At 39.7% G+C, this 70,256-nt stretch overlaps 2 protein-coding genes across 2 annotated transcripts in view; both read left to right on the top strand.

Annotated features, from left to right (window-relative positions):
* Nucleotides 1-248, top strand: part of LOC131219979 (pentatricopeptide repeat-containing protein At5g16640, mitochondrial-like) — a 752-nt gene extending 504 nt beyond the window's left edge. Inside the window, exon 2 of the mRNA XM_058214961.1 lies at nucleotides 1-248. This exon is cut by the window's left edge and continues 139 nt beyond it. Coding sequence (XP_058070944.1) covers nucleotides 1-248 — 248 coding nt within the window.
* Nucleotides 249-33,586: 33,338 nt separating this feature from the next.
* LOC131221096 (protein SUPPRESSOR OF FRI 4) lies at nucleotides 33,587-59,128 on the top strand. Its single transcript, XM_058216209.1, has 7 exons — nucleotides 33,587-34,225; nucleotides 42,666-42,766; nucleotides 49,556-49,682; nucleotides 53,102-53,517; nucleotides 56,923-57,080; nucleotides 57,200-57,253; nucleotides 58,651-59,128. Exons 1-7 carry the CDS (start codon nucleotides 34,035-34,037, stop codon nucleotides 58,720-58,722), a joined length of 1,119 nt encoding a protein of 372 aa, XP_058072192.1. The 5' UTR covers nucleotides 33,587-34,034; the 3' UTR covers nucleotides 58,723-59,128.
* The last annotated feature ends 11,128 nt before the right edge of the window (nucleotides 59,129-70,256 follow it).

Consider the following 70,256-nt stretch of genomic DNA (forward strand, 5'->3'; position numbering starts at 1 on the left):
CAAAGTCTATTGAACATGGTTGTTTGCCAGATTTGGTTGCATACACGGCTCTAGTTGATGGGTTGGTTAAGAACAGGATGTTTAGTGAAGGGCTACAACTATTAAATAGAATGCTGGAGCAAGGTTTGGTTCTGAATGTTGTATTGTATGATTTGTTAATTAGGGCATTTTGTAGGGAGGGTTTCTGTGGTAGCTGGAAGATGTCGCATGTTTCTCTTTTACTGGACAAAATGCTTGTAAATAGATGACTAGAAGTGTGATTGTTGTGAGCTGCCTACCTTGAAATATAATTTTATATTCATTTAAGATGTGATCCCAAGACAGGTATCTTTCTTACTTTAATATATTAGAGCATATATGGGTTTCTTATATTTATTTGGATTTGGATTCTATGTACAAATTTATCTTTTAAGATGGAGGTAGTAGCTGTTTCTTCATTTAGCCTAACAGTTACTTGAATCTGCATATGAATTTGTGGCAGGAAATTGGTCTCAATGTTGTCAGGGGACCTCGTTAACTAATGTCATTTGGTAGAGTGTAGATAATTTTTTTCATGGAAAAGCATATGTAAGTATCATGGTTTTGGGTTTTAATTACATGGTGCAATACTAGTTTCAATGGAGTTTGTGATATTTGAATTTGCCTTTCTCCTTTTACCTTTATCCCTAGACAATAGGTTGAAACTTCCATTTGCTATTTTGTCTCTGAGTCGAACATCTGGAGAGCACTTATTGATTCTCAACTTCTTTATTTTCCTCTCAGAATTATGGTTGATACTAAGATCCTGGTTGATGTCGGCATCAAACCACATCATATCGCATCGCATTTGAACCATGGGTTGGGTATGACATATTCACTCTCGTTCAGCATCAGATATTAATATCCACTTGATTAAATGTTTCATACTTATATCCTATTGCATTCATATTTGCTTTAGTAAACAACATGCTGTATACAAGTGCAATGATGATAAAAATAAGACAACCATGAAGAAAGGAAATTTTTATTTTTTATTTTTAATGGTGAAGAAAAAAAAAGAAGAAAGAGAAAAGAGGAGAAGAACAAGAAATAGAAAGGAAGAAAAGGAGAAGATGCTGCATAAAGCGTCTAGTTCTTTATTTATCAAGAAGTTTGTTACAAATGATAATAAGAACAAGAGATAAGGAACAAAACAGATACGGATTATGCATGATGCATTGCACGACCACTGGAAAGTATGCCCCTCTTATGTATGATACACTGCAAGAGTAGTACACAATGTATGCTTAAGACTTCCCCCTCAAGCTGGAACATATATATCATTCATGTCTATCTTTCCTACACACAATGAAAATGAGATGAACTTGAAGCTTTGGTGAGAATATCTGCAAGTGGACCATCTAAGCGAACAAATGGAGTACATTATAATCTTAAGCAATCTTCTATTGAACAATGTGATAGTCAACTTCGATAGTTTTAGTACTCTCAACTCATGAAATACTGAATTAGAAGCAGTATGGATTGTTACTTGATTGTTACAAAGTACAGGAATCAAGGAAGTAACACTAAAGCCCATGTCTAGTAGAAGAGATTAAAGCCAAATAATCTCACTTGTAGCAGGAGCTATTGCACGCTATTCTGCTTCAGGCCTTCAGCCAAGGCATTCAATACAATAATAGTGGCTGTAACAACCAGCCTTATGGCTGTTATGATACGCGTTACGGCCCCCATAAAGGTTGAATCTTTTCTAAGGAAAAATGTATTGGTCTTGTATTGGTCCATTTATGTCCCCGTATTACCTTTTTTCTAATTGGGTTTTACAGCCTTTTGTCGCGTAACAGATACCATCATTATCTTTACCTTGCTGGTTTTTGATACCTTGGCTTCAGCCGATAACTGTGCATCCATAATCTGCTTCTTACTCTTCTAAGTGATTAGGTTAACTCTCACAAAGGCATCACTATCAAAAGTGCCAAAACTGCCAAGGGAGTAAGCTTAGGTATAAGGATCTTCAAAATGATGTGGAACATCAGAAGGATGGGCTGCTCTATCAAGAGGAGCCAAATTAAACAGCTAGGTGGATTTTGGAGGATCAATTTGGCTGCATACCAGGAAACTAAACCATACAATTGGGATAGATCACTTCTCTCTTTAGTTTGGGGAGGTCAGCACTGTGATTAGGTGTCTCTTAGTGCTGTGGGGACATCATGCATAATCCTGGTGGTCTGGAATACCAACTTGTTGGTTAAGTAGCTGCCAAGAACCTTTGGGATGTGGTGGTGGTGAGCATGGAGAGGAAACCTTCGAGCTGGAAATCACTCCAAGGTGGCCAAATTACTTTGATCAAATTTTCTTTTATTAATATGCCATTGTACTTCCCTTGTTTCAGTAGTTTATTGGGCAATCAAGTTTTGTTTGCCTAGGATTTCATACGAGCCTATTCCGCTATTCGTACTTGGCTCGGACCCAATTTCATCATAAACCTACGCCTTGCTTTTCCTTTCCCCTTCCGAATTTTCCAGTTGCCCTAGTTCTTCTATTTATGTAGACACCAACTTCATGTAGGGTCTAGGTCAATGACTCTAATCAATTGTCAAATTGGAGGTTCTTGTTGTGACATGAGAATGGTGAGTTGTGTTGAGATCTTGATTTGGGCATTGATTTCATTCTTAATCCTAAAAATGTCTAAAAAGGCCAAAAGATCATTCTAAACTCATCTTGAATTCAAATCTTAATTCATTGTATATCCCTTAACCAACAATTGGGCTTTAAGTGGGAGGTGGTGGGCCCAAGGTATTCCGTATTGGTAATGGTGGCCGTAACGGTCACCACCATTACCGATATGGGTATCGACTGTAACGGGCAATATAGGAGCGTGATGGCTGTTACAACCACCGTAATGGTTGAAAATTTTCTTTTGCCCGAAAAATTTTGAAAAAATATTTAGAAAATCAAGAATAATGTAAATATTCCAAATATATATATTCATTTTTTGTTTTAAACATGTTTATGGTAGTATAACGGTCCACTCTTTGGTGAGAGTGTTGTATCGGATTGTCTAATGAATTTGTGAACATGATTATATGTATCTAATGTTTACACATCACAATAAAGCACTAAAACTAGAAATAAGAAAATTTGCATAAATACTACTTTTTCAATTTTTTGAAAAAAAAAAAGGTCATCGGAACTTTTATTCGCTCAATTCACTTTAATCTACGATTTTAATATTAAAAACTATAGTAAGTGGAGTCGAAATCTATTGTAAAATGATCTAGGAGAGTTTTTGGAATGAGAAAAGTAAAAAAAAAAAAAAAGGAGGGGGGGGGGGGGGGGGTTGAAATGGATTAAATTTTTTTTATTTTTTATTTTTTTAAAAGTGGCCATTTTTTTACTATTACGGGGGTAAAGGTCGTTATGCCTCGTAACGGCCTTTACGGCTACTATAACGGCTAGTACGGTCCCTAAAAATTAACTACCCTATTTTACCCTCGTATCGCATAACTGTCATGGCCGTTACCAATACGTATCGGCCTTTACGGGCGTATCGTAACGGATACAAAACAACTTGGGTGGGCCCCATTTTGGCTTTAAGGGCACACAACAATATTTTCTTGCAGCTTTCCCAAGTTGGGAAGAAAAATGGCTTTCTCTCGCATAACTTGGGGGAGAAAAATGGATTAAATTTTTATTTTTTTTTATAAAAAAAAGTGGCCGTTTTTTTACTATTATGGGGGTAAAGGTCATTATGCCTCGTAACAGCCTTTACGGCTACTATAACGGCTAGTACGGTCCAAAAAATTAACTACCCCATTTTACCTCCCTCGTATCGCATAACTGTCATGGCCGTTACCAATACATATCGGCCTTTACGGGTGTATCGTAACGGATACAAAACAACTTGGGTGGGCCCCATTTTGGCTTTAAGGGCACACAACAATATTTTCTTGCAGCTTTCCCATGTGGCAGAGAAGTTTCCTCGCCAGGCATAGATAGATGTGGATGATCCCAGTGTGTGGGAAAAACTTGTCTCGTCAGTTGCCAAACATGGACATTTTGTGGTGGAAAAAGTTTTGTTGCCAACCATATTTCCTTTGTTGCATAGTGCCATTTTCGAGCCTGTGTTTCTTGATTTATTGTATCCATTTGTTGCAATCTTGGGATCCATTTTAAAGCCCTTCTAACAAGCTCACTAAAGAACCAAAAATCATTCGATCCAATATTTGTGTGGGAAGTTATGGCCTGTGCAATTGGAGGGTTCACACAGTTTCTATCATAAAATGTCAGAATTTACCAATTTGTCCCTCCAGTAATTCAAATCCCCAAATTAGTTTCGCATCATTTTTTAACTCGGACTATGAGAGCAACCTGAGCATGAAATGGTAGAGGCATGCGAGCATAGTGCCGATATGAGTCCAGATGCCATAATCACTTCTTTTGGCTCCTCCAGCAGGCCGCCGCCACAGGTCCTTCCTACAACCCACGTGCTGCACCAACTCAATATTTTGTAGAGGCTTATGCTAACCACATGAGAGGATTATTATCTACTATGCTTCAGTCTCCTCATTCCCAAAGCTTCTCTTATGCCAAGGCCTCCGAAGCTCTGGACTAGCTGCTCTTCAAGTTATTACGCGTAGGCGAGTGATCCCCCATTGATCATCTTATCTAATATAAGAGGGTGGCCTGGGCCCAGGGCAAACGAAACAAAGGAATTCTTGCTCTGGCATTGGCATTTCCCTTTCTCCGTTGTCACTCTCAATCATGCCATGACTTGGTACCTTTATTCCTTGAAATATACCTTCTAATCTTGGGCGGATCTGCAAGAAGTGTTCATCGTGTGCTTTCACCACTATCGCATTTTGGTGACCAATCACCAGCTTCAAGCCATCACCCGATGCCCTGACGAAGATTCCGTCAACTTGCACTGCCACTCCAATGCTGGTTGAACTTGCACTGCCACTGGCAGCCTCTCCCAGCATTAAAGGATGCAGTAGTCAAGTAATGCCTCTCTGCCACAATCTTAAAGCAGAGCACATTCCAGATGGAGGCAACGCCACATAACACATTCTAGCATCTTCTTAAGGCCCTTGGCGGGCTCCTCTAGCCTCCTTCACCTTGACAACTATGGTCATCAAGGACATCCTACGCAACCCAGCTTTCAATACTCTATCTGAGAACGATCAATTCAATATAGGAAACAACTTCCCAACCAGCAGGGAGCAACTGCTGACAACACTCCTCAGTCGCCTAAACCAATGCTTAAGCACTGGCTCCTGAAAGATCTCATGAGGCAAAGGGCAAGGCACCCATGAAGACTACCAGCCTCTCCAAGAAGCTCCTCTGGTTGTTTATGATATCTCCTCACATTTCAAAATAAATTCCTGCTGAGTGCTGAGTTAAGCATTAATGATGCCTCACGCCTTTCTCAATCCTACAATCAGGCTTTGGAGCATGTCCTCTTGGATGATACTAGGGAAGCCTTCTTAGCCAATCTGGAGTATAATAATCAAGACTAGTGCCACAACAGGAATGCACCCACGAAGACATTCATAAACACCAAGTGCATGGCCACCGATACATTCATTGAGGAAGACATGATGCTTGGTGAAATGGTGCATAACCGGCCCCTCTTGGTCACAATCTATATTCGATGTCTCTATCAACTGGGTCATGCTAGACAGTGGCTCTATAGCGAATCTCATGCCACTAAAGATGTTGAAGTAGCTGGGCTATGAGCTCACCAATTTGCAGACCAGCAGCCTTATGATGCAAGGGTTCAACCAAGATGGTCAGCATGCTATAGGGGCAATCATTGCCATCCTTGAGATTTCGCAAGGCAGTGATCAAGGTCACTTGCCAGGTCATCGATGTCGTTACTACCTATAACCTATTTCTCAACCACCCATGGGTGCATCGCTATGACATCATCCCTTTGATGCTTCACCAATGCTTCAAGTACTCCACAAATGGCATCCAGAAGAGGGTTGTGGCCGACACAAAGTCATATATTGTCGTGAAATCCTATTTCGCAGATGCTCACTATTATGATGAATACGCTTCTATAGAGGAAGAAAGCAAAGTTACTTGATTTCCCTGACATTCCAAAGTCTAAGATTGAAGTAGTCATCAAGAATAAGAAGACCTGCGAAGCCAGCAATTCCAAGGTCAAGGAGGTCACAATTAAGGCCAAGGCTCATGACCCTCAAGAGTCTTCTGTGAAGGTGACTGTCAATTGAAAAACCTGAATAGCTGAAAAGAAAAAATTCCATTGCACCCTGCATCATCTACAACAACCAGGACACTTACCCCTACTAGATGTTTCAAGATGATGATTGGTCCTGTTTTGTTTCTTCAGTCAATCTTAACTGTCCATTTTCATGCTCTTGATGGGAAGGTTAGGATCACTAGATTTTCATGATTTTTGTACCATGGTTTGCTCCTAATTGTGTGAATGAAGGAATAGTTTGGATTGACAGAAGGTCAATTGGGGGGCGTTTGGATCATAAATTACTTAAGATAAGCTACTTATGCCTTAAGTAGTTTATCTTGATTTCTACTTATTAAACTGAAGTGATTAAGGAGGCGTTTGGATCTTAAGTTACTTAAGATAAGCTACTTATGCCTCAAGTAGTTTATCTTGGTTTCTACTTATTAAGCTAAAGTTATTAAGTACATTTAAGTAAAAAAGTTACTTATAATTGATCTTAAACCAAACTAACTTATCTCAAATAAATTACTTATCTATTGTACGTAGAAAAAGTAACTTATTTGGTGGTATCCAAAAGGGCCTTAAGTAACTTTAAATAAAAAAAGGTACTTATTATCGATCATAAACCAAATTTACTTATTTCAAATAAGTTACTCATCTTGTGTTGTAAGTAGAAAAAGTATCTTATTTAATGGTATCCAAACGGGCCCTTGGTGTGCAAGTTACTAAAGTCCCCATGTAGGCAGGGACCCTAGAAAAACACACACATGTATGCATGTATATAAAATCATAGTCTGTAGACAGTTGAGCAGTCCAATGGTATGGAGTAGCATGACCCAGTTGTAAGTACTGAAAAGTTATTGCATGGGGACGTGGATTTCCTGCATCCACTGATCTAGGAAGCCTTTGCAACAAAAAGCTCTGTGGGGCCACCGTGATGTGATGTGCATGTGATACCCACTTCTTCCATCATTTTGGTCTACTCTTATTTGGACGTGAGCCAAAAGGACAATCCAAGACCCAAGTGGGCCATAATATGGGGAACAATAGCGATGGGGACACCCATCATTGAAACCTTCTTGGGTCCTGAAATGGCTATATGCCATCCAATCCATTCATAAGGGGTTGCTTGTTTTCTAATTCTTCTTTGTTATTCATTGTAAAGAGGTAATAATTATTTACCTAGGTAATTCCGACGAAACATTTACAGCCTGCTTTTTGAACCTTAAAACCGAGGAGTGAAAAAAATGCACGGCCCACTGTGATGTTTATGGCTTATCCATGCCGTCTGTCCTTTATGCTAGTTGATTTTAGGGCATGAGTTTAAAAACGAGGTAGATCTAAAAGCCCAAGTAGATGACACTAGAAGAAACAGTGGGAATTGAACGCATGTTGTTGAAAACTTCTCAGGGCCGCAGAAGTTTACCATCCAATCCATTCATAAGGGGCTGCTTGTTTTCTAATTCCTTTTCGTAATCCCTTGTAAATAGGTAATAATTATTTACCTAGGTAATTCCGACAGCACATTTACAGCCTACTTTTTGAACCTTAAAACCAAGGAGTGTACAAAATGATGCAGCTTACTATGGTGCATGTGGCTTATCCATGTCATATGTTCTTTATGCTAGTTGGTTTTAGGGCATGAGCCTAAAAGGTAGATCTAAAAGCTCAAGCAGACCACAAGTAGACCACACTACAAGAAACAGTGGGAATTGAATGCATATTGTTGAAAAGTTCTCAGGGGCTGCAGAAGTTTTGGATCAAGTTGATATTTGTGTTCTCTACTTGTCCATGTCTGTGTGAGCATACGAGCAAGTTAGATGACAAATAAACATGAATGTGGCTTAGGAAGGAAATACCCAATCAATTGTTAATGTTTAAAGACCATTGTTTCCTATGGTGTGGGCTACCTAAGCTTTAGATCTACCTCATTTTTTGGGCTTATGCCCTAAAATATTTAGGTAAAACAGATGGACGGCATGTATATGTCACATACTATTTACACCCATTTTTGGTGCACTAACTTGAACCAATGAGAAGCCGCCACGTGTTGTCATTATGAGTTTGGTGTCGGTGGAATTGTACTCACGCCCAAAGATATCTTTTGTTAATCTAACTTCAGCGATATGAATTTTGTTATTAATGCGATAGCACAAAACCATACGCATGCCTTTAAGAGAGCGAAACAACAAATGCTATATGGTCGTAATTAGTGTGTTATTTTAATGAGAAAGCATACCCAACACATCTATAAAAGACCTATCGAGAGAAAGAATTTTACCACAGATTTTGCTAAGATACACTCGGTAAAGCCATCTCTTGCAATTCTTTTAAATGTAGGAGATCGTCCTATAGACGTTTGGAGATCGTCCCATAGACGTTCGGAGGTCTTGTGGTAATCACGAAGATTTTGAATACTCGAAGATCAAACTGGCATCCGAGCAGATTGGTTGCAACATAGACCTAAATCAGGAGAGGGTGGACACCACCAAATCAGGTCCCTATCTATATACCAATCGAATTAAAAGAATAGGAGAGCTCGATCTAACGAATCCGATCCCACCATTTCTATGATAAGATGAGAGCGAGATCGTGGAAAGGTGGACAACACCGATCAGGCCATTCATATTCAATGATGACCTGATCAATTTGAGATACGGGATGAATAGCGGAGATGGATTTGATCGATCCCAAATCTAAATGTAGTGGGATCTTGAATGTCTCTAATATAAGAGCAGCTATATAAAAGTAGAGATCTAAAAATTAATCGTTTCATATGTACGGAAATCTCCTTATTCAGAATGCATATTTTATATGCCTATGATCCTGGGTCAGTAAGGAAATCCAGCGAGGATTTTTCCACTTCAACAACCTATAAAAGGAGAACGCGATAAAGAACTCGATGTCACGCCAAACATGATCTATCTCTTTTTCATTTATCTTTACGTTAGTGTAGCATAGTTTTATGCATAAATTGCTATTGTTCAACATGATTACTGCAATACCATAGGAATAGATTAAACATCCACAACCCTAAGTTGTTGGATACTAATCAACTGAGTCCTTATTTGGGCAATCATTTTTTTTCACATTCTATTAATCATCTACCTTGATCATCTGTTCTTATAGATGGATAAGGTATTTATCTCTCATTTGGTTTATTTCTCTATTTTATGTTGATACTTTGTCAATTATAATGAGCTTCACTCACATATTAATAAAATTGGTGTTGTTTTAGCATTCTTTTATTTATTTGTTCATCTTTATTCCTTTGAAAATATGTTGATTGCAATTACTAGCAAAAGAATAAGTTCTTAAACAAATGGCCAAAAAAATCCATCACGAAGTACTCACCCCTTCCCTTTCATATGTTGCTCGATCCCTTATAACAACCGGTAGTTGACTTGACAACTGAATTTCTAAATTTAGGCTTACTATATTGTTTTAGTGTGGGGTCACTAGCATTCAATCAAACATTGAGTCAAGTATAACTCTGGTAAGTTCGTGCTTCATAAGCACACATGAAATCTGAATATAGGCTCTCAATTACACCTGTGGCCCTATATTTGATTGAATTGTGCAAACACATATATCATGATGGGGTCCACAAATTTAAGCTAGCCCTTCTTAGACTGATTTTCAAGGTAAAAATACTCACCCACTTTCAAGCCAGTATAAAGAATAATAATGGGCTAGTTATAACTATTTAATGAGGTAATGAAAAATTTGACAAACTTTAAGGTAAATCCAACTCCGATGTTTTTGGTTGTACGTGTGCGGGCATGCCAGAATTGGAATTGTGGCTCAATGCAAACCGAACAGCTATGACCCTAAGTACCAAGATTCGCAAACACGTGGTGCATGATCAAGATTTGATAAGATCAGTCACCTATTCGGCCACTCGCTAAATATATAAACAAGATCCAACGATATTCAAAGTGTGGGGTTCGTCCTTTAATAATAAGTTACACATTTGCCTTTCATACGAAAGGACTTTCAATACAGATAAAGCGAAATAAGGAAGGGATTCTTACAGTCAATCGCGAAGAACATCTACAAAACACCTTTTCGAGTGAAGAACTGAATCCAACATACGAGCATATACTCAAAGTATAACTAAGATTATCAGCTACTTGATTATCTGTAACGCCCTAAAATTCGGGGGTCGAGCATAACTCAGCTCCCGAGTTCTAAAACATCACTTATGCAACATATATTAATGATGGATGTATGTTGTCTGTATTAGTGCATAAAACATGGAATAGATTAAGCCAAATTGCAGATATAATTCAGGGATAAGTGAAGAACGCAAGCGGAAGACTTAAAGAAATATATGTGTACATGTGTGAATCCCTGAAATACATAAACATACCAGGTCGTAATACAAGTGTTGCTATCAAAATTACAAGTATCAAATTACATCATTTAATCTCAAAAGAAATCCCAGAATCCCGCGCATCAGAACAAGGCTCACTAGAACCTGCCTGAAAACTACATGAAGGAAAATGCAGCCTCATCATCCTCGATCTCCTGCTCTGCCTCAGAGGTCTCATCAACATCTGCAACTAAGACAGAGTCTGGTGGATGTTTAACATAGCCCCAGAACGTGAGAGTGAGTGATCAACTCAGTGGAACAATATAGCAAAGGTTAACATGTTATCGATTCAATCAAGTAGTATGATAAAGCAGAATAATTAAATATATCCTAAGTACTCTTGTTAATGCAATGATGTATGAAGAATGATGCGTGCCCTCACGCATACACCCTCAGCGTCTTCATCTTACGTTACGCATGACATCGCCTCAAAGTGCGCCACATCTTCCAGGCACATGCAAATGCGGTGCATGAACATGATTACCAAGTTATTATTAGTCCTTTTCATACAGCAGGATTGGGAAGCTAAGGTACCTTCCTCATATCACCATCCAAACAGTGATCCATTCTAGGGTCGTCAGTCCCAGACATCTCATACGATTATATGGTTTTAGGTCGTTGCAAAGGGCTCGTCACCAATCAATGCACACCTATCATACCTTCGTTACTACAATAAGGCTCGTCACCTCAATGCGGTATCCAGGCATGCTCGAGGTCACTACAGAGGGCTCGTCATCAATCAATGTAGGCCGACAGTGCGAATATAGTGTCCCATACCACCATAATCGGCTCACGAGTTTGGTTGCTCACTGGTCACTACGGGGAGGCTCGTCACCCCAGCGTAGGCCGACAGCGCGACCACGGTGTCCCATACCACCACGTCCGGCTCATAAGTCTTAGCGGATCAAGGTACAATGATTAATAGGATTTCATCGGTAAGTTTGGTACCCTAGATTCAAACAATAGCGTCCATACATGGTGAACATACATTGGACAATCGGGTTACTTGACGAACTCGACTAGCACGAGCGCATGTTGGGTTGAACGACATAGAGTGCGCAAACACTCCGCGTGGCCAAACCACTGCCGACAACTCTAATACGACTCGGGTTCGTCTAATCACATCCTTCGTGGCGAAAGCAATCTCGGCCACGAACTTAAAGCCGATTACCGACTTCCTGGACTATTCATAGTCCCAAACACATTACACTACAACAGATATTCGTATTGAATGTAGAACAGTGATGGAACAACAACTTCAACCATGTAGCATATGAGTATTTGAAGAATATCAACTTAACATGGATGTAAGCATAAGTAATACTTAAACTTAAACAATAAGGAATATGACTTGCATGTGATAAATCATACACATCAATAGGAGTGTTGAGAATCGCTTCTCAACGCCCACAATTAGGTTAATATATCACCCTATAGATCATTCAGACATTTCTACAAACACTTAGCATACATAATACAACATACATGACGTATGTTGAAATACACGCATTTGGACAATTCCTTTTACCAAGAAGTTGTCGTACATATATCTAGCATAAATACACGACAAATAATCATGGCAATCACATGTTCATATTTTATACGTATACGGTACTTTTTACATACACATAGAATACACAAATCTCAATGTAACACATGCATATCAGGAATGCAAAATAAACATAACATTTGGCATGTGAAATCTCATCCATAGCAAGAATAAACCATTCACTGGCATTGAAAGCCTTGAAAACCATAACCTATACAATTAAAGTCCGCACCTTAAACCAGAAATAGAGCGCCGAACTGATTTAGATGATATGTCTTCGTCAACGGCGACAGGATAACCTAAGGCAAGAATAGAAATGAGCTACAACAACACATAAACTATTCTAAGCTCTAAAACAGATTAGGGTTAGGTTAACTTATCCAAAGATGAACTCAGAATCGCCGGAATAACGATTCAAAAGTGAAGGTTTAAGGATGAAGAAGAACAGGAAATAATCTAAGATGATTCACCAACCTCTCTCTCACTTTCGCTCTCTTTTCCTCTCTCTTTCTTAGCTAGGGTTAGGAAATTCGTATGGAAAAGAGAGTTAGGGTTTTAAGGTCTATATATAGGCCTAACATTGATGAAAATAACCCCAGGGCCAAGGTATACTTAGGTTATAACCAAAACAGGCTTCTCTCGATCCAACGGAGCACTTCCGGTGGGCCTATCACCATGAAAGGTCGGACTTAAGCTCACTGACCATGGATCTAGGTCAAGCTGAGTTTACGTATCGATCGGATCTTCAGATCAGTCGTGGCGGACCACACTCAATTCAACGGTCACCAAAACTCGATCAGGACCACAAGCACAAGGACATGCCTGGGCCATCTTTCCTGATCAGAGGGTGAAATTGGGTCAGAATCTAACGGTCAGATTGCTTAAAATCGTCGTGCAAGCGACACGACTCAGATTTCATAAAATCTTATTTAATATCTCACCGTTCTCACACTCTTCACTCCGGACTCAATCAAATCGACCCAGAACATCATCTGGACTTGATTTTTGAGGTGATGGCCAAGTCCAACATGGTGACCAATACAGCCTAAGATCATCACTATCGGACTTACGACGCGCGGTCCAGGTCTGATCCAAAGTTTCTAAAAATTTCCAAGAGCAACTGGATTTAGCGATGAATCCCAGATTTCAGAGTAACATAGCGCTAACTATACTTCAGATTTTGAGTCATGCAGATCCAATTTAAAGTGATTGATGCAAATTTCACAAGCAATCGAGTTTAGCGCTAATTACCCCAATAAGCTACTAAGAAAAATAGAGGTAGTACTCGGGTCTTGGCACAAAATTTTCAGGGTCATTATAATCTACCCCCCTTAAAGAAAATTTTGTCTTCGAAATTCATACCTTCTCATATTCCTCAAGGATTTGAGGGTAGCTCTTTCTAACCTCAGCTTCAGATTCCCAAGTAGCCTCATTCTCACTATGATGCATCCATAGTACTTTTAAAAGAGAGATGACCTTGCTACGCAATACCTACTCCTTCCTGTCTAGAATACGCGTCGGTCGCAGTACATATGTAGCATCCTCGCTCAACTGCACCTGCTCCCAACTGATAATATGCGAAGGATCAGGAACGTACTTCTTCAGCCTAGAAACATGAAATACGTTATGCATGCCCGCAAGAGGTGTGGGCAAAGTAAGGCGGTATGCTACCGCTCCCACTCAATCCAGAATTTGGAATGGACCAATAAATCTCGGCGTAAGCTTTCCCTTCTTACCGAACCGCAGAACTCCCTTCATAGGAGAGACCTTAAGAAACACATGGTCTCCAACCTCAAACTCAAGCGGTCGTCGCCTCGTATCAGCGTAACTCTTCTGCCTACTCTAGGCTGTCAGAAGTCGACGTCGAATAATGTCAACTTTCTCTGAAGTCGCCTGCACCAACTCCGGGCCAATCAAACTATGCTCGCCAACTTCTGCCCAGCAATGCGGTGCTCTGCACAGGCGACCATACAACGCCTATAGGCAGTCATGCTAATACTCGCCTGGAAACTGTTATTATACGCGAACTCTGCATACTGGAGACAATCATCTCAACTGTCCTTGAAATCCAAAACACAAGCAATATGTCTTCCAGGATCTGATTCATGCGTTCCGTCTGCCCATCTGTCTGCGGATGAAACGCAGTGCTGAACTTCAATTTCACACCCATCGCTTCCTGAATACGAGTCCAGAAGATAGATGTGAAACGCGTGTCTCTGTCAGACACAATCTCCAAGGGAACTCCATGCAGACGTACAATCTCCTTGATGTACAACCTAGCCAACTCGTCTGCAGAGTTTGTGACTCTGATCGGTAAGAAGTGAGCCGACTTTGTCAATCGATCGATGATCACCCAAATAGAGTAATATCCTTTCCTCATTCTCGGGAACCCAGAAATAAAGTCCATAGAGATGAAGTCTCACTTCCATTCTGCTATGGGCATGGGCTGAAGCAACCCAGGAGGTCGGCGATGCTCTGCCTTGACCTGCTGGTACGTGAGACAACGAGAGACAAACTCAGTAATATGGACCTTCATGTTGTCCTACCAATAAGATCTTCTCATATCCTGATACATCTTCGTGCTACCAGGATGCATCGCAAGCTTAGAACTATGGGCTAACTCGAGAACCTCCCGTCTCAAGTCAGGAATGTCGGGGACACATAGCCGGCCACGAAATTGTAGGCCCCCATCAGAACCAACACTCTAGTCAGAGTTCTCATCTGTACCAACCCGCTTTCTCATATTCGCCAAAAGCTCATCATCTGCCTGAGCTGCAACGATCTTCTCGTTGATAAGGGGCTGTACACGAATGTGTGCGATAATCTCATACGGCTCTTCCACCGTAAGCTTCTGCTCAAAGTCTCGCATAAACTCCAACATATCCCACTCTGCTATCATCAGAAGAGCCGCAAACTCTATAGCATTCTTGCGACTCAACGCGTCTGCCACAAGGTTCGCCCTGCCCGGATGGTAAGAAACATCGAACTTAAAGTCTTTCAATATTTTCATCCATCGGCGCTGCCTCATATTCAAGTCACGCTGCGTGAAAATATACTTAAGGCTCTTGTGGTCGCAAAAGAGCTCGAACTCCTAGCCATAAAGGTAATGTATCTAGAGCTTTAATGCGAAAATGACAGCTGCTAACTCCAGGTCGTGTGTAGGGTAATTTTCTTTGTGTTTCCTCAACTGTCTCGAAGCATAAGCAATCACCCTGTCCTTCTGCATAAGGACACAACCCAGACCAACGTGAGAGGCGTCAGTATATATAATATACTTAACCCCTTGCTCTGGCAATACTAGCACAGGGGCGGACGTCAACTTGTCCTTCAGCTCTTGAAAAGCTTCCTCCGCCCTCTCATTCCAAGTAAACTTCAAATCTTTTTGTGTCAACTGAGACAACGGTCTGGCAATCTTCAAGAAGTCTTGTATGAAGCGTCGATAATAGCCTGCAACCCAAAAAGCTCCTTACCTCAATAACTAAACCAGGCTGCTTCCAGTCCTGCACTGCAGCTACCTTAGCAAGATCGACAGCTATCCCTTCTTTGGACACCACATGTCCCAGGAACTTGACTTCCTCTTTCCAGAAATCACACTTCTTGAACTGCGCAAAAAGTTGATTCTTCCTAAGAGTATCCAAAACCGCTCTTAAGTGCTCCTCGTGCTCTTCCCGACTCGCAGAATATATCAAGATGTCATCGATAAAGACAATGACGAATTGGAATAAGAATGGTCGAAACACCCTGTTCATCAGATCCATGAACACGGCCGATGCGTTCGTAAGACCGAACGACATCACAAGGAACTCATAGTGACCGAAGTTAGTCCTGAAAGCGGTCTTCTGCATGTCCTCATTCTTGACGCGCAACTGGTGATACCCTGACTGCAGATCAACCTTCGAAAAGTACCGTGCTCCCTTCAACTGATCAAACAGATCATCAATCCTGGGCAAAGGGTACTTATTCTTCACAGTTACCAGATTCAACCTGCGATAATCAATACATAATCACAAGAAACCATCCTTCTTCTTCACAAACAAGACAAGTGCTCCCCAAAGAGACACACTAGGCCGAATAAAACCCAAATTCAATAAACCATCTATCTGCTTCCTTAATTTCTCCATTTCACTCGGAGGCATACGATAGGTGGGCAAAGAAATGGGCGCCGCACCAGGCATGAGATCGATAGTAAAATCAATCTCGCGCTGAGGAGGTAATCCAGGAATCGACTCAAACACATCTTCAAACTCCCGAACTACAGGCGTGCTTTCAAACGCCGATCCAGCCATACTCTCCAACAGAGAAGTATAATAATCAAGACGAAAAGGGTAACTGACCTTAACTGGGAAAGTAACTGTCTCGCCCTCAGGTCCATGGATTGTCACTGATCTTGCTTCACAATCAATCTCTGCTCGCATCCTCGTGAGCCAATCCATTCCCACATTAACATCGTAATGAAAAAGAGGTGTGACAAAGAAATCAACACGAATCGATCCACTTCCTAGATCAACCAAACAATCCATACAACGCTTGTTCATAGCAGAGGAAATTCCCGTAGCGGTAGTGAGCGTCACTCCTTTCATAGAAATAGTGCTCAAACCCAAACGCCTAACTGCCGCATATGATATAAGAGAAGTAGTGGACCCTGTATCCACTAACATAGAAACGGGACTACCTTCAATGTGCGCTGTAACCTCGAAGGATCTCTGCACCAAGTCAGACATAAGCGCTTCAGCTGAAAGCGCATGAACTCGAGCCTGCTGCTGACGATTTGGCAAAGGAACCATGGGCCGCTGAGGTGGCCTGAAGCTAGGTACTGCAGGTCTGAAGGATGGATGAGCTGGCACTGAACGAAGAGGTGGAGGAGAAATAACCTGAGGCATCGGATGGCTGATCCTCTGCGGTGGAGTAAAACCACTGGCCCGCATACGCGAAAAGCAAAAACGATCCAAATGCCCCATCTTCCCACAATACGAACAGCGAAGATCAACTCACATCTGCTGAACGCCTAGGAGGAGAATCTGTCCGCGGCCTCTTGCAGAGAAAAGGTGCACCCTGAAAGTCAGGTCGCGGCCTAGGAACCATAGGTGCTCGCATATGAGACGACCTATCCCCGTCCTGCTCTGCTCGCAAGGACATGCTCACCAACTCCTCATAGGAAGAAATGCTAGCACAACATATCTTCGATCGGATCTCAAGCCTTAATCCCTCAGAAAAGTGTCGCATCCTCATCGGCTGATCGCCCAGAATCAAAGGAACATAATGACCTAGCTCAGTGAACCGGTTCTCATACTCCGTCACCGACAGCCCTCCCTAGTGGAGGCGAAGGAACTCACTCTCCTTCTCATGTCAGTACGTAACCGGGAAATACTTCTCGTGGAAGCGTGCCTCAAACGCCTGCCACGACCACACAAATCCTTCCTCGACAGTGCGAAGAACACTGTCCCACCATAGACTGGCCTCCTTCTCAAACATAAAGGAGGCAAGCTCAACCTGCTCAACCTCAGAGCAATGCAGCGGTCTCAGCATCTTAGAGATGCGATCAATCCAATACTTGGCCTCCTCGGATCTATGAGAACCCACAAATGTGGGAGGTCGTAAGCACTGGAATCGCTCAAAAGTGCCTCTCGCACTAGCGCTCCCAGATGGGGGCATAGGTGAAGCAGGAGAAGTCGCCCCCACTGACTGAGCAAAGATGCTAGCCATGGAAGATAGAAACTGCAGCAGCTGCTGCTACTGCTGCCGAATCTGCTGTTGCTGCATCAATAGCATCATCTGCTCAAACCTATCAGACGGCGGAGTAGACGAAGATACACGGCTCGGCTCAGGAACCGAAGGCGTGACTGGAGGAGCCATAGGTGTCGGCCCAACACCGGCATGAGACGGGCCCGACTGTGGATTCGTTTAGCTATCGCTCAGGGGAGGAACCCCGACAAGCGACTCAACCAAGGAGAGACGGGTCGAAGTCTTCGAACCCTTAGGAGGCATACCCTACATTCAACAGAGGATGTAACCTGTAAGATTCTACGTCCACATAATCCATCCACACAGTATTTACAGCATAACTTCAAAGATAAACAACATGCATTCCATTTAACAAAATTTGTCGCAATACAAGTAGTGCAGCATTACATGAATCACAACAGGGAAAGCATGTGAACTACAACTTCTAAAACTTCAAACAACAACAAACACTTCCAACTACAAAGCCAACAACGGCTACACACAGAAAGAAATAACAAAACAAAGCAAAGGACGACTACAATGACAACTACTCATCAGAATTAGGAGATGGAGGTGGGGCACCCTTATCCTGCAAGCAAACAGGATAGACTTCAAAGTTCGAGTCACCTTCTTGAACTTATGCTTCACAAGGCTTCAAAGATCCATGATATCCTGGTGTAGAACAATCTGCCCTTCTTCAAGCCGAGCAATACGGGCATCCCTGGCAGCCTGATCTGCGCTCTGCTCTGATGCCACATGAGGAGAGCTCTCACTCGTATCTTGTGCCTCAACCTCTTCCTCGTCCTGCTCTGTTTCTTCTTCAATCTCAGCACCACCTTCAACATAACTCTCATCCTCATCACTCTCTGACTCATCCTCACTCTCTGAGGCCTGTCGACGAGGACCAATCTCCATCTGCTTAAGGGTTGTTAGATTAATATGACGAACAGGAACCGGCTTCTCTGCTCCAAGCCTATAGCCAAACTCATGTGCAAGCTTACAAATGAGGCGGCCAAATGGAAGCAATTCAGTCCTCCTATTTGAACGAGCGATAAGGATAATCTGACGCAAGATGTACATCGGCACACATAACTTCGCTTCTTGCCCCACCTAATACAGAAAATCTACCATCAGGTGCGTACACTCGCTGCGTTTGCTCCATCTTAGATATACATTGAACGTACACATGTGGTGAAGCGAGCGGAAGTCGTCCGTCATGTAGGTAGCTAGAAGACTTCTATTTGGCTGCCACTCGACCAGATGACTACACAGGAACCGGGTGCGACGATCTCTCTCGCGCATACTGTTCAAATTCTTCTCATTGGCATGCACCTCACCAAGTGGCACATTCAGGAGTCGGGATATTAAAGCGACGTTGACCGTGGCCTCTCGACCGCTACCACAAGGAATCTTGAACTGCAGAGGCTCCAGCGAAGGATCACGAATGTTGGCGTAAAAAGCTCGAACAGTACTTGCATTCGGGCGATACTCGCCCTCAAACAAGGGACACCAACCAGCCCCTTCTAGGCGCTCCAACAGCAGAAACTCGCCAAATAGTCGCGGATCAACATGAGCCTCAAAAAGGACTTTATGGCCTTCATAGACTCCATGCGATAGCTCCGCCAACAAGGTTCTTCCAATGGGAGCTTGAGGATCAAGGTCCCGCTTAGTCTGAAACTCACGGGCGGCGGTCGTGCTCACAATGGCACCTCTCGGCCTCCGTGCACGGGTTGGGCGGCTAGGCCCGGCTTCATCCACGGGCGCTCTCTTCTTCCCCATCAAAGAAAGAAGGGTGGAGATGGAAAAGATGGTCGTGATAAACTCAAAGAGGGCCATGAAAATAAGAGAAATGGGAGAAATAGGAAGGATGGTGGAACTTCCACACACTTGAGATCCCAAAGGAAGATTTAAGAGCCCAAATGAGAAGAAAAGAAAGTGAAAACAATAATGGGGGGTGAGGTTTTGAGATGGGTTGGTTGGGTTTGCACGAAAATGGAAGAAGAAGAAGATTTGGAAGAGATTTGGTGGAGTTTGGAGAAGAACTTGAAGGAAAGGAGAGCTTGGGAGGGTGGATTGTGAAGGAATTAGGGCTTAGGAGAGGTTTTAATTAGCAAACCGTGGAAGGGTGGGCCACACTAGGCCAAAAACTTGTCGGCCCGAGCCTGCCCGCTCGGCCTGGCCCGCTGATGAGCGAGGGCTTGCCGAACCGGCGAGGACATTGCCGGTCTCTGGACCGTCCGGCGATGGCTCGCCGTTTGGGCGAGGTCCTCCTAGCCCCTAAGCTCTAAAATGATGTCGGTCCCCCCTGGGTCCCCCTGGAAATGCCCCGATCGGCCCCTTTGCTTGATTCGACGCTTATCGGGCCATTCGAGCAGAAATCTGATACAAACACAGATTTTCTGACAATTGGAGGGTTGAAATGGGATGATTAACCATCTAGACTCATTAATAGATGGTCTAGAAGAGATTTCGGGTCACTGTGTGTGATCAGGAGAGAGCACAGACTCGATCTCGGCGATCGTTTTCAATAAACTTTCGCCGATAGAAGCAACGGAACACAAACACACAATCTACGATAAACTCACACCCAAATACATTAAAGTGGCGACAGCGTGCGGTGTGTGACCATAACCCAAGTCCGGTTTAATCCAATTCATGCTCTGATACCAACTTGTAACGCCCTGAAATTCGGGGGTCGAGTATAACTCAGCTCCCGAGTTCCAAAACATCACTTATGCAACATATTTAATGATGGATGTATGTTGTCTGTATTAGTGCATAAACATGGAATAGATTAAGCCAAATTACAGATATAATTCAAGGATAAGTGAAGAACGCAAGCGGAAGACTTAAAGAAATATATGTGTATATGTGCGAATCCCTGAAATACATACACATACCAGGTCGTAATACAAGTATTGCTATCAAAATTACAAGTATCAAATTACATCATTTAATCCCAAAAGAAATTCCAGAATCCCGCGCATCAGAACAAGGCTCACTAGAACCCGCCTGAAAACTGCATGAAGGAAAATGCAACCTCATCATCCTCGATCTCCTGCTCTACCTCAGAGGTCTCATCAACATCTGCAACTAAGACAGAGTCTGGTGGGTGTTTAACACAGCCCCAGAATGTGGGAGTGAGTGATCAACTTAGTGGAACAATATAGCAAAGGTTAACATGTTATCAATTCAATCAAGCAGTAATGATAAAGCAGAACAATTAAACATGTCCTAAGTACTCTTGTTAACGCAAGGATGTATGAAGAATGATGCGTGCCCTCGCACGTACACCCTCAGCGTCTTCATCTTACGTTACGCATGACATCGCCTCAAAGTGCGCCACATCTTCCAGGCACATACAAATGCGGTGCATGAACATGATTACCAAGTTATTATTAGTCCTTTTCATACAGCAGGATTGGGAAGCTAAGGTACCTTTCTCATATCACCATCCAAACAGTGATCCATTCTAGGGTCGTCAGTCCCAGACATCTCATAAGATCATATGGTTTTAGGTCGTTGCAAAGGGCTCGTCACCAATCAATGCATGCCTATCATACCTTCGTTACTACAATAAGGCTCGTCACCTCAATGCGGTATCCAGGCATGCTCGAGGTCACTACAGAGGACTCGTCACCAATCAATGTAGGCCGACAGCGCGAATATAGTGTCCCATACCACTATAATCAGTTCACGAGTTTGGTTGCTCACTGGTCACTACGGGGAGGCTCGTCACCCCAGCGTAGGCCGACAGCGCGACCACGGTGTCTCATACCACCATGTCCGGCTCATGAGTCTTAGCGGATCAAGGTACAATGGTTAATAGGATTTCATTGGTAAGTTTGGTACCCTGGATTCAAACAATAGTGTCCATACATGGTGAACATACATCGGACAATCGGGTAACTTGACGAACTCGACTAGCACGAGTGCACGTTGGGTTGAATGACATAGAGTGCGCAAATACTCTGCATGGCCAAACCACTGCCGACAACTCTAATACAACTCGGGTTCGTCTAATCACGTCCTTCGTGGCGAAAGCAATCTCGGCCACAAACTTAAGGCCGATTACCGACTTCCTGGACTATTCATAGTCCCAAACACATTACACTACAACAGATATTCGTATTGAATGTAGAACAGTGATGGAACAACAACTTCAACCATGTAGCATATGAGTATTTGAAGAATATCAACTTAACATGGATGTAAGCATAAGTAATACTTGAACTTAAACAACAAGGAATATGACTTGCATGTGATAAATCATACACATCAATAGGATTGTTGAGAATCGCTTCTCAACGCCCACAATTAGGTTAATATATCACCCTATAGATCATTCAGACATTTCTACAAACACTTAGTATATATAATACAACATACATGACGTATGTTGAAATATATGCATTTGGACAATTCCTTTTACCAAGAAGTTGTCGCACATACATCTAGCTTAAATACACGACAAATAATCATGACAATCACATGTTCATATTTTATACGTATACGGTACTTTATACATACACATAGAATACACAAATCTCAATGTAACACATGCATATCAGGAACGCAAAATAAACATAACATTTGGCATGTGAAATCTCATCCATAGCAAGAATAAACCATTCACTGGCATTGAAAGCCTTGAAAACCATAACCTATACGATTAAAGTCCGCACCTTAAACCAGAAATAGAGCGCCAAACTGATTTAGACGATATGTCTTCGTCAACGGCGATAGGATAACCTAAGGCAAGAATAGAAATGAGTTACAACAACACATAAACTATTCTAAGCTCTAAAACAGATTAGGGTTAGGTTAATTTACCCAAAGATGAAATCAGAATTGCCGGAATAACGATTCAAAAGTGAAGGTTTAAGGATAAAGAAGAACAGGAAAGAATCTAAGATGATTCACCAACTTCTCTCTCACTTTCTCTCTCTTTTCCTCTCTCTTTCTTAGCTAGCGTTAGGAAATTCGTATGGAAAAGAGAGTTGGGGTTTTAAGGTCTATATATAGGCCTAACATTGATGAAAATAATCCTAGGGCCAAGGTATACTTAGGTTATAACTAAAGCAGGCTTCTCTCGATCCAACGGAGCACTTCCGGTGGGCCTATTACCACGAAAGGTCGGACTTAAGCTCACTGACCATGGATCTAGGTCAAGCTCAGTTTTTGTACCGATCGGATCTTCAGATCAGTCATGGCAGACCACACTCAATTCAACGGTCACCGAAACTCGATCAAGACCACAAGCACAAGGATATGCCTGGGCCATCTTTCCTGATCAGAGGGTGAAATTGGGTCAGAATCCAACGATCAGATTGCTTAAAATCGTCGCGCAAGCGACACGACTCAGATTTCATAAAATCTTATTTAATATCTCACCGTTCTCACACTCTTCACTCCGGACTCAATCAAATCGACCCAGAACATCATCTGGACTTGATTTTTGAGGTGATGGCCAAGTCCAACATGGTAACAATTACAGCCTAAGATCATCGTTATCGGACTTACGACGCGCGGTCCAGGTCCGATCCAAAGTTTCTAAAAATTCCCAAGAGCAACTGGATTTAGCAATAAATCGCAGATTTCAGAGTAACATAGCGCTAACTATACTACAGATTTTGAGTCATGCAGATCCAATTTAAAGTGATTGATGCAAATTTCACAAGTAATCGAGTTTAGCGCTAATTACCCCAATAAGCTACTAAGGAAAATAGAGGTAGTACTCGGGTCTTGACACAAAATTTTTAGGGTCATTACATTATCACCAAGGATTACACTATGAAATATAAACAACAGGCTGAAAAGTAAAGAATTATACTAAGGAATGTAATTTGGTTGATGGGAAAAAGTAAAGAATCACACTGTAGAATGTAAATTGATTGGTAATTGAAATGATAATTATAAGGTAATTGTTTGGTTGATTGGGTTGGTATAAGACAAATCTTCTTACTGAATTCCACTACTATTTATATCCTTAATCCAGTCATTTGGATCATTCCCACGTTCTAACGGCTGCTATAACCGTTCAACACTACTGCCTTCTGTATGCTTCTAACGTCCAACAATTGTTTCAGCACTATTTATCTTTCTGGATGCTTCTCACGTTCTAACAGTTGTTGATGTAAAGTTCATTGTCACTTTGTCCCAGTAACTACTCTAAGCCTTCTTGTTGAATTGATCGTATTCTGCTCAACCGCTCGATCGAGCTCCTAGATGATCATTTGCTGCTTGATTGAGCTCATGTATGACCATCAGCCAGTTGATTTGTCTTCTGGATGACTATTGGGCACTTGATTGATCTCCTGAACGACCATCGATTGCTTGCTCGAGCTCCTGAACGACCATCGGCCGCTTGCTCGACCTCCTAAATGGTTATCTGCCACTTGGTCGATTGGTTAGTTTGCTTTTGATTAGGTAAAAAGCACTCCATACATTTTTTTAAATCTTTAGCTTGCAATATCTTTCCATTGCTTTAACACTTATCCTTTTCGATTAATTTCCCAAGAACGATTAGGAATACGGTATAACATAATGAAAGTAAGTCCAAACTTCAATGGACATCCACGAGAATAACTAAACATCATCACAATCACAGTCCAAAACTTCAACGAGCACGGAGAAGGTTTCGGGGGTGTCCTATCCCCACTTCTCGTTGGGGTTGATACATTTTAAGTTTTGAATGGGCCTGATTATTGGCATAAATGAGGTGGCGAAAACAATGGACTACGTCAGTGTCATAGACACACGGAGTTCATAGAGTTTTCGGTGTAGGGCGTCCTTACAACAGATGAACGCGGATTTTCTGCAATTATGCGAAAGCCTTTCACGGAAAGTTCCTGCGCAAGGATTCTAGGTGGGGCCTACTGTGATGTTTGTGAGAAATCCAACCCCTCCATCTATTTTTTCGACCTCATTTTAAGACATGATATTAAAAATGAGGAAGATCCAAAACTTAAGTGGGCCACAGGAGATGAGGTATTGGCGAAAGGAATGCCTACCATTGAAACCTTCCTGGGCTCCACTTTGCTGTTTATATGCCATCTAAACCGTTTATAAGGTCATTTTCACTAAGATAAAGTGACAACACCAAAAAAATTAGACCTTTACAAAACTTTTATGGCCATGTAAATGTTTCAACTCTGGTCACTAAATATCCACTGTTTCCTCTTGTGTAGAGAGGTTGGATTTCTAACAAACATCTAAGTGGGCCCCACACAAAACTTCCTGGGAAAGGGTTTAGACGCGGATGCGGATTGCACACGGACACAGCCAGTGGCGGCCGACTATTGGACGGTGCTCGATGAGCTCCTTTGTGTTTTACCAACCCTGTCCATTCAATTTCTTCAGCTAATTTTAAGACATGAGCTAAAAAATGAGGAAATTCAAAACTCATGTAGGCCGCAACTAGTGATTGAACGTCTGCAATTAAAACCTTCTTGGGGCTTCAAAAGTTTTGGATCAAGCAGTTATTTGTGATTTCATTCATGGTTGGATAGTAAATAAACATTGCAGTATGCCCTAAAAAGTTTTTAATGGTGGATGTTCAATCACCATTGTTTTCCTGTGATGTGGCCCACCTGAGATGTGGATCTACGACATTTTGTAGCTCATTTTTTTAAATAATGATCCAAAATGGATGGAAGGTACGGATAAAACATATACACCATAGTTGGCCCACAGAGCACCGTCCGGTAGCTACATTGATGACCGTGGGGTCTACAATCCACGTCAACAACTGCTACAGAGAATTGCAAAGAAATTGCGTGGGAAAAGAGGTCGGGCCTAAAGGACTGGAATCCAGGAACCCTACTCGGTGTAGTAAAATATCAAGTATTTGACATCCACTGCGTTTATCAGGTTCTATGCTCGATATTAGGCCCCAAGCCCAATAATCAACTATATCCACAACTCAGATGGGTCACATCACATGAAAAATGGAGATGGGATGTCAACCATAGGTTTGTTTGTGGGGGCAACCATGGTTTATATCGCTCATCAAACCCGCTAATATTAATCAGGCATAACACCACATGATGAATAGAATATACAAAAAGCAGCCTGGTGGAAAAGTCAGGTGAGCCACTCCATGTCAACTTAGAAGTTTGGTTAGCATTTGTACATTGTTTGCATCGTTGTGGATCATAGGAATTCTTAATCCCGCTTAATTCTACATGTATGGTAAAAATGGTAATTCTCGCCTCATAGACGTAGTGGATTTTATATAAACTATACGAGGACCCTATAAAGCTTAGGTGTTTCACGCCCTGCATAAAAGATGTGTTGTGGATAGAGCAGACATGGGACGGCTCAACTCGCGTGACTCAACTTGTCCGACTCGTTCAGATTTGAATTGACCTAAATTGAATGGGTGAGTCTATTCGAGCTAAGTAGGCTTCGCCTAATCCAAACTCAAACTAAGTTGAACTCGAACCGACTTGATCCGAAACTCAATTCAGTCATACTCGACTTGATCCGTTTCAAGTTTTATATATATATATATATATATAACACAGGTTTCTAAGGCCCCGTTTGTTAAATCTGAATTCTGAAGCTTGAATCTGAAATCTGAAGTCAAAAAACTTGTTTGGTAACTATGGTTGAGTCTGAAAATTAAGTACTGAATTTGAAATAATTTGTTTGTTAACAAACATTTGAAATGTTTGAAATATGTTAATTTGACACATTTACCCCTATCTATCTCCTGTTTTGAAATGCTTTACATTATAAAGAAATTATTTTTTATTAAATGAAAATAAAATTATTTTATTTAATTCAAATAAACTATAAAGTACTTAATAGAAAATTAAAATATCATTATTCATAAAAACAAATAAAAAATTATTGATTTGCATGTATAAGTGTGGCGGCAATTTCTTCTCACATATTGGACATAATAGTTTGTTCAAAGTTTCCAAATACTCCTTCCACTTCAAGCATATCATTCTCTGATTTGATATTCATCTCTGAAAGAACATTTTCATCATTGTATTGTTGGAAGAGTTGATCGGAGATGGATTCTTTTCTGATGTAGTTGTGTAGTGTCATGCATGTAATAACTGTTTCTTTGCTTCGGGAAGGAATATGGTGTCATTCGCTTCAAAATTGCAAAACGCGCCTTCAACACGCCAAGAGACCTTTCGATTACATTCCGTAACTTTGCATGCATATGATTAAAAAGCTCCTCTTTACTAGTAGGCCACCCACCACTACGAAAGTCACCCAACCAATACCGAACATTACGGTATGGTGCCATAAATCCTCTTGTGTGAGTTTAAGCAGCATCAACAAGATAATATTTATCTACATAAAAACAAATGACATTTTAGCAAAATTTCAAATTATAATTTTACCAAGTTATATGAAAAAGTATATTAAATATTACCAGGAGGGGGCAACGAAAATTTCTTTGTTGGATCAAGTACAGCATCCATAAGTACCCTTGAATCATGTGCCACCCCTTCCCATCCAGCTATGACATATGTAAAAATCATATTAAAGTCACGGATGGCCATAACGTTCTGAGCACATTCACCCCTTCATCTTCCTTTGTAAGGTATTTGTTTATCAATTAGGATACATACAGGAATGAGGGTTTCATCTAACACACCAACGGCACCCTAAACATTAAAGGTAAATTGTTAACCCTTGAGTAGGATGATTCAATTATAAGTAAATATATTTATATTTTTTTATATGAAGTTTTACCTTAAATATTTGTCGAAGATGTCGGTGTGTTCTGATTTCTTGGACATTTTGATTAAATGATGGAGTGACAATCATTTCTTTGGTAAATTTTAGCATAGCAAATAATACCTTATGAAAGTACTTATGCACCGTTTGTGTTGAATGTACAAATCGATTTCTTACGAATCTATTCCGAAGGTTATGACTAATTGTCATTATAAACATGGCAATCTTTTCCTCGAGTGATACATATCTACTATCAAATAACCACTTTCGAATGCGAAACAAGTTACACAATCTATTGAATGTATCTTTCTCCATTCTAAACAATTCGTAGTAAACTGAAGATGAACCATCTAATAATTCTTTTACAAAATATGATCCAGGTAATGCAGGAGAACTTGCTTGTATTCTGTTGGTAGACGTCTCTAAATAATTAAATACTAGCTTTAATATAATAATCTTCAATAATTTCTTCTGTTCATTTGTTAATGCCATAATTCTGTCAATATTGAAAGTGAAGACTTCAATTTGATGTTTAAACAATTAACTAATTAAAATTAACAAATCTCTTAAATAGATTATATCGACAAAAATCGATATGCTCTATATAATAATCTTCAGCATGTCGATAAATCAAGAGTTACAGTAGAATTAAAGACATTCATGAGTAAAAGAAATAAAACTATTAAACTAATATTAAAATTATTCAAACTGAACAGTATACTAATATAAAGTCTATAAGCAAAGCTAATGTCAAAACATTAAAGAAAAAGAAATAAAACTAATGTCAAAAATATGAAAAAATAAACTACACACTAATCTAAAGTCTCTATCCAAAGCTTTATATCCTCTTCTTCCTCTAGAAGCATCCATACTTCTCTGTTCTCCTTCTGGTTAAACGATTTTAGAGCTTTAAAGTACAATGGATCTGGTCTTCTTATTGATAACATGCTGTTTAATTTCATTAAACATTCTTTGATAGTGGGTCCTTCTGCATCTATCTTTTCCAACTGATGTATGAGTGCCTCTACGCTGCTTTGGATATCTTTCTTCCTATTTGGTTTATGCCGTTTGCGTTGATGAGCTTCTAAATCGACAAGCGGTGCCTGTTGGCATTCTTTAGTAGTTGGATTTATGTTAACATCAAGACTGTCTAAATTGATTTCATTTTCACTCATAGGTGTATTTGAAGGTATTTGAGATGACGACCCAAAATACTCCTAAGGAAGATTGTCGCTATGTGTTGTGTAGGCTTCAGTACCAGTTGCAACAAAACCTTCAAATAAGGCCCTCAATTCGTTTTCAAATGCTAGTGGTCTATTTCGGAATTGAGCTGCATTCTTATTTGCCTACAATAAAAATATCATAAAATCAGGTCTTAATTTGATGAAAGGCAAATTCTTATTACCTTTATGTACTCATTCCATCTTTCTTCAGGCCAATCGAATTGGCCCGTCAATGCATTGTACTCATGTCCCGTAATGCTTATCAATTTAATCCACGGAGTATACTGTACTTTCAGATAATCCCATAAATTCTTCAATTGCTTTTGATTAAATTCTTTTCCCGTATGCTTTTTCAACTCAATTATTAATTTGTTCCTTACTTGTTTGGTCAAGCTTGACCCTAACCTACCACCCTTATGTGCTTCTTCAAGACAACAATCAATAAATATTTTTTTCTCCAAATCACTCCATCTTGCCCTGCCACTATCCCTTGAAGTCATTGCTACAATAGTCTACTATAAACTGAGAATTGTTTAAAGAAGAATAATTGAGTAAAAATCTTTTAATAAATTTACTTGATTAAAATAAATAGAAAAGACAAAAACTCATGAAAATCAAGTCAATTTTCAAAGATAGAGAGACTGTAATACCTGTCGAAGAGAAATATTTATAATCTTTTATAAAGATACTGAAAAAATAATTGATGATGCAATGGAGAAGTGAATGAGAAGCCTGTTGTATTTTACGAAAAAATAAACATGAATTGGTACTACACCAGATGATTTCCCGCCAACTTTGATCTCCTTAAAACTGTTCGTACAACTTGAGCTCGATGAGCCCCATAGAGCCTTCCAACGCAGGAACTTCATGCGAAGAGGAGCAGACACGGATTTCCTGCTAAAGCTTTTCGCAGGAACTTCGTGCTCTGTTAGCCCCTCCATGATGTATGTGTTTCATCCATTTTTACAGATCATTCTAGTGCATCACCCCAAAAATTAGAGGGATATAAATCTCAGGTGGACCACACCATAAGAAAATAATAATGATTGGATATGCATCATTAAAATCCTCCTAAGGCCCACTATACTATTAATTTGACATCCAATCTTTTAATTAGGTCATACAGGCCCAAATGAAGGGAAAAAACAAAGATCAGCTTGATCCAAAGCTTTTATGGTCCCCAAAAGGTTTTTAATGGTCGACGCTATTCAACACTGTTTCCTGTAATGTGGCCCACTTGAGATTTTAATATACCTAATTTTTTATCTCATTCCACGAAATGATCTGAAAAAATAGATGAATGGCATGGATGAAACACATACATCATGGTAGGGCCCACAGAGCACCAAGCATCAGCCACTGGCCGGTGGCAGTGGGAGTAGCCAGTCCGTTCCCGTCTTGGAGCCGTGTTTAACAGACGGGGATTTCTTTCGCAGGAAGTTCCTGCGCTGGGATGCATGGTGGGGGCCACCGTGATGTTTATGAGAAATCTAACCCGTCCATCCGTTTTTTTAGCTCATTTTAGTACATACAACTAAAAATTAGGAGGATATAAGACTCAAGTGGGCCATACGAGATGAAACAGTGGGAAAGGAATGTCCAACGTTGAAACCTTCCTCGGCTCCACCTTGATGTTTATATTCCATCCAAGTCGTTTATAAGGTCATTTTCACTGGGATGAAGTGAAAATACCAAAAATTAGACCAAGACAAAACCTTCGTGGCCATATAAATGTTTCAACGGTGGTCACTAAATCTCCACTGTTTCCTCTCGTGTGGTCGATTCAAGTTTTGAATATACTTTATTTTTGGCCGCATAACCTAAAATGATCTGTAAAATCGGATGGATGGTGTGGCTTTCACACAAACATCTCAGTGGAGCCCACCCAGATTCCTTGCGCAGGAACTTCCTACAAAAGGCTTTCGCAGGAAATCTGCGTCCCTGTTTAAGGAGGACGCAGATTGCGTACTACCCCCGCCCGTCCCTGACTCTGAACGGGCAGTTCTGTGGGCGGGCCCACCGTGATGTATATGTACATCCACACCGTCAATCCCTTTTCTCAAATTATTTTAAGGCATGGACACATAAATGAGGCAGATCCAACGCTCAAGTGGACCACACCAAATAATAATCTTGGTTGCATTAAAATGCACCAGTTGCATTAAATGCAAGAGTCATCTGTCATATGGTCCATTTGATCGTTGGATCTGACTCATTTTTGTTTTGATGCCTTAAAATAATATGAGAAAAGGGATAGAGGGTTTGGATGTACAGATACATCACGGTGGGCCCGCCCACCGAACAGCCCGTTCGGAGCTAGGGACGGGCGAGGGTAGAGTTACATGGGCCACTATGATGTTTTTTAACCATCCAACCTATTCATTAGGTCATGTAGACGTGGATGAAGTGAAAACACAAATATCAGCTTGATCTGAAACTTCTCAAGCTCTCAAGAAGTTTTTAACGGTGGACGTTCAATCCCCACCTTATGGTTCAATTAATCATTGGACTTGCTTCTTTTATTGGATCACACCTTAAAATATCTGAAAAAGTTGATGGACGATGTGGATCAAACACATAAATCATGGTGGGGCATAAAGAAGTTCCGCAGGTTAAAGGTTGATTTTGTATTGCGTAAACAATTGAAAAGAAAAATTTTCCGTAATAACTTGAAAAGGGGTACTTTTGGAAGCAAAAATTTTTTGTTTAATGAAAAATCATGAAGTGCATTCCACGTTCACCATTAAGCCAGACTCCTATCACGGAAAGAATTCAGTGAAAAATCACTTAGCGCTTTCCGTCTTCCGCGTTAACAACGCATTAACAAACACCACTAAACACGGAAAATTTTTCTCATTCCGCGTTAAGTGCAAAATTTCAACGTTCACAAACACGGCCTAAGTATCTATAACCTTACCTACCGCTCCTAACCCCAATCCGAACCCAAACTCTTTCTCTCCCTCCCTCTTCTTCCTTGTTCACTCCCTCCCTCCCTCATCTCTGAATAGGACTTGTACTTTTGACCGCTTCGAACTCGGTCCGAATCAATCCAAGACATATCGGACTCGGATCGGGTTAAGCATGCTGACTTGGTATTGAGCCGGGTCGAGTTCGGGTCAGTCATGTTCCCCAACTCGGTCCGACTCGACTCAATGCACCAAATCGATTCGGGTCAACCCTGACTCGGTCTGACTTGACTTGATTGCCACCGTTCCAATCACAGTGCTGAAGGAAACACTTTACCGTGTATTGCTAAGCCCACACGCGTGGACAAGGCAACCCCTCCACACCCGAAACGGATTGGCTACTCCCCTTGCCACTGGCCAATGGCTGGTGGTCGGTGCTCTGTGGGACCTACCATGATGTGTGTGTTTCATCCATGCCATTCATCTATTTTTATAGATCATTTTATGTTGTGAGAGAAAAAATGAGGTATATCTAAATCTAAAGTGGACCACATTAAAGGAAATAGTGTTGAATGAATGTTGACCATTAAAAACGTTTTGGGCCCATAAAAGCTTTGGATCAAGCTTATATTTATTTTTTCCCTTCATCTGGGTCTTTATGACCCAATCAACAGATTGGATGTCACATAAACAGTACAGTGAGCCTTAGGAGGATTTTAATGGCAGATATCCAATCATTATTTTTTCCTATAGTGTGATCCATATGAGATTTATATCCCTGTCATTTTTTGTATCAATCCCTAAAATGATCCTTAAAAATGAATGAACAAAATGGATGAAATAAATACATCATGGTGGCTCTCACATAGCACATACCACCAGCCACGGGGCCGGTGTCAGGGGAGTAGCCAATCCGTCTCCCTCCAAACCGGACGCGGATTGCGTGCTACCCCGCCCGGTCCTAGCTCCAAACGGGCAGTTCTATGGGCAGGCCCACCGTGATGTATCTGTACATCCAAACCATTTATCCGTTTTCTCATATTATTTTAAGGTATCAAAACAAAAATGAAGCAGATCCAACAATCAAATAGACCACACCACAGATTACTTTTGCATTTAATGCAACTGACCTTTAATGCTTTATGCATTTTAATACAACTAAGCTTACTATTTGGTGTGGTCCGTTTGATCGCTGGATCTGCCTCATTTTTCTTTCGATTCCTCAAAATAATCTGATAAAAGGGATAGACAGTTTGGATGTACAGATATAACACGGTGGACGTGCCCACAGAACTGCCCGTTCGAAGCAAGGTCCACGTCCCTCCACACCTCACCTCGGGCGCGATCGTGGCAAGTGAACATGGGATCCAAGCCTTTGGCCAGGAGCATCGCACGGTGTGGATTCCCTGGACCAAGAATCAGGCTGTTCCACTTGTCAGGTGGAAGAAATGGTCAGCCGGCTCAGTAAAAACGTTGCCTCCATTTCCTTTTTGGTAAACTGTGGCCAACCTGATGAATGGACGAACATATCTTTTGGCCGGAGCATCTAAAATTTGGTATCCACCTGATGGACGGTGCGGATCATATGCATATGCGTGGCGGCCTGCAGATCGAGTGTCTGATACGGGCGCGTGTGCTTCGCAAAGACCTCTTTCGATAAAGAAGGGAACCGGTTTGCGTCCTGCCCTATATGTCGGGTCCACCATACTATATGGGTTTTATCCACGCCGTCCATCCATTTTTCTGGATCATTTTACAGTATCAATCGGGAAATAAGGCAGATCCAAGGCTCAACTGGACCACACCATATGAAGTAGCAGTGATAATGACGACCCCCGTTATGATTATTAGCCATCCAACCTCTTCAGAAGGTCTAGACGAAGAGAAAACGCAAATATCAGATTGATCATAACTTATACGGCTGCCGAGAGAATTTTAATGGTGGCCGTTCAATTCCCACTGTGTAGTTCACTTGAGCATCAGATCTGTCTAATTCTTCGGTTCGTAGGCTAAAATTATCTGGCAAAATGGGTGGGCGGCATGGATAAAAGCCATACATCAAGGTGGGCCCCACAGAGCCATGCCTGTACGGATTATCGTCCAGGCGGGTGCCGGACGCCATCCGCTTCCCAATAAAACAGAGAGAGAGACGGATTGGCTTCTTCGTTGTTGCTGGAGACCGAAGACCTCGACCGGAGGTAAAACCCTAAACCTAGTTTCTATTCCATTCTCACTAGGAACGAAACCCGAATACCATCTCCAGCGACCAAAACGAAAAGGTAAAGAAGGGAAACCCTAACCCTAACCTCGTAACTATAATTCCTCCTACTCCAAATTTGAGAAAAGCAGAGAATCGGAAGAGAGAGAGATGGGTAAGAAGAAGAAGCGGGCGTCGAAGGTGTGGTGCTACTACTGCGACCGGGAGTTTGATGACGAGAAGATATTGGTGCAGCATCAGAAGGCGAAGCACTTCAAATGCCACGTGTGCCACAAGAAGCTCTCGACTGCCGGAGGAATGGCCATCCACGTCCTCCAGGTCCACAAGGAGAGCGTTACTAAGTACGTCCCTCCTCAGTTCGATTTCCAAAACCCTAGAACTAATGCCCTTCCAAAAAAAAAAAAAAAGATTTTTCCTTTTTTTTTTTTTTTTTGTGTGCATTGTTGTCATCGTTATCTACATGATTTGATGATCTAGAACGTTGATATGATTGGCCACACCATGGATTAGGGGGTGACCCTTTGATCAGCAGTGTTTAAATAGACTGTTAAGGAGAAAATAGAGCCGTCCACATTGAACGGGAGATGGACCAAGGACTGACTGGTTTCCTTATTCGAGTCTGGGAGATTTCTGGGAAATTCCATCCACCAGATCAATGGTCTTGATCACAGAGCAACTGCCCCTGGTTGTACAAACTCATGGCTAAAGAGTGTTGAGCATATCCTTGCAGCGAGGGTTATCTAATTCCTCAATGGTCTTATTCTCTTGAGGAATTGACTGATGCTCGATAGCATCTGTGGTTTTTTCAGTTTGTAAAAGTGAGGCCCATTGTTCGTTGATTGAGACTTTTGGTCTGATGTCCTCACAGTGGATGGGAACCCCCAAAAAGTTTCCTTTGTGGGACAATCCGAATTCCTAAGAAATGATCTACTGCGATGATCCATATTCATCTGAAGAAATGTAGAAGAACGGATAGCCAGGATCTTCCAATCTAAGATTTTTTTTAAAAAAAACATGATCCATCCATATGCAGGTTCCATCAGATTGTTGGTCTGGATTATTTAACCATGGACCACCCCAGTACATACTGAAATCTTGATGGTACTATGCATATCCTGGATTAGGAACCATTCGATTCATTATATGGTGTCTTTTTCATTTTATATGTTATTTTCTGGAAATATGCATGGTTTGCCCAAGTAAATTGAGAACTTGTCATTAATAAGAGATGCCACGATATTGATATTTGTATCTAGTAATTTGAAGGTCTCTTGTATCAGAGCCATTAAAAGAAAAAGAAAAAGAAAAAAAAAGCTTGCTTTTATTAGCATGTGCAAAAAAAGGAATTTATATTGTACAATATCCATATCATTTATCGATCCTTGATTTTTCCATGGCATATGACCTTAAAAAAAGGTTATTCTAGCAAACACATATTTTGAAAAGAGAGATGAGCATTGAATAACCTTAAATTATGGATCATATACAAGCCAAATAAATTTCTTTCTACATAGGAATGCATAAGGAACACTTAATGATGATCAATATGTAAAGGCTGCAAGGTTATTAGGAGAGAGCTTAACTATGCAATATAGGTTAATGTTTTACGGATTTTTGCATCAAGAGCTTGTGGAGAGGGAGTGAAATTAATAGGTGCCAAAAAATGAGTTGGTGGAATTTAAAAGAAGAGAAAACAACTCTGTTTAGTAATAAATTGATGCAAGAAGGAAAGTTGAATGAGTGATGTGTATCGATAATTTACAAAGAAGATCTCTTGTCCTCCCCAACATCTGTTTGATATCCATGGGAGATGCAGAGTCGATTGGACAGCCTCTTCATTCATTGCACCTTTGCTCAAAAGGTGTGGGACCACTTGCTATATGCTTTTCATATCGCTTGGGTGATGTGGAAGTCTGTTGCTGGTCTTTTGTGGGCTTGGCATGGAAGATGGGTGGGGAAAGTTGGGAATGTTGTGTGGAGATTGCCTGTTTTGGTCCATATTTAGGGGGATCGTAATAGGCATTGTTTCCAGAATAGGGTCTCATTGCTTCAAGAGATCATTAGGAAAATTAAATGTAATGTCTTAGGATGGGCTTCTTACGTAAAGGCGGTTAAATCTGCCTATCTCATCTTTTTTGGGTTGTAGAGTTTTGGGCTGTATTCTTTTGCACTTTTTAGCGTGCTTCTAATAGATTGTAGTTCTCTAAAAAAAGAAGTAAAATGGAATGTTGAAGAAGAATTTAATGTTATATGGTATGAGATGGCAGAGTACATCAAGAAAGTGGCGGAAGAAGTTTTAGAGTCTGTTATCAAGAATGAATTACAAGGCTTGACAAGTGACCAAAAAATGAGAAAATTTTAGAAGAGTATAAAAATGTCAAGAAGAATGCTACGAAAGTGGGGAGGCTAAACTTGAGGCATATGATAGTGATCTATGTTGGGGACAATAAAATGTGAGAAAGATGTCTTCAAACTTTTAGAAATGATAGGGAGAGAAAGGGTAAGACTAGATCATGTTAGATGCATTAAAAGTGATAACATATTGGTAAAGGACGATATGATTAACGAAAGGTGAAGAAACAATTTCCAGAACTTAGTAAATGACAATCACTTTAAGAGAGTTTGAGGATAGAAGAAATAGTAAACTCAAATGAGGTTGGTGACTGTAGATACTTCCCTAAGATTGGGTCATCTAAAGTGTATGAAGTTTTGAGAACAATGGTGGCAAGAAAGGCTCAAATAGAGGTTTGGATGTGCACAATATATATTGAATTATTTTAGTTGCTAGAGTTGTTCAACATGATCGTAAGATCGAGGAAAATGCTAGGCGAATGGAGGAAAGATACCATGGTACTTATTCAGAAGAATAAAGGAGATAGAGAGTTGCTCCTACTATTGTGGGATTAAACTTATGAGTCATACTATGAAACTTTTGGAGAGTGATTGAGTGAAGACTAAGCATGAGACGAATGTATCAAAAAATCAGTTTGGATATATTGCCAAGAAGGCCAACTATTGAGGCTATTTTCTCTCGTAGACAACTGATGGAGAAATATAGGGAGGGTTAGGATTTTCACATGATCTTTATTGACTTAGAGAAAGCATACGATAGGGTCTTAAGAGAGGTAGTTTGGTAGGTGTTGGGAAGGAAATGATTCTTAAGAAGAAACGTTGACATGAGTAAGGATAACTTGCAAAGGAGCAACAATAAATGTGAGGACCACTAGTGGAGAACAGTGTTTTCAATATAGACGATATCAATCAATATATCTTGTATCCCACCTAGGCACTATGAAACCCCCAATGTTTTTCGTATTATTGTTGCATAATGTATCGCACCCTTGGGATATAAATACATATCAGTTTTCGCACGGGCATCAGTTGTATCACATAATTTATTGTTGTTGTCGGAAATCATGGGGAAACATTGGAAAATTGGTCGAATTTTTCAATGAAACTTTAGGTTTAAAAAAAAAAAAAAAAAAAAACCAATACACACGTAGAATTTTTTTATTTTTATTTTTTTTTAAAGTCACAAAAAACAAGTGCACATAAGAAGTTTCTTTCATACAAATTCTAATCTATGCACTATCTGATTGAACTGATGCAACTATATTCAAAGTCAATTCATAAAATTTATAAATGTAAGAAGACATTTATGGAAACACAAGCATTACATTCAAAAGAAAAAGAAGAAGTAGAAAACTGAATATAGACTTATTGATTTTTTTAATTTTAAATTAAAAATTTTCCTAAAAATCCCCAAATTGCTAAGAATGTTTAGACCACGTTATATATATGTTTGATTTTGTGTTTGGACACTAAGATTCTGGCCGATTTGGAAAATTTTGATTTTTCCCCAACTTTCCTCAACTTGGCCCATCTTCCCCAAATCTCAAAATTGAAGCTCCAAATCCATAATTTTTCATGCAAAACATGAAGAATCATGGATTTCTTACCATTTGACATTATTTTCAACATATAAAAATGAATCAAAACGAAAAAAACACATACATTTTAGAATCCAACCCCCGATTGTGATTTCGGAGAAATTTCGAAGATTTTCTTTCAACAAACTAAAGTGGTCTAGTTGAAATCATCTTACAATGTATTAAAAAGAAGTTTTTTTTTTGTGATTTTTTAAGGATTTTCCAAACAAAACAACATCGGTTTCCTTTTATTCCTTTCGATATCGATATATTGCACGTTACATTAAGAATTTATGAAGAGGGAGTGTGGATATATCGCAGGATATCGTGAATCATGATATCTACTATAAAGGTGGGCTTCGTCTCGCATAGTCGGGATAACTAATATATCGTGGGATATACCAGTGATATCGTAAGATACTGAAAACACTAGAAACCCCAAGGTAATATCTGAAATTCTTCGTATCGCAGAAGATATCACATGATATTGCAATCATATATCTGAATATCGGTATCGCATTGATCAATATGGCCGTACTATCTGTGTCAACACAACAAAATGATACACGATACAAGGTCGTATCAGCGCGATATGAAACGACCAACCAATATTGGCCTCTATCAGCTAATACAAGGTGTATCGGCACTAATAAGGGGCCAATAAACCTAATAAAAGCCCAATTTTATTTTTTTCCCATTTTTTTTCACTCATGTCTCCTCTTCTTCTATCATTTAAATCATAGAGGAAGCTTAAAAACTCACTTTAGTCTAGATTTAGACTCATTTTGGGATCAAAACAAATTATTTGAATAGGATTTAATAAATTGAAGCAAAGTGGACCACTATGGGGAAAATCGGAAAGAAAGGTAAACCTTCTCTTTATATATATATTTATATATATCTTCTTTTTGTTGTATTTCAATGTAATGGGCCCTAATTGAACACAAATCCACAAATCCAACATGGATTTGTGTTCAATTAGGGCCCATTTAGTTGACCTTCAATGGATCAAACAGACAGATACACCATCATTGCATGTCCAAAATACAAAGAGAGAGAGAGAGAGAGAGAGAGAGAGAGGATTCTCTCTTTTTTACCCTGATAATTTCCATAATTCTTTGGCTTAAAAATTCTATTTGACTAATACGCGCTACTATGGCCTGATACTGACCAATATCGATACGCAACGCCCATGTCATATCATTTTTTGGCCGGGCCGATATGGCTCCCAATATCGATATTCATTACCATGATTGCAATATACCGCATAACATTGCAAGTATCGCAACCAATCCCTTTTATAAAATTTTCGATATCGCACATAAACATGAGAAATCTGGGGGTTTCTTCAGAAACTTAAAAAATCCATTATAAATATCTTTTTCTTGATTCCTCTCCACTTCTAAATAGATCTATTGTGGATTTCGACCCTTCTTGAATCCCTTTGAAAAAAACACAAATTTCAAGTCAGAATGAAGATCCAAGCCTTCTTGATTCCTCTCCACTTCTAAATAGATCTATTGTGGATTTCGACCCTTCTCGAATCCCTTTGAAGAAAAACACAAATTTCTAGTCAGAATGAAGATCCAAGCCAATTTAGGTCCTTTTTGTTTATCCAAGCACATTTCAAAATTATTTTTTTTTCTCTTAAAATTCCACTCCTAATGTATGAACAACTCTGTGGGTCTAAGCCACAACCACACATCATTCACGTATATCTTTCCAATTTTCCACTTTTGCTTTTGAATATATTGCTTGTATTCCATACATGTCTTCTTGCATTTGTAAATTATATTTTTGAGAGATTTGTAAATTATATGAATTGACTTTGAATATACTTACATTGGTTCAGTTAGACAACGCATAGATTAGGACCCTATACAAAGGGGAATTATTATGTGCACTTTTTTTTCCTGTGATGTTTTGATTTCCAAGTGTGTATTGATGTCTTTTTAAGCAATCCCTGAAGTTTCATTGAAAAATTCAACGAATTTCCCAATGTTTTCCCACATTTCCCGACAACAACGATACATTATGCGATACAACCGATATATCCCATTCAATAACCAATATGTATCTGTATCCCAAAGGTGTGATACATTACACAATAACGATACGGAAAACATTGGTGGAGAGACAAGTGAGTTTCTAGTTATTGTAGGGTTACACTAGGTGTCGGCATTGAATACGTATCTTTTTTGCATTGGCTATTGACAGGTTATTGATGCATTTGTGGGAAGAGATCCTGTGGTGTATGTTGTTTGAAATGATATAGTTTTGATTGATGACATAAAAAAAGCAAAATTAGAACTATGGAGGGGGATGCTTTATAATCTAAAGGTTTTTATGTGGAATGCAATTTTAATAACAATAGGATTAGAAATGAGGAATTAGTTATCTTTCAAAAAAAGAAAAAGAAAAGAAATGAGGATTTTTTTATTTTTTATTTCCTGAAAGAAGAGAAATGAGGACTTGGTTAAAATTGACCAAGAAATACCCAAAAAAATTACCATTTTTTATACCTTGTGTCAGTAACTCATGAAAGGATATTGCTCATAAAATTAAAGCAAGGTGGATGAAGTGGAGAAGCGCTTGTAGAGTTTTATTATGTGATCGTTGTACCCAACCAAATTGAAGGGGAGATCTTTATAGGATAGCTATGAAACCAGCCATGCTTTATGGAAAATGTTGAGCAATCAAGGAACAACATTTTCATATGAGGATGTTGAAATGGATGGGTGGCAAGAGAAGGGAGGATAGAATTAGAAATGAAATCATTTGAGGGAATTTGGAAGTAGCACCCATAGGTAATAAGATGAGAGGAAGTAAACTTAGTTGTTTTGGCCATGTTTAACGAAGACCAAGAATTGTGCCGGTTAGGAGTGCGTTAAGTTGAAGGCTATAAAAGGGCAAGGAGAAGGCTCAAAAGGACATTGGTGGAGATACTAAAGAATGATTGATGACTTATATTTTGACTGGGGATAATGCCCTTGATAGAGTGGAATAGCGGAACAAGATTCATGCAGCCAACCACAATTGGAATTAGTTGGCATAGCATATAAGCCTTAGATGATGATGATGTTATTAATATATTTTTTTTCTCTATGAGGTATTAGATGAAATGGAAAGATTTTGGAATGGATACAATGATATTCCTTCAGCTCGTTATTGTGAAAAGAATTTGCTGGATGGTTCTTCCTAAAGGATCGAGAGGAGAGATCCAATTTACTCTACCATATGAACACAATATTATAATGACCTGAGAGTCCTCTTATTTGAACCCTTATATGATCTTCAAGCAACTGTGTGCTTTAATATAATTATTGTATTCAAGCCCTCTTAGTTGAACCCTTAAATGATCTCAAGAAACTGTGTGCTTTAAAATAGTTATTGTATTCAAGCTTGGTTGAACCAAGCCTGTGCGGTTTCAGAATCTCACTATGAAGGCCTCTCATCTTTCACTTGCATTTAGCACTTGTAAGAGTGAATTTTGATTTTTGTGAAATCTTAGACACTAGAAGAAAGAAAGCTTTCCATTTATTTCAAATCATTTTCCTTCTTTCTTTCATTCATATTTTCTCAAGTGATAAACCAATGCTTTATTAAAGAAGAAGATAATAATACACCATTATGGAAGAGGCACCATACCAATAGCAAGTGAACCTCTTGTCACTCCTCTCTTTCACAAGAGAATTATCGACCTCGTTTGCTTTCCTTTGAAAACAACAAATCCATTTCAATTCATATCCTTGATCTATGCATTTCTAGGCAATGGAGGGACATTTTGTTGTATGTAGGGAGATGCAGTCCAAGTTGTGAGTGAGTCCCTCAAAAATCAAATCTTTGCATTATTTGATCTTCAAAAATGGCATGAGAAGGTGCAAATATGAGTCAATCTTATGCTAATGGCAATGATGGTGATCCCATTTCTGTGGCTAAATTGACTTGATCACTGGTAATGTGACAAGTTCAATAGTTTCTATTAAATTAGGCAGATTCTCAACTACTCCATGGTTAGCTTAAGTTTTGAGTGTACCCCTCCTCCTGTGCTTTTATACACATGGACAGTCTAGCCCAGCCTTTGTGGACCTCTATCTTTTGATTGGTAATGGAGATTTTGTAAGGGCAGGAGAAACTAAAACAAAGTAGGCTTGAACCCATGAGCCACATCATAAAACAAAAACATTCCTCCAACTGAGAAAACTATAGGTCACCCAAAAAAGAAAACCAAGCCAAAAAAAAGGAGCTAGAGAGCAGACAAAACCTTTTTTCTGCTGTCGACAACAAGAAGATTGATCCATTTAGAGTGACCAATATTTATGCATTGTGATTATCATAATATCAATAGTTAGTCTCTTTTGAATAGGACCTTTTCATTGTTATTGATATATAAAAAAATTCAATATCTACATGTTGGTACTTATCTAAACAATGTTTACATATAATACGCTAATTGTCTATAAGAACGTAAATCAGATTTTATTGAGATGCCATAAAAATGGACCTGACTCGGTAAATTGAGCTTGAATTGATCGAAAACCCAAGATGTGCCAGCACATAAACTCAGTCGATTGCTTAGACTTTCAACAAAATTAGTTTGGCCTAGTTCTAGGGAACTTTTGTTTGAGGTACTTTACCAAGTCAATTTGAAAGAAAACCTTAACTCAACAAGGAGTAACGAACCAACCATTGTTTGATTCGACAAGGTTCGACTCCAAGTTCATGATTTGGGTTTTTGAGATTTGGCATGCATAATATATTTTTCCATAGTCTTGTTCAGTTATTGCCATATTATTTATGCTTACAACATTATTTCTTGCACTGATTCCATTTGATCTAATAATCATTCCAGGGTGCCAAATGCTAAACCTGACAGAGAATCAACTGAAATCGAAATTTTTGGGATGCAAGGAATCCCTCCAGAAATTTTAGCAGCTCACTATGGGGATCATGGTAATATTCCTTAGATCTATTTTGTTCGGGTTGGATGAGCCCAAAATGCATTTGCATCTTGTTGCTAATGAGACTCTATTTTCCTTTATCATTGTCTTGTTTAGAGTCATGTTGGGTGTCAACACGTGTATAACTGATATATATTTATTTGTATGTGTGATTGTATGATTGGAAGTGTAGAAAGCAATAACGCCAAGGGTATAGGATGAATTTTATGTAGATTAAACACTAGAGAGGGAGAGAGACATCTGTAAACTAGCAAAAAGTGAGCGATACAAGAAATAGAGGCATAAACCACCTTAGATACATCAAGGGTGTGGATTAGAGGTCTGGGTGAGAAACAGGAAGATTAGGGAGAGACGGAGATACTGCTGGATATTATTCATTAAAGAGTTAATCTAAAGAAAAAAGGTAGATTTTTTTTATTTTATTTTATAACGGCGATGAGATGCTGCTGGATATTATTGGGTTGAATCTGGAACCTACTAGGTTCATGCTTATTGTTGAAGTTAGAAATATGCGATGCAAGTGTGACAAATTTTGACTTGTTCAAAAGGTTTGGAAGACCAAAGTACTTCAAATCAAATTACTCAGGAGTAGGCGGATTGGCTTGCGCATCCCAATGTTTTCAAAATCCTTAGCATATCGCAAATCGTAATAGGGGTTCAATCATATCGAATCACAAATCATAAGATTTTTTCTGATTTTCTTATAAATATGAAAAATATAAATAAATCAGAAAAAAATTAAAAACTTCAACATATCATGACACGGTATTACTTAAAAATTAAATGATTCTTATCCTTGCTTCTTCTTTTTTTGTCTTTCAAGAAAATTTCCTTAAAAAACAGATAAGGATCCTTTTGTAATTTATGTTCTTGTTACCTTTCTTGAGTGTAGGATTGCATTGGAAAAGCGGCATTTGATTTCATAGACTGACAAAAAAATTTATTTTGATTTCTAACCATCATTCCACAATACATATCAGTCAACATGACCGTAACCATCCATAAAAACATTCCAGAAAAGTCATGCATCAATTTGGTATTTCAACCCGTTATGAAGTAAGAAATCGTTAAAAAAGGGGGGGTATGATTTCACTGAAGGGAATATGTATCATTTAATCTCTTATAAAGAACAAAATAAAATAATTTACCTTTTCTAAATGATTCTTGTTTTTTTAAAAGTTTTTTCTGAATGATTCTTAAAGACCCCACCAATTTAAAAACATAAAATGAAAGACGAGTGAAGCTTAAAATAGAAGAAAACAAAAGTATAATTTGAATCGTAAATCGTAGGATTCATATAAAAAGGGATACAAAGGTGGGATTGAAATCGTTTTGTTTAAGATTCGACTCAAGCAGAATGTGGCCTGATTCCGCCCCCCCCCCCCCCCGCATGCACACACACACACACACACACACACACACACACCTCTCTCTTTTAAATGGTGGTTTCATCCATCCCTCCACCTTAAACCCTTCTCGACCCCAAGTCCCAACTCAAAAGATAAAAGACCAATGTCACCCTCACTTATGGGTTTCTAGAGGGCGCATCATCAAGGAGGGTATTCTTGTCTTTTCAACTACCGTTAGTGGGTTTTTTTTTTTTGAATGTTTTGAAAGCTATACAAGTCCCTTAGGGGAAGTACAACTCCTTTTGTAGTTATTCCTTTTGCATTACTAAAAAAAAGAAGAGAGAGAGAAGAGAGGACCAACATCTCCCTCATGGGCTTCTAGGGAGAGAGATCATCAAGGAGGGTATTCTTGTCTTTTCATTAGCCTTTTTTTATAATATGTTTTGTAAACTATACAAGTCCCTTTGGGGACTTGCAACTCCTTAAGAGCGCTTGAATATTGAGAAGATTGAGAAAGTGTTACCTCTTTGCATAAGTTGCTGTCTGGTATGTGTTACCATGTTTTGTAGCATGTGTTGCTAGGTTTCTTTTCCATCTTATTGCACTTCTGGCTGCATTAAGCGGTATTAGAGCAAGTTCGCAAATTGAGGTTTCTCCTCTTCCTTTATCATTTTTTTCTTCTTCTTCTTTTTTCCATTTTTATTCATTTCTATTATTTCTTTCTTTCCTCACCCATCCCTCTTTCTCATACACAAATCCCATACCAAAAAACCCACCCTATGCCATACCTCTTTCTCTCATTTATTTTCTTTCATTCACATACCCAAAAAAATAAACCTTAGTTGTCCCTCATCCCATACCCAAAACCCATATGTTTCTCTATCCCATCTCAAGACCCTTACCATTCACCTTCTCCAGAAGTTTAAAGGAGAAGAGGAAGATTAGCTGCCAAATCTTTTGTTGTCTTAGCGACCCATGATCAGATTGGAAGGCGAAACTGCTACATTTTATGTCTATTGATTATGATATGCGGTCTGTGTGTCAAATTTATCAGCTTTGGCATCACATGCTCACGAGAAGCAGGATTTATATGGTCTTACGATGGTGACTAATAATGAAGATAACCTGTTGTCAATGATGTGACAAGTGATTGAAAGGTTAGGCTCCACTTAAGTAGCAAAATAATGTTGTGGAGGAGGCTAGTCGGAGAACTGTGACAAACCCTCAAGCTAGTTATGATCATGATGAATTCATGGAGTCTGGATGCCAATCTCCCAGGCAAGCCTGGATTAATGTGGCAGGTAGAGAAGATGCAAATCACAGGTATGAGCACGACGTTATCAACAGCCTTGGCGCCTTAAGCATGCACCATGCACATAGTACCACTTGAGGTTATCAATAGCCTTGGCGCCTTAAGCATGCACCATGCACATAGTACCCCTTGAGGTTATCAACAGCCTTGGCGCCTTAAGCATGCACCATGCACATAGTAAGCCTCGTTAAGAGGATCCAACAAAGCGAGTGAAACAGAGTTTGAAGAATTTAGTGATAGCATTGACCCAAATATTTTCCATTGATTTTTTATTTATTTATTTATTTTTTTAAGTGTAACTAAATTTCTATTAAAAAGGGGGGGTCATAGCCCCCAACTATGCTAAAATAGCTCCACCGAGCTTCCCTTGAATACATTTGTGACTGTAGCCCACTCCACTACTAGCCACTTAGGCTTTTGAAACACCTGTTCTTGTGTCATAGATCTATTATTGCATTCTAGTCATATCATCCGTAAAATGGCAATAAGATTGAGGCGCCATACTATCCTTTGCTTCTGTCCGAGCAAAAAACCACATGAATAAGATGTCCCCACCTTTTTGAGGCATCATCCACCATAATTCTAGCAGAGCGAGGAATTTCTCTGGAACTATGTGAGCGAACTGACAATGTATGAAAGATATCCACTGTTTCTCATTGTTGTAGAGGGACCGAGAAGAACATTTAGAATGAGTTGCTAGAGGGTCATTGGAGAGCCTGTTTGAAGTATATCAATTTGCACTTCGAGCAGATGAGAAACACAAATGGATGGCAGATAGACAAAGTGATTAGCAATCTGGAGGTTATTTATCATATTGAATTGCTGGCTAACCATCCATGACCTATGATTACCATGCACAATAACCAAAGAATCCTAAAACAATGGTCTTAAGGTGGTAAGAGTCCAAAAGAGATGTCAAAGAGAAACCATAATAATGACACTACTTACCATGGATTGGAAAATCGATGTCGTATCATCCAATATGCCTATATTATATCAGTATTGGCAAAAGCCAATGCTTGATATGGGTCCATATCATCTTGACGCTAAAAAAACCACCCTAAATTGGACCCCGATACATTGTACCCCTATCGGCCAAACCGATGCGGGCTTAAAATGTCCCCAACTGACCTCCTTTTTCAGAAATTTCCCCTTTCTCTCTACTCCTTTCAAGTTTTTTTTTCCTTATAGAGATTGTTTTAGGAACATTACTGATTAGAGCATCTATTGCAAATTTGAGGATCAAAACAAGATTCTCTGAGTAGAATTGAAGGATTGAAGCCCTGATACCCGATTTGGTAAAAATCCATAAAGCTTTCTGATTAATCTTCCAAAATATTTATTGGAATCAATGCAAAACAACAGTGTAAACCCAAATCAATCAAATCATGCTTGATTTGTTCTTGATTTAGGGATTTTTTTTTTCTCTTTTTTTTTTCCTATTTACAATGGAATTTTTAGAATTTTTTATAACTTTTTTCAAATAGAAGCTGTGATGATGCATGAGGAGCCTTTTCCGACCAGATCTACAACAGATTTGAGGATGAAAACTAGTTTTTCTGAATGAAATTGAAGGATTGAAAGCTTGGTACCCAATTTGGGAAAAATAAAAAATGTGAAAAACCTTTTTTGTAATTGTTACTAGGACCAAGTGGAAACAAAATTATAAATACATATCGCTCAAATCATGCTTGATTTGTTCTTGATTTTGTGTGTGTGTGGGGGGGTTTTTTTTTTTTTTTTTTTTTTTTTTTGCATTTTCTTAACTTTTTCTGTTACACTGGAAATTTGTGGAATTTTCAATTTTTTTTCCTTTTTTCAAATAAAATCAGTCTTTTAATACTGTAGATCTACAAATGTCACACATGGGTTGATTAAATATTTTTTAGAACATTTTTTGGTAGTTTTTAATGTTTTTCTTATTTTTCTTCAAAAATCAGATTGGGAAAATGAATAATTAGATCTATAGCTGTAATCTTGTGTTTGTTTTTATTATTGACTTGTTGGTGAAATGAGTAATAATTTTCACCTCTTTTTTCTCTTTTTAATCTTTTTTTAAAAAATAAAAATAAAAATTGTTGTTTGTTTATTTATTAAAGTTGGATGTTATTATTCTATAAGTCTTTTTTAATTGAATGTTAGTTGTTTTGTGTGCTCATGTGTTTCTGTAATTAATTTATTAAGTCTGTAACACTAATAAATTTTCTTTTTATTTTGGTGCTTTTACTGAGTGGACTAAAAATATCAATTATATATTTATGTATTGATTTTACAATGGCACCATACCCATACTTATAGTTGTTTGACACTCTTACTGTTATAATTTGAATCATTGCATAGTCCAATAGTTGATAGGCAATCATATTAGCAATATATAATATCAATTTATGACATATATCAACAATTTATACCAAAAAAAAAAAAAAAATCAACATTGCAGCTTATAGTAGTTCAACCTGACATACAACATTCTTGCCAAAGAATGTTTCTATTCACATTCTTGATTGAATACATATCAAAACACAAAAAATGATTCTTGAGTATCTCTCTTATTTTTTTCTTGCTAAAAAAAATCTGTCTGATATAAACTGGCATCCGCTGATATGGGCCCGATACCGATACACGACGCATTATCATATAATTTTTTTAGTGGGCTGATAAGCCCACCAATACTGATTTTCAGAACCACGCTACTTACATGGGTGTGGGGCAAGGTTCACCTTGCAATCATGTGCTGGACAACTTTGTGAAGTTGTTATCTTTGGAAAGAGCCAAGGAACCAGATGCCAATGATGTTGAGTCATTGTTTGATGGTCTAAAATCCCATATTGTCTTCCATTGAGCGCATCCTGGCTACTCATAAGGATGAAGAGAATGGAAACCGGCTTCGTGCCAATGTCTTACACACATAGGGGTACAAATGAGCAAAAGCCCATCAAGGTCATGATCAACAATACAAGCAGCTTGAAGATCGTTTCACAGGGGACGGTCCATTATAGAAAATGTCCAGACTTTGTGGGGTTCACCATGGTGTGTACGCTCAACTTGTTTGTCAAGTGCGCCCCACCAGGATTGAGGGACAAAGAAATCAGGCCTATCAAAACTCAGGTGAGCCACATTATTTTACATTTTTTTCCTATGGTAGCAGCTATCTGAGTTTTTGGATCTGCTTGATTGTTTGGTCCATGGGCAAATGTCCCAGCAGGCCTGATGGGCAGATTGGATGTCATAAACGCATTACAGTGGGCCCAACACAGCTTGACTCCATGCTTAACTTACCATTGGAGTTGACTTCATGTGATCATTTCTCTTTCAAATATTTATTATGCATTTTGTTGGTTTTAACAATTTATTGAGAATAATATATGACTTGCCTAAGCCACCTGCTCAGCCCATCTGAGTTGGAAAGTGATGTTCTCACATGTCAAATACAACCCGAATCACAATTTTTCCGACAATGGCTCGTATTGAGGGCAATTGCTGGGCAGTACTTATTCATCATAAATCTAGAATTTGCCAAAATTCACAGTATTTGTAGTTTCATTGTTTCCTCTGTTGTCTCGTTTGAACCCCCTATTCTTTGATTGAGTAGAGTAGGCATATTGGTTTTGGGATCTCATTAATTAGAGTTTTTCCAATGCATCTTTGGTTCTACTGTGTTCCATAATCTGTTACAGCGTCCCTTTTTTCCATGCTCTAGCTCTTCCTTGACTATGTTTATCTGTTTCCCAATTTTTACAATAGCTCCACTGTTCCTTATTCTTATGTGTTGTTTCTTGCCATCTTTTTCATCCTTGTACACTTCAGTTTATTCAGCACAGTTGCAGCCTGCAACCCCTTTATTAAAAACTGGACTCGTTATTTTAAGAATTAGTTGTGTTGTGTTACGCTACTATGCTACTCTATTGATGCTGTATTTGTATATTTTCTTTTCTTTTCTTTTCTTTTCTTTTCTTTTTTTCACCAAAATACGATCAGTGTTACCTGACAGCTCATTACCTTTTAAGTTACAGCAGACTTGGTGGGATATATGTCATCTATTGAATTTGACACTTCCTAAATGCGATGCATATATTGTATTGTAGTTGTTTTTGCAATTAACACCAAAATTGATTTGCAGATGAAGATGCACCATCAAAGTTAGCTAAGGTGGAGATTCCGTCTGCTGGATTTGTTGGTGGTGTTGTACCAGGAACATTAGGCATGGGGTTTCCTCCACAATCAGCTTATGGTGCAATGCAACCAATGTATGCTTTTTCTTTGCCTGCAGTTAAATATTTTGAGATGTCCTCTCTCTTTTTTATTTTTTATTTTATTTTAGTTATTTATTTATTTTTGTGTGTGATTGTTCACAATTGAATTATGATGTCTAAGTGTTAGTTGCAAGGCGTCAATCAAAATTATAATTTCTGTGAATTGTCACTGTATTGCTCTCAAGGGGATGTATCCTGACCATTCAACTGGCAGGACAGCCCGTGGACAAACCATAGCCCACAAGTAGCAGTGGTTGGATGTTCATAACAATGCCATTTGTCGGGGGGGAAAAAAGAAATTGAAGAACCATCAATTGCACACACCTTTTCTGGATGGTTAAAGGATTTTACAGAGTGGTCAGATGCACCTGTTTGTTGCATTTTTTAGGGCATTGGCATATTGATGAGGTTGCCAATTAATAGATATCTCTGGATTAGATATCCATATATGCCAAACTTGTGAAACTGTGGGTTTATCCATTTATTAAATGGTACTAGAAGTACATGGGATGTGGTCTCTAAACCAAATTTGGGGTCATAATCTGTGATAAATAGTATTTAGCTATCATAATTCCACATAACTATCATGGATGCTCATTGGACATTTTGGTTTGCTCTTTAAGCCATTTTTGCACTTCTTTTTGTAATTATATGCATGAAATTGTAACCGTATTTCATGATTTTATTTACTTGGGGACTTTTGCATTTTTGGTATTTGGTAATTGATGCATGGATTTGCACAAACTTCCCCCTTGGGAAGGGTTTTATTGATTTCTAGGGGCGAAATGTTCTTGGCCGTGACACCCCACTAGCTGTTAAATCACACCATGGAGGAAAGACTTAATTAAAAGGGGAAACCAAAGTAAATCCAGTGTGAAGAAAGGTGTATAGCATGCGTACTCATGTTGGTATCACGTGTGATTTGAGTGATCAAGATCTAGTATCTTCAAGGCTTCAGGAGGTGAAGGTGCTTGATGAGTGGACAGGCCCCAAGGTGGGGTGTGCGCATGTTGATGCACAACTGGAGATCAGTGAACGTTTTTGAATTTGGGAACACCATTGTGTTTAAGAAAAGAATTTATGCAAAGGGAGGGGAGGGAAAGATAATATATGTGCTTAGGCTATAGAACGTTAGGACTGAAAGATGAAAAGAGGTGTTTGGTTAGGGGAACTGCTAGATTGTGTGGGTGAACATAATGGTGTTCAAGTGTCCTGATCGGTGTTGCAAATAGCGCCCATACCGTAGCATAACTACAATGCCACTTAGTGTGCCAAAATAGCATAACTCCCTAGTAGCGTATGCTATTTTGGGTGTAGGACTTAGCATACACTAGACTCTATCTAGCATATGGGTAGGTAGCATATGCTACCGTGGTTGTGCAAAATTTTTTTTTTTTTTTTGAAAGATAACGATTTCATTAAGAAGAAAAAGATACAAAGAAGAGAAAAGAAAAGGAAAGAAAAGAAGATAAGATAGGCTGCAGAGATTGCAGCCCCTAAACGCCTAAAAAACGGAGATCCTCAGCTGACCAATAGTCTACATGGGAAGCCCATTCGATAAGCAGCCGCTTGGACGTGGAAATGACAGCATCAATCGAGTTTGAAACATTATCGAAGCATCTGTTGTTTCTTTCGATCCAGACAGACCACCAGATGGAGAGGATCGCCATCCTCCAAAGTCTAGTTGTCTTTTTACCAATATTCACCCCATGCCACACGAATAAAAGGCGGTCCACAGATTCGGGAGCACACCAAGGGACCTTGAACTGTGGATGTGCATTTTAAAGCTTAAAACTTAAAAAAGTTTAATGTTGTAATACTTTTATGTTAAGCACAATTTGAAAATTGGTGGTGATTTCATTCTCCTCACACTTGGCATTGATGTACAGCTATCCAATTCCAGACCCCATCCAAACTAGGGTCACCATTAGGGATGAAACATGTCTGTAGAATCATACATATCAGGCAACTGTAACAAGTCCGCCAAGTGTACAGTTGAAGAATTACAGCTAGTTTTAAATGGTGTAAAGGTAACACAATATGCTAACATATAAAAGTATGGACTTTTTTCTCTCTTTCGAAAGCATTATTCCCTTTGCCACCCCTTTCAGTTCTCTCAATCCACACTCTGATTGAATACGAAAAAATTAGAGAATCAAATGACCCCATGAGAATATCTCTTGGCTAAATTTTGAGCAGCATTGGAGCCCAAACAAAAGAGAAGATCGACAACAAAAGGTTGAGCTTGTAAACCAATTGTTACTATTCACTTTAACTTTTAGATAACTAGTAGCCCCAGAGTTCAAAATTCCAGTAGATCTAGAGTTCAAGCCTCAGAGAAGGGGCATCCCTTTTTCTTATCCAAGTATCCAGTTTGAAGGATCTAACTTGTTCTTATCAACAAATTCTTCTATTTCTTCTTCTTTAATCAGTCTATAAACTTCAAATTTTAGAAAATTTTAGAGGAATTCCCATTTTCTGACTTTAATTGCTACTGGTTCAGAGGAATTTCCATTTTCTGACTTTAATTGCTGCTGGTGCTCTATTGTTTTCAGAATGGGGTAGTGCCAGTGTTTTCTGAAATCTCCATTTTCTGACTTTAGCTGCGACTGATGCTCTCTTGTTTTCAGAATAGGGTAGTGCCAGTGTTATGGAATTGTTTCTTCTGCTTTTCCTTTTGTTCTCTTTCTTTTTAAGCTTTAGGGGATGTATGTTGCCCTGATGCTGCTCTTTATCCATGGATAACCTCTCATCTTCCTTTTTTGGTAGGTTAGTTGGTTTAATATAGGTTCCGTTGCTTTACAAAAGAAATAAAAAATAAAATCTACAAGATTTGATACCATTCCAAGAATGACCTGCTGGAGAAAATGGAAGGAAAAGCCATCTCTGGTTGCATATTTGGTTCCAGAGAAAGGTAGAAACCCCTCCCCCCTATGTGTACAGAGAGAATTCCATACTGTTTTAATCCCTGTTGAATGGTTGAGGTGGGTGGGGGGGTGTTATTTACCTGAAATGCCCCTAAAGCATCTGAAAGTTCTTGCTCTGAGAACGGGAATCAACCAAAAAAAGGCAACAGCAGAAATCTGTGTTGGTTCTAGCCAAATGTCTGAAAAGAATATTGGAATCGGAGCTTTTGAATTTCAGTTCCACTTCAGGTTCGGGCACAAAAAGTTTTGCTGGAACTGGCTGAAACAAAACGAAAACTATTATGTTAATTGAAAGTTTTTAAATATCGTTTTGGGTGCATCATCTGGGTTTTTAGTCTTCAAAGATCTCTTTTCATGGCAACGTAGGAACTTCTGCCTTGGGTAACTTGTCGTGCTCGTATGAATGCTAATAGATGATCTTTTTTCATTGTGCATTGATAACAACAATGAACCAATTCTTACTAGCATTTTTTTGTTTGGCTGCAGATACAATTCTGCGGCATTAGCGGTGCAGGCTTCAGGTTGGCAGATTCCTCCTCGTCCTCAGCCTTGGTTTCCATCACATCCAGCAGCCTCAATGCCTCCTCCTGCAAACGTGGGGCTGACACAACAACAGCCTCTGTTTCCTATACAGAACACAAATCTACCTCTGTCAACCTCTACTCCTACACTTAAACCATCATTTTCAATAAGTCCACCTGGACTTCCCTCATCAACACCTCCTGTCCCTGTATCACAGCCTCTATTTCCCATTACAGCTAATAATAGTTCACCTGCTCAAAGCTCACCATTTTCAGCAGCTTCACTTCCAGCAACCATTCCATCAACCTCTCCAACGGAATTTAAGAACTCAATTGACACAAATTCGGTGCCAAGTATCTACGCTGCTTCAAGCATCCAAGGTTTGAATTGTTTTCATCCTGTGTTCTAAAAAAGAAGAAAAGAAATAAGAAATAAAAGAAAAAAGAAAAGGCATGATTTTTTGTTGTTCAGTCACGCATTGTGCTTCTGTGAAAGAGTTATATTTGCATCCATTACATGGGCAAGAAAGCTGCTTCTTTGCTATAGTAGCATTCGTTTATTTGGTATGATAGCAGTTTATTTTGTGTGTCAGCAATCACTTTTATTGTCATTAATGTTTGGTAGTAAAATTGATGTGTAGAGGAAGGGAGATGGTTTGCAAGTCGTAGGAGAGGTGGAAGTTGTTTTGGAAAGTAGGTCTCTTGAATTCTTTAAACGTCCTTTCAATTGCCTCAAAGCCCTTCTGGTGTACTTCAATATTGTTTTGCAGTTTTGAATAACCAATTGCCGGACATTTTTGCTCCTCCTTTCTACCTCAGTCAATGCATATCATCAAGATAATCTTCAGCTGTTCAAGGATTTGAGCATCGATGTTGTGGACTGGAATCCAGATCTTAGTTGCACAATCCTCTAACTAGTTGCAACCCTGCTTTGGATTGCATTTTGGATTCATACTCCTACTACCTATTTGTTTATACTCGCTAACAATTTGAAACTGACACTTCCCCACTCCCACACCCTAATCTGTTGCTCTAGGTATTACATAATGGTGGATGCCAGTGTATCATTCAGCTTGCTGCTTGATACGATAAGGGCCGTATTGGCCAATACAGCCATTGGGCAAAAATCTAAAGAATTTTATAAAAAATTATTGGTAAAATTCTTTAAAACGTGAGGATCCCAATTGTGTATTATCTCTTGGTTTCAGACATGTATTTGATGGTGTAACGGGCCATTCTTCGGTGAAAATGTTGTCTGTCAGGCACTGTTAGCTTGACACACTGAATGTCAACTAAATAGGCCCTAATCAAACACGAATCAAGCATGATTTGGTGTATTAGGCCTGTTGCATGTAAATACAACAACAAAAAAAAAGGTGGAAAATGAAAGAAAAAATAAAGACTGTTTAACCCTTCTTCTGATATTTCTCAAAATGGTCCACTCTTCAGTTAATCAAATCTTTCTCAAATGTGTCTTTTGATCCTCAATGTAGGCGTAGCTCTAGTTTAAAATTAGTTCCTAAGCTTCCTTCAAGGTTGAAAAGAATAAGTGGAAAAACAAAAGAAAGTTGGAAAGTATAAAATTAAATTAAATTAAATTAAATGGCCCCTCAATAGCCATATCAGCTCCACAATGGTGCTAGTTCTGCCCATATCGGCCGTGATGGTCCATTTTTTCACAACAGACTAATTCACCCCATATCGTGTAATTTGGTTGACCATTTCTTTTACGTAATGGCCGATGCGGCCTTAACATAACCATTTTTTAGTACCATTCTGTTGTTGCTTCACGCAACTATAATGCAGCTGATCCACCAACTCCACCTCTTCTTCTTCTTCTTCTTCTTCTTCTTCTTCTTTAAATGGCAGTTTATCCATAAAAATTAAATATCGTTACTTTGGAATGCTGCTCAACTTCTTATTCAACTCTCTTCTAATGTCTTCAAGGTGAAAATGCTGTGTAATTGAGCTGCAAGAGGCCAGTTTCTTTTTTTTTTTTTTTTTTTTTGCGGAATATACTTGTGCTATATCAAAGTCAGAGTCCAAATTGATGGGGACATCATGCACACGCGCAGGCCCCCCACCCTACGCACGTACTCGAGGAGGAGGAATGCCCCACTATTAATCTAAATCAACAACGACATCTATGGAGGACCTCTTAGTTAAGAGGTTGTGCTATGGAGCATTGGAGTGGACCCGATCATCATGTGGATTCCACCATTGGATCTCATGATCGTGGCCCACTACCCTAGATGATCTAGGATTATGAGTTTTGGTTATTATCGTTATTAGAAACCTCATGAACGGTTTTGATTGTGTTGATTAGTTGCTATTTTTGTTACTTCGTCTCTAAGTAATAGTGTGCGCACATTGCGCGACTTTTGGGGTTTAGGGTTTTTTTCTAAATAGGCAACCCCATGTAAGTTTTTTTCATTGAAGCTTATGAATAAAATTTTGCGTTTTTTCTTCTCCATCCCTCTAAGTTGAAGAAGCTAATTAGGTGCGAAACCCTCCCTTCCTCGAATGGCTAACTACCGTGGTGCGAAGCCATAACTATTCCGAATCATCCCTATCTCTTCCACCCCACATCCACCATCTTCCACAGCCCCCCCTTCTTAAGATTTATCTTTTTTTGTGCCCAAGTTCTCCACCACAACAAATTTTTAGATTTTGGCCCACAAGAGGGGCTGAAACTTCGGCGGAGCACCACGCACACACCGAGAGGTAAATCTTCGCAACACTTGGTGTGAGAGTGAGCCTCCCCTAGCCGACCACATGCAAGGAGTCCTTTTTCAGTTTCGTGGGCCCCACACACGTGCGGCCAGACAGCCACACACGTGCGTCCAGGTGAGCCTGCTGTCCACACGTGCGGTACTTCTCTGGTTCATCTCTCTCCTCTCTTTCACTCCTCTTTCACCCAAAATCCCTAAAACTAACCCTAAATTATTCAAATCTCCAATTTTATGCCCTTTCTTCAACCTTAGGGTTCCTCGAATTGAAATTTTTGAATCCCTTAGATTGAGAGAATTATTTCTGTGCATGTGTGGATGAATTTACCTTTCTTTGATTCTTGTTTGGTCTGATTCTTGTTTGGTCTATAATTTTGATTGATCCGGCCTTAGCATGTGTAGGCCTGGATCCGCATAAGATTCCCCTTGATTGTGTGTTCGAACTTTTGTGTGGGATGTGGAATTTTGTGTAATTGCTTCTGAACTAGTGTGATCTAAAGCCTGAAAATCTTACACATCATATTTGAATTTCATGTCCTGCATCACAAATGTTGGCATTGTGAACATACTTGATTAGTTCTACTTAAATATGTCTTCCTTGTGCCTGTCCTACAAAAAGAAAGTACGGTACTGTCAACATCATGTGAATTTGGAAACTGCATTGTGAAGTCTTTTTAATATGTATGTCTCTTTCAAAATAAATATTGCCCTTTTGTCAATCATCATGACTTTGTCCCAGCTAGTTAGCATTGGCTTCATGGATCCTATTTGGCCAATTCCTATTTGCAATATGAATTCTCATGATAACTTGGCCCAAGTTCTACAACCGGCTGCCCACCTGACATTAACCCTACTCCACCTGGGCTAAATGCTAATGCTTTGGGAGCTCTCCAGCAGTTTATTTCCTGTGAAATAGGGGTTAGGAATTAGGATAGGTGTCACATTGATTTGTGTTTCCTTGTCATATGAATTTTGCATGTATCAATAAAAACCATGAATGCTACACCATGTTGGTTCTTTTGTGCTTGTGAATTTACTTGGTGCTGATTTGTTGTAGGTGGTGTACCATTCACTGGCTCACATATGTACGCTTCTGGTCCAAATACCGGCGGTCCTTCTATCGGGCCACCGCCTGTGATATCTAACAAAGCCCCTGCAGCCCAACCGGCCACCAATGAAGTTTATTTAGTTTGGGATGATGAGGCAATGTCCATGGTCAGTTGGCTCCCCCTGATTTCATTATGTTTCGAATGGATTTCTGTGACTATTTTGTCAAAACAGTTCAAATCACTGTTGAATGTCTACATGGTCTAACACCTCTGAAATGTGTGCAGGAGGAAAGAAGAATGTCCCTAACGAAGTATCAGGTGCATGATGAAACTAGCCAGGTAAGTTGTAACTATCTCACTTCTCATACATTTTTCAAGTTGGTTTGCTCATCCATCCAAGTGGATAGGTAGGCTTATCTTTTGCTTCTCTTGTGTTCAATTATTTATTGATTCTGCTTTTTCTCCTTGGTTTTCTCAAATTCGAATTATGTATGACCTAATGACGCCGATCCTGGCTCCTTTTTTATTAAAATATACGAAGGAAGATTTTAGGGCCATTTTAGCATCTCTTATTCTAGGCCCTTCAATCTTATTCCTGATGAGCTTAGCCACCCTGGAACACAAGTGCAAGGGCAAACTCAGCTGGATAGTTAATTGGGAATATCAAAATTGATCTCTCTTTTCCAGGGGGACCGTGAGAAAGAGGAGGAGATATGGAACCAGCGAGTGGCAACTGGTTCAGCGGTGCTATCAAAAAATGCCTTCTATGTGCTAGCAGAGCCACTCATCCCTACTCCTTTACTTTCAGTCAACGGTCTAACCTCGCATAGCTCATGAAAGGGAATGCCTTAGAACAGAACCAACTATTAGCCTTGAGAACCAATTCAATCTAGTAGGGTTGGTTCCCACTTGCTCCTCTAGACATCAAGCTGTGCATCAAGTGTTCCCTACCATGTTGATGTTCTCACAGCAAAAATCGGCCTGGTCTACTTATGAGTTGGGACACATGCACATTCAGTATGGAAACTTGGCAATTTTAAAATACATCTCTGCTGTTTCCATTCATGTATGGCCCACCGGATGAACAGAACACTTAAGCTCATCTACATGGTGGACCTTCTTGATGCATGGCTCATATCTCACACACATGCCAGGTGGCTGCATGTGGATGTGGCTGTGGCTGTGGCTGTGGGCTGAGAAAATTTCAGTGTTAGTTTCAATCATTTTGGTTGATGAGGCAATGGTGTACTCCCTTCAATTCTCAGCCTCTGCACTTTGCAAGCAATTCTACCCATTCCGTGGGCATTCAAAGATTCAAGTAGGTATTTACATTATCTTTTATGTTAGCATTACAAATCTGACAAGCGCCGCGATCGACTCGAGGGTTCTTCAACCTCGCTTCGGGCCCATGTGAAAATGTATGTATCATTCTTTAATCAAAAATTTGAATCTGTTCGTTGATATTCATTCTCCCTAATATGCTTTGTAACGAGCGTGGGGGTTTGGGTGGAACGAGAAAACGGCAGACGGGCTTTTGCCCATTCGTAGCATTTCTTGTTATCTTTTTTCCGTCACCATGCAGTCAGACTTGCCACAGGTCAGCAGCTTCCCATTTAGCCGATAAGTTTGATCTCTTGCATTGAAAATCAAATCTTAAAGTCTGATTCGTCTCTGATGAACAGTTAGGTTTTGCAGTTTCTCTCTGATTTTCAGTTTGGTGTGTGATTTTGCTTCAGATGAACTCCATTGATGCAGCCATAGACAGGAGGATATCTGAAAGCAGGCTTGCAGGTCGTATGGCATTCTAACTTAGTGGTCATCTGGCATTCTAACTTGGTGGTCAAGCAGTAGGTGCGCAACAGCGCTCCTCACAAGTTCTTTTGCTTTGGAGGTGGAAGTTCTAAAACAACCTGGGTTCTGTCACAAGAGTAAGTCGCAAACTCATCTTGGAAGTTGTTTTTGGGCCTACCAGTCGTTAGGGTTTATCGATGTTGTATTCTTTTGAGATAATTTCAGAGTCATTTCTTTATCTGCTCTGGAGGTCTCGGGAGGAGCCACCGTTGATATTTTCATGTCATCTTGGATTTTGTTCTTCATATAAATGTCATACATCTCAATTCTTCCTCAAGATGATACTGACTATAGAATGGAGACATTCTATTTGCATTGGAGGGAGCATCTTTCATGGAGAATGTAGTTAGGAGCTTTATGCCACTGTAACTTTTAGCTGTGTTTTTGTGATTGCCAGATTCTCTTTTGGACCATCTTCCATGGAGTGGTCCATTTTTGCAGCAAATCTTTTTTTTTTTTTTGGTGGGGTTTCAAGTGTGGTTTGGATGTTTCCCAAAATCACCATTCAGTTGATATATCAACGGAGATTTGGGGGATCATTGGGATGGGGACACATTGTTGCTGAAATTACTCTGCTGCCATTTATAAGGATGGTGATTTGGGTAGATTTCATTCCATCTATGGTAAATGAGTCACCCAAATTGGACCCTAATTTCATGTTGTCAGGGCAGATGATGCCATTGAACATTTAATGCTGACAGTTCTACTGTGTTATTCATCTGATCGATTTCCCGTTTTGCTGTCGTGAACTTGCCAGTTGTTGTGGATATTGAATGCAAGATTCGATGTCCTGCTATTCCAGATCACTACTTGGGGCTGATTCCGAGATGATCCTGGGCAGATATTTGATTGGGTGTGGTCTTCATCCCATGATTTGCCAATGTGGTTTGAAAAGAATGGACAGTCCTGATTAATGATTAGTCTCTCCGAACTAGGCATTTGTTCCATGCTGTTAAAATCATGCTCCTGGATGATGCTAAACCTTTGAACGTTGGAAAAATCATGAATTTTGTTTTGACAGTTTTTTTTTCTCCGTAAAAGAAAAGCCATTAGTCGGATGTTTAGCATCATCTAACCAAAGTGCTTCTTTGGATTCGTATGCAATCCACACTGGAACGTGTTGGATAGATGTTTCAGAACCTTGATTGGAATTGTTTTTTCCTCAGCTCTATTTTGACCCTCCATTTTTTTATTGGATGGGAAAGACATGTTGTCATGTTTGCATCATGGCTTGCCGATAGTCAAGTGAGAGAATTCAGATTGCTGATTGACTGTCTCACGTGCCCATTTTAAAGCGCTGGGGATGTTGCCAACCTGTTTGGCTGCCTTATCTTTACCCATTGTATTCCTGTGAATGGTCACATGCATGGGATGTGTCAGCGTGCGGGCTTCTAACTGAGATATCAGACCATATCTCTGCTGTCATCGTCTATTAAGAGATGTAATTCTAGTAAATAGGAGCATTAAAATCGAACGCCTTGGGGTGCGTTTGGTTGGGCAAATTTCATGCTATTTCAAAATTAATGTCTGATTTGGTGCAGATTATCTGGAAATTTCATGATTTTTGGTGTAGCCAAATGTGTCCTCGCTTTCTTAATGTATCAGCTGTTTGGCAGATATGTTAGCAGCTACGGCCATGTGATATCCTGCTGTTGATATTATCCAAGTAATCTGATAGGATTATCATCCAATTCAAATGTTGATTCTGCAGTTATGATTCTATACAAAATCAGAAACATTTTTAATCCTTGGATAAAAGGCATTCTTATCCTTCAAAAAGTGGCATGTGAACGAGATGTGGACCATTTATGCAGGGCCCATCTATGCATTCTTCACATAAATAAATGGATCAGGTTGCCCAGGGTTCAACTCTAGCCTGACTCGTAAACTTAAATGGGCCACCTTCTCTAACTCTGACCTGCATCAGAATCGGTTGGGGAGAGTTGACCTACTATCTGAGCCCTACACATTACCATTGCCACCCCTAATGCACTGTGCAATATCCAAGCCATCCATAAAGGTAGTTCAGACCATCTAGATAGATGCTGGGTGGCGTCAGTGACTTCCTGTGGAGCCCACCATGATGTATGTGCTTTACATCCATGCTGTCCATCCATTTTGACAGCTCATTTTAGAGCATGATCCCAAAAATTAAGCAGTTCCAAATCTCAGTCGGACCACACCACAGGAAACGTTGGCGAATCACCATTAAAAATTTCTTGTGGGCCACAAGTTTTGGATCAAGCTAATATTTTTGTGGTCCCTTCATCCAGGACTTTATGACCTTATCAACAGGTTGGATGGCAAATAAACATTCCGGTAGCCCCTAAGAAACTTTTAATGGTGGGTATTCAATCACAACTTTTCCTATGGTGTGGTCCACCTAAGATTTGGATCTGCTTCGTTTTTGGGATCATGCCTTAAAATGAGGTGTCAAAACGGATGAACGGCATGGATGTAAGGCACATAGATCCGGTGGGCCCCACAGGGATCGGCAGACCTTGGCGGATCCCAACTCCCAAGCCACGCCATAGATGCTCTTTTCCAAAAGTATATCTGGTCACTTCAGGAGATGGGCCACGTCAGAAACAATTGCATGGTTAGAAAACTTTTGCAAAATATATTTCACCAGTAAAGCTGTTTTATAGATTGTGGTCCACCTGGCTATTGGACCGGTGTAATTCTTGGTGAGAACATCTAAATAGTGGTACACATCTAATGAATGACTAGTTCTCCTGCCAGTGTAATAGGGGCTTGAAATGGAGGTCAGTCCGAGCCCACCCAGCCCACTAGAAAATGGACCTAAAGTTCAGGCCTGAGCTCAACTGATGACCGGAATATGAGATGCCCAGGCCCGACTGTGGTAGAGTCGTAAACCCAAGCCTCACCGAACCCACTGAAAACTACTGCGGATATATATATATATATATATATATATATATATATATATATATATAGTAGACATAGATATAGATGTCTGGATTATAGCAGTTAAATCTAAGTTGGTGCCCGAACCTTTGATTAAAGTGATACTCTATCCATAACGAGGCCCATAATGTCTAGAATTATCTATAAATTGGGATTGTATGGTATCAAACCTCATTCCTAATTTACTCGATATACTTAAAAAGTTAGTAAATCTCCTTAATTCTATAGATAACAAAAAAAAAACCCTCAATATTGTGTCTTACATTTCTACGTAAATTTTCATATTTTTCTTTCATTTTCTTATCATTTTAATAAATAAATAAACTTATGGCTTATTTGAATGCAATGAAAACTGCATTTTGAAAATAAAATAAAATAATTTAAGACCCATTTGGACACACTTTCGCAACGTTTGTCAATTAAATAAATTTAAAGCCTAATTGGATGCACTTCTACAAAAGGGCATTTCACACTTGCTTTTTAGACCAACTCAAGTCATCTTTTTAGGCCTATTTTACCAAGCGGTGGATGATAAAAGATTTGCAAAAATCCAAACACATAATGCAAATTGGGTTTGGCTCAAAACATCAATTAGCATCAAATGCCCCTTTTGAGGGCAATGTGCAAATGCCCTTTGAAATTTGCCCGCGAACACACACCTTTAGATGCATTACACATAACAATGCAGATGAGATTATGCCCTACATATGTGTTTGCCAGTAGCGTAGTGAAAAAAGTAAGAGACACGGATTGCCAGCAACCTAAGGCCAATAGGAATCTTCTTGCACCTTTGCAAAAAAGTTTCTACAATTCTAGTGTAGCCAATGAAAAAACGACATGTGACTGATAGATACTAGCCCCATAGTGAAAAAGACCAAAAATAAATCAATCATTTCATCCAAAGAACTCTTTGCTCATCACCGTAGGGTCCACATCTCATAAGCACACGTTACATTTTTTTTATTGATCCACAACAAGGGCAGATTTATAAACTAGACCAATTTCTTTTTCACATGATCATCTTCATAATTTGTGTCAGTGTTGTTCAAATATCTCACAGGATTGATGAATTTAGCACTAATGCTTTTGAACTTGCATGCGATGAAGATGCTTGTGGGCTGCTAGAGCTCCCAACATTCGTTAAATATTAGTTTAGAATTTCAACAAGGCCCGAATTCTTGTGGAATAAGCTTATCTATAGGTGTTGCACGTGGAGCCCACAAGCCATACAAGTGTATGGCATCCAACCTATCAAGCAGGATCTCATTATCGTAAAAGTTGGAACGGTCCAAAAATCAGGTTGATCTAACTATCACATGAGTCATATACACGATTTTTCAACTAAAATAAGTAAATGGTACATCTATGTTGTGTAATTTTTTAAATCAGCTCGTCTCATAATACATCTCATCACCACCATTTGATTCTTCCATAGATTGAACAACATTGGCACCAGAATTATGAAAATTCTAATTAGAAACAAGGAAGAAGATTGTGTTTCACAATTAGTAAATAGGAGGTTGAAAACTAACGGTTCAACCATCCGTTTACTATAGATGGATTTTCAACACCTAGCATTATAGGAGTGGCAATCAGTCGGGTGTTTAAGCCAGGTCAGGATTAGTCATCGGCTAAGAGTTCCTGCCCCAACCTACCTTGTGCCCCGTTACCTTATAGCCTGACCCAACTCGCTTAAAATTTTAGCCTAAGCGTAACCCCAACTTAACATACTTAAATCGATTCAAGCTTAATGGACCAATGCAACATGGGACAAACACATTTAGATTTATGAATAGAACACGGGGTATTCAACTAGCTTTGCATATCATCACTTGCATTGCATCCTATCCACTTGGCTTTATATAGCATTACATATCACCATGTTTCAATTCGTGTATTCTAATACTTTGATTGTTATTGCATGCTTGTACACTATGCACACACGAGTGTGCTCAATAAGCTTTTTACTTAAGCTTCCTATTTTCTTTTTCTTTTTTTTTTTTTTCATGACAGAAGTAGTTTGGAGGACTTGGCTTTTTGAATACATTTTGTCTAAGCTATATTTTGACAATGCCTTCATTTTGTACATTTTGAAAAAACATTATACTTGTATTATGACTAAATTTATAATGAAGACTATTGCTTAGTATTGTGATCATGTATCATCCTGCTCAGGTATTATTATAAAAATAAAAATAAAAATAAAGATCAGTTAAAAATATTTCTTATGGTGCGCCAAACTCGGAACTTAGTGTATGGAAGTCGAGTGCCGAATTCGGGGCATCACGGAAGCTGTTCGTCTCCGAATTTAGGACTTGACACCTTACGTGGTATTCAACTGCTTGAAAGAATAAGATGGCTAGCCATGCAATTTCATGAGTTTTCACATAAATGTAACCTATTGTGTTAGGTCACCTGTATAAAAGAGAATAAGCAACGTGCATAAGAAGTTTTGATGGAGTCTTTCCATTACTGGACTATTGCCTTTGTAGACGGTTATTTTTATTAGTCTCTGCCATTTAATGCTCGATAGATAATTACTTTTGTGGGAGCATAGCATTTAATGCTTCTAATATGTAAATGTCTTTATCTCATTCCCTCTGAAATTCATCTATACCATGTGGTGAAGATGACTACAACGTGGCATCTTCTAGGTGGTCTAATTTGACCACGATAAGCCAAGTATAAACATGAGAAATTTTAACCATCCACTTTTTGTCTACTAAATGGATGACTACATTTGATGGTGCAATCCTAATCTAGGAACGTATCCCTTCATCTGATGTATGGGGCGTAGCTTCAGGGGATCCCCGGATCCACCAAGGTTGATGGATCCTTACTGTCAGGCCCACCATGTTGTGTGTGTCTTATATTCACACCATGCATTTAATTCGCCAAATTATTTTAGGTATGAGCCAAAATGGCAGGAGATCCAAATCTCTAGTGAACCACACCACAAAAAAAAGTGGTGATTGAACACCTACGGTTAAAAACTTCTTAGGTGCCACCGAAATGTTCACTTTCCATCCCACTTGTTGATAAGGTCACAAAGACCGGGATGAAAGGACCACACAAATATCATCTCGCTCCAAATCTTTTGTGCGCTTGGGAAGTTTGTATTGGTCCATAACATTGTTTCCCATAGCATGGTCCACCTGAGATATGGATTTACTACATTTTTTGGCCCATTCCCTTAAATGATTTGGTAAACAAATGGATGACATGGATATAAGACAAATACATCAGGGTGGGCCCATAGTCAAGGATCCACCTCTGTGGGTCTCGCCTCCAGATGATTAGGCATGCATGTGCTGACTGACGCAGATTGCATCTTGCCCCAATAGGATAGACTGAGGCTCGGTCATGGCCTCCGTGGGGACCATAATGATACATGTATTTTATCCACATTGTTCATCCATTTTTCCATATCATTTTAGGGTACGAGACAAAAATAAAAAAAAACAGATCAAAGGCTCAAGTAGACCACATAATGGGATTGAACACTAACAGAAAATTTAAAAAAAAAAAAAAAACTTCTAGAGAGCCACATAAGCTTTGATCAATTTTTGTTTTCCCTTCATCCAAATCCATACAACCTTATGAATAAGTTAGATGGCAAATAAGCATCAATGATGGGCCAAGAAAGGTTTCAACTGTGGGTGCCATTATAACCATTGCTTCTAATGGTATAAGTCCACTTGAGCTCCAGATCTTCCTCCTTTTGAGGGGTCATGCCCATAAATGATCTGTCATAATGGATGGATGGCGTAGGGAAACATATACATTACCGTGGGCCTCATGGAGCCCTCCCAGCACGAGTCCATCCAGGCATAGGCAGGAAGTAATCCGTAACCGGGGTTGGCAACTCATCCAAGATGTATCACCTCTGCACGAGTAGGTCAGTCCATGCGCATGAACTCATCCACTTTACATACCGGCTCAATTCAGAAAATACACATCAACGTGTCCCAAAAGTTCCTGTGGTTAGAAGCTAGGTGAAACCACCTTGATGTCGATGAGAAATCCATCCCATCCATCCGTTTGTAACCTCTCTGGTCCATCATGATGTTTATATGTTATTCAAACCCTTCATAAGGTGATTCTTATTGGGATGAACTAAAAACACAAAAATATTAGTTTCATCCAAAATTTCCTCCATGGCCTAAGAATGTTTCAACGGTCGACATTTTATCCACATCATTTCCTGTTGCGATGCCCATTTGAATTTTGGATCTGTCTCATTTTCCAGCTAGTGTCCTTACTCGATCAAGAAAAATGGATGGACATAATTTCTAACAAACATCATTGTGCAAGGCAAGACCTTCATGTGGGTTTTATAGGTAATTTGCTTCTTTTTTTTGTGACCTAAATTTTGCAGGGAATGAATATCCTTAGATTTTATTTTTTTTTCTTTTCTATGCACACTCACACCTCACACACATGCACTCACACCACAGTGGTTTTTAACCACAATGTGCCGATGAAACCATGACCTCATGTTGAAACTCTTTTGAACCCATCACGGCACGAGTAAGGACCCAAATGAATGGGTGTTCTTAGATACGAATTAATATATTCATAAAAAACGATAGTTAATACTAAAAAGATTCAACAGTTTAAATCAGCAACCACGTATCTATTAATCTGATGTTGGGGCCAGCTCAATCTTTGGACGGCTTAGATTGAGGTACACGTCCACCGCATTTCCAGAGTCCACGGAAATCGGATTGCCTACTAAGTATGCTTTTATTGCACCGAGTAAACTCTATTAGGCCCACCGTAAATACATGTGGTTTATCCGTGCTGTTCATCCATTTTGACAAGTTATTTTAAGGGTCGAGCCCAAATGGAAGCGTTTCCAAAGCCCAGGTGAATCATAGGGGGCGGGTGGGATTAATGATTTTTCCATTGAAACATTCCTTAGGGCACATGGAAATATTTATTTGTCATCCAACCTGTTCATAAGATCACACAATATATATAGATGAAGTGAAAACATAAATATCCGCTTGATCCAAAACCTCTATGGCCCCAAAAATATTTCAACAGTGGACATTTAATTCACATTGTTTTCTACGCTATAGTCCACTTGAACTTTGGATATGCTTCATTTTTCACTGAAGGCCTAAAATTATAAGGTTAAATGGATGTACGGAGTGGCCAAGCTACATAAATCACAGTAGGTCGAGGCTTATCGTGTTACTCGCTTTTTTTTTCTGTATTTTTTTTTGAGTTAGCTTGTTAGTACACACCCCATGTCAGTACACACACTCCATGTTAGCCACCCAGTGTTGAAACGAGGTTTCTCCACTCAGTCGCCAGTTGACCGTATGCAAGACGACCAACTTCAGTGGTCCGTTGACATCATCAAGTTATATAGGCCCACCATGATGTATGTGTTATATCCATACTGTCCGTTCAGTTTGCAAGATCATTTTAAGGCATGATTCTAAAAATAGGCAGATCCAAAGCTTAAGTAGACCACACCACAAAAAGGGTCAATTAATGCCGCCATTGAAACCTTCTTATGGCCTACCATGATGTTTATTTTCCATCCAACCTGTCCATAAGGTCACAGACGAGGATGAAAGGAAAACACAACCATCAGCTTGATCTAAAATTTCTGTGACACTTCACAAATTTTCAATGGTAAGCATTCAATCCCAACTTATTTCAGTGGCGTGGTCCACTTGAACTTTGGAAATGTTTCATCTTTTGCGTCCACATTTAAAATGGTCTCGCAAAAATGGATGGACGGTATGGATATAACACATACATCATGGTGGGCCACAACACGCAGTCTGCTTCCTTGTGCGCCTGCCTGTGTGCTGTCATACTCCGCCATTAGGAGATTGGTCTTGTGGTTGGCGGACCGCTGGAGTAATTTTACAGTCAGCTAGTTAGGCCATGTATATGAATGATCTGAACCACTCAAGAGATTTTACGCCATGAATAATTCAATAAAAAGCACAAATTTCCATAATAAATGCCAATTATTCGATCCGTGGACAAATAAATTCATAGTATCATCAACGGTCGAAATTCACGTCCAGTTTCTCAACGGTAGGATCGTTGTTACAGAAAAAACACTATCCATGGCCTATCCATTGAGTGGCCTGCCAACTGAAATTGATATAATGCTAATCTACAACATCCATTTGATAGATTCTGAATTCATTTCAGTATTTAGGTGACTACAGTACATTTTATGGACTTAGATTGCGTAGTTTAGCACACACCACCGACTTCAGTGATGTGGTTATGCGGCAAAGTTTTGTGGGCCCACCATTATGTATGTGTTATATCCATACCGTCCATCCATATTTTTAAAATTATTTTAGGGAATAAACACAAAAGTGAGGCAGACCAGAATTTCAAGTGGACCACAACACATAAAATAGTGGGGATTGAATGCCTACCATTGAAAACTTCTCTGGAGAACATAAGTTTTAGATGAAGCTGGTATTTATTTATTTATTTATTTTTGCCACCAGGAAGGTTTCAACAGTGGTTGTTGTTGTCCTCACTGCTTTCTGCGGTGTGGTCGGCTTGAGCTTTGGATCTCCATCATTTTTGAGCTCATGCATTAAAGGCAAAATGAATGGACAGCATGGATACAACACGTACATCACGTTGGGTCAATAAAACTTTACCATGTCAACACACCACTAGTGGTCCGAACTACAATTGCAATCGAGTCTCTCTCATTTTTTAGCTCATGTACTTAAAATGATATGACAAAAAGGATGAACGGTATAGATAGAACACATATATCACGTTGGGTCAGCAGAAATTTACCACGTCAACACACCACTAGTGGTGGTCTGTGCTGCAATAGCAATCGAGTCCACATTTTACCCTCTCACGCGAGGCGCAATTGTGCGGGCGTGTGTTAGCATTTTTTCTAGAATCCCTGTGCATGTAAAATGGACACGGATTGCCTGCATACCCTCAAGGGAAGAAGGTGGGAGCGACCCACGGTGATGTTTGGATGACATATAAACATATAAGGTGGGCACTGGGTAGTTTTCAACGGTAAACATTTCTTTCTTCACTTTTTCCTTGTCGGGTAGCCAACTTGAGTCTTGGATCTGCATCTTTTTTTTATTTTATACAATGAGCCAGCAAAATAACCAGAAGGGTGGACTTATCACAAACATTGCAGTGGTCCCACCTACCTTACTAGCTCCTTGTGAAAGTCATTAGCAGGCCATCCATGGCCATGTGAGTTGTTGTGTAACGCCCCATCCAAAAAAGGAACAGTATCCTGAGGCGCACGTGCGAGCCGACGCAAGACTGGATAATTCAGTTGCACATGTGGGCCTACTATGGACTAATTAATGACAAAATTAACAGCTAATGACATTAAATCAAGTTGTGCTCAGGTCAAGCACGAGTCGTACAGTCAGGTAGCCCCTTTATATTCAACGACTTTCCATATGGGTCGTGTATCACCCGAGGAAGGTCCAAAAATCCCGAAACTTTGTCAAACCTTTGGGCTCGCTGGGCTTGTGGTCCCACGCGGACGCCAGGCCCCGGAAGTACCCAGAAACCATCAAACAGCACTGCCCTGCTGGCACTTGCAAACTACAAGTCGCCTAACCAGAAGTGACAAAATTCTGAAATTTACCCAAATAACCCTGCTGCTTGAGTATGCAAATTCGGGCGTTCCAGCCGTCGGATCTCTTCTAAATTCACACCGAATGTTGGAAATAATTTCTAACCCTTACCTACAAATTTTGACTGTTGATCGTGGAACGGTGACCGTTGATCGCGCATCGAGCCGCAGCGGCAAAACCCCGCATCCGTTTGTGATCAAACTTCGCCCAACCCTTCATCGGGTCATGGGGCACCTATCCCATATATCAGATGGGCCAGGGGGCCATCAAAGCAACTCTAGTAACCTGATATGAGCCCCACTTAGCTATTTGGGGAATTACTCAAACCCCGGAGTTAGCTGAAATAATTCTGGGCATATAAAAGCTGCCCTCTCTCCCTCAAACCCCATTTCTAGCAGCTGAGAGAGAGAGAGAGAGAGAGAGAGAGAGAGTGTGTGTGTGTGTGTGTGTGAGAGAGAGAGAGAGATTGGGGCACCTCACTTGCATGTGACCCCGGTGGCCGAAATTCATAAATTCCGAAGTCCTCTCCCTCCCCCGCCGGAAATCCTGATTGTTCTCCGTCGTTGGAAGAGAAATTCTAACCCATCTAAGGTAATGTAGGAATTCTCACTCTATTTTCATAATTTCTGCAACATGCATGTGATCCTTGTCCGTCCAATGCAATGCAGGGCCCCGGCACCTCGAGCTTGCGGACCCGACATCCCTAAGATTGTCTCAGCAATCTCCAGCTAAGTTTAGGTGAGGACTATTACTTTTAAGTAGTCGATTATCGCGCCTAATATAGGTTTAACGAACGTGTTTGGTGAATGTTGGTGCATGTGGCTAGATTTTCCTTTTTGGGGATAACTAGGATGACAAATGAGATATTTCTGAAAATTATGGGAAGAGAATTGACCCCAAACCCTTAAATAAATTAAACTGCTGATATGCATGCTATGTTGGTT

This window comes from Magnolia sinica, chromosome 12 (genome assembly GCF_029962835.1).
Source record: "Magnolia sinica isolate HGM2019 chromosome 12, MsV1, whole genome shotgun sequence".
Taxonomy (NCBI): Eukaryota; Viridiplantae; Streptophyta; class Magnoliopsida; order Magnoliales; family Magnoliaceae; genus Magnolia; species Magnolia sinica.

What these genes read in the sequence shown, in the direction of transcription:
- LOC131221096 (XM_058216209.1), top strand. Translation starts at nt 34,035, where the DNA reads ATGGGTAAGAAGAAGAAGCGGGCGTCGAAGGTGTGGTGCTACTACTGC. An exon ending in CGCTGCTTCAAGCATCCAAG is followed by an intron (nt 53,518 to 56,922) that starts GTTTGAATTGTT and finishes GATTTGTTGTAG; the next exon opens with GTGGTGTACCATTCACTGGC. An exon ending in TGCATGATGAAACTAGCCAG is followed by an intron (nt 57,254 to 58,650) that starts GTAAGTTGTAAC and finishes ATTTTGCTTCAG; the next exon opens with ATGAACTCCATTGATGCAGC.